Source organism: Musca vetustissima, unplaced genomic scaffold, assembly GCF_032173495.1.
Source record: "Musca vetustissima isolate MV318-11 ecotype Yass unplaced genomic scaffold, APGP_CSIRO_Mvet_v1 utg10516, whole genome shotgun sequence".
NCBI classification, from domain to species: domain Eukaryota; kingdom Metazoa; phylum Arthropoda; class Insecta; order Diptera; family Muscidae; genus Musca; species Musca vetustissima.
Window position 1 is genome coordinate 4,987 of NW_026877124.1, and position 72,089 is coordinate 77,075.

Genomic DNA, 72,089 nt, shown 5'->3' on the forward strand with positions numbered 1-72,089 from the left:
CTTACTAAAATATATATGGGAACTATATCCGATTCGATTTCAACAAAACTTCATACACTTCATTCTAGACGTTGGGCAAATTTTGTTCTAATAGGACAAACATTGGGACTTTGATGCAACATTTACATAAAAGGAAAATAAATGTGGGAACTATATCCGATTTTCACCAACTTTGTTTATAATTTTACAGGGACAGACACATAGGCAGACGGAAGGACATGCATTAATCAACTCAGAAAGTGATTCTATGCATATTCTCAAAAGGAACCATGTGTCTAACTCGTTTTTGTATAGAGATTGTGTTGTGTGAAAGTGCTTCAAATTTTGATATATAGTTCGCGATTTTGCAATTCCTTCGAAAGCTATAAAGCAAGTGAGTGAATTTGACATTCTCGTTCGCATAATGACAGCTTTTTCGTCATACATAAATGCAATTTGTAAAGAAAAAATATACGTTTAGGGTTTCTTTCGAATTGTTTATCGTTCGACTTCTTTTGCCTGTAAAAAGTTTTTATATGAACCAAAACTGATTTTCATTCGCATTGAAAGCGAAAGAAACCTTTCTTTCGAAATACATAAACAGGATGATAATGTTTTTAGAAGATTGATAAAAAACTATAGAATGAACCTTCAGGGTAGATTCGGCATTTTGAAGTCGGCCAGATACAGATACAACTATATTTACTTAATTTTTTTTTTTTTTTGGTTTCCCCCCTTACACACCGATAGTGTGTTTGGCCCTGAGATGTCAACGTCCGCCGTTAGAAAATATAGCTGATATCGAAAATATAAAGTCAATCATCGAGTCACATATTAAAACAAAATAGAACCTTTAGAGTATCTGAATTTCAACCAGACTGATAGCGGTGATAATTACTAATTACTAGTTTTTATATTTAAGTATCAGAGGACAATAATTAGCCCAAAAATGTTTATGTCTGTTGAATAAGAACAGAGATATAGAGCGAGCTCTTAGCTCCTCCCATACATACATAATGGGGTCACCAATTAATATTTCAATGTTGTGCCAAAGGAATAACAAAATTGAGACTCTGAAATTTTCAATCACTGTCAATTCCTTTGAAAAAATTAAAATGACGGACCATTTAGTCTAAATGACATATAAATCAATTTTAATATTCAATTTATAAGAAAATTTTTAAGCTTCTATGGGACGAAGGTAAATATTGTAGCTATATCAAAATCTTATCCGAGTTGAACAAAATTCGTGTGAATTGAACAACTCCGCTTTATGAAAAATACATATGTTGCCTTTTGGCAACATTAGTTGTACGTGGCGCTAATTTTAGAACATTAGCTGATAAATAAGAAAAATATATGGAGTAACATAAAATGGAGGAATAAACTCCAAATTTAAAGTTATTGAAAATAAAATTTAATCTTTTTGAATTTTTACATCAGGGGATAATTCGAGTTTTAAATGTCAATACTAGAAGATCATCATCATGATAACTTCTTCATTTAGAATATGTATTTTCTTTGAAACAATTAAAAAAAAAATGTTTGATGAGGGACCTGAACCAACACTGCTAAATCATATAAGCACTTCCGCAGTCACTTACACGACTTTCGGAGGAAAAATCTAACTTGAAATGTTAAATAAATCAAACACAAATACATTTTTACGAACATGTAATTGTTGAGGTGGCAGCCTCTGGTCGGAGTCCATCTCCGAGTCAATCCGGTACAGAGAACCAGCTGCCGTGGGATTGGGATTGAGAGGAATTTCCGTAAAATCATCGCTACTGCTGCCGCTCGCTTCATACCTGCTGGTCGAATACCCGAAGTAAGACCTAACTTCCCAGCAGAAGCAACGGTATTGGCTAATGAGCGTGATGAGCTCCGTCGTACTACACCTGAAGACCCAAGGGTGCGAGAGCTTACTCTTGAAGTCAACAGATTAGTATGCGAGCACAAAAGGAAAAAGTGGCTAGACCACCTGAAGCAATGCAACATTGCCACCGGAACAAGTAAATTGTGGGCAACGGTCAAGTCACTCTCGAATCCTGGAAGGAAAGAAGACAGGACGGCTGTTACATTTAACGACGTAACTGTAACAGACCCGAAGAGGTGCGCGAGTTATTTTAACCGGCAGTTCATAGAGCACCCCGAGAGTGACAGGGACCGATAGCAAACATCCGAGGAGTAGGGGAAACTGGGGCACATTCGGCAATGACGTTTTCGATATTGTACATCACTAGCAGTAGGTAGGTATCGAGTATCAAAATAACTAACTGCCACAAAGTTTGAAATCTCTAGCTAATAAGCTTATTTAGGTGAACGTGTTTTTGCATTTTAAAGATGTTTTTGTAATATTTCCATTCCAATTCGTAAGTATTTCGTTTATAAAACTTTTCATATTTTAAGGCAGTATTATTAAAAAGTCGTTAATTTCAATGTATACCAAGGTGTATTTATTAAGGTGTATGCATCAGATACAACAACAAATATTTTACAAAAAAAAAAACATTGTTGTAATAGAAATTAAATTGTCATGCTGACAAAAAGTTTTTGACAAAAATAAACAAAAACAATTATTAATTTGTTTTGTCAGGAACTATTCATTGAGGAATACTTAATGAATTTGTGTATTCTTAGGTTATTTGCGGTTTTAGATCAGTGAAAAATAAAATAAATAATAAGACCTGGTCGCGATTAATTTTAAGTTAACATAATCTTCTCGATTTTATGAGTATCTGGGAGTTCTGGACAGATTTTCACACATAACATAAAATATGTGGACCAATCGGTGAACGGGCTTATAACTGAGCCTAGGTTTTCTTTCCGTCCGCCTCTATGAATGTCCGCCTCGAAATGTAATATTCAAAATGTTTTTGACAATTTGATTTACAAACAATAAGGAAAAAAGTTTGAAATCATATGATTGTCACTTACACATTATTAAATACACCTTGATGTATACTCTTATAAAAATAATTAAAAATATACAGCCTGTTTTTCTATTTCGAACGAAAATCAATGCAAGAAAGAAAGTAACTCACTCACTTTCGTTAAAAAAAACGTTCATGTATTTCGAAAGCTATCGTTCGTTTTTCGTTACGTATACCATTCGAAAAACTACTAAATTTAATGTAAAGTTTTACAACAATGTTCAATAAATGAGAGTCAAATGAGAACAAACTACACAAATACAATCACAATTTTTTTTCTGAGTTTTCTGAGTCGATTTATGCATGTCCGTCCGTCCGTATGTAGATGTTAAATTGTAAACAAAGTACAGGTTGCATTTATGATCCGAATGGGATGAAATTTGGCATAGGTCACTTATTTGGCCCAAGGACGAACCCTATTGAAATTGGGAAAAATCGGTTCAGATTTAGATATAGCTCCCATATATATATATATATATATATATATTTAACCGATTTAATGTAAACAGTCCCAATATATCTTTCGATTTGCACGATATTTGGTACAGCCTAATCATTTAGGTCTAGAATGATGTCTGCCAAGTTTCGTGAAAATCGGTCCAGATTTAGATATAGCTCCCATATATAGTTTCGTCCGATTTCATGTAAATGGTGCCCCAAAGTCCCTATATATCATTCGATTTGCACGAAATTTGGCATAACGTACTGAATTGAGCCTAGAATGATGTCGGCCAAGTTTCGAGAAAATCGGTCCAGTTTAGATATAGCTCCCATATATAGTTTCGTCCGATTTCATGTAAATGGTGCCCCAAAGTCCCTATATATCTGTTGATTTGCACGAATTTTGGCTTATCGTACTTAATTGAGCCTAGAGTGATGTCTGCCAAGTTTCGAGAAAATCGGTCCAGATTTCTATATAGCTCGCTCATATATAGCTCACATATTTTAAGTAATTGACGCACCGAGGAACCAATAGGAACAAAACGTTCTGAAATTAGTATAACCTAACCTGTGACAAGTTTGCTTGAAATCGCTTAATATTTGGATGGAGCTTCCATATATTTTTTCGCATCAAACTCCTCATGTTAGTCAGATTCACATCAAATTTTGCACAACGTACAAAATTGAGCATAGAATTACGTAGTTGCGTTTTCTAGAAGTGCATACATAGCCCAACGTATGACCTATTTATATTTGTTTGAAGTCGATTTACATACTTTATGAATATATCTAGGTAGATTCACATTTAGATAAATATCACATATATTATTTCATCCAATTTCATGTTAATAGTCCTGTTTAATATACCCATAGTGGTGAAGGGTATCATATAGTCGGCCCCGTCCGACTTTACTACTTTCCTTACTGGTTTATCTTTATATACAGAGTTACAAGTCTTTTATCTAAAACCATGCATGTCACTCGGGCTGACATGGGGTCAATGTGTGTCATATGTATGGAATGATGTTAAATTATGAATACAAGTGTACAGATTGGAAGCAAACTTGGCACATGTCATCGGATATAGTGCAGGAAAGCGCGCTGTCCAAGATTTCAGCTGAATCGAACAAAGTCTCATGCATAAAATCTTACTAAAATATATATGGGAACTATATCCGATTCGATTTCAACAAAACTTCATACACTTCATTCTAGACGTTGGGCAAATTTTGTTCTAATAGGACAAACATTGGGACTTTGATGCAACATTTACATAAAAGGAAAATAAATGTGGGAACTATATCCGATTTTCACCAACTTTGTTTATAATTTTACAGGGACAGACACATAGGCAGACGGAAGGACATGCATTAATCAACTCAGAAAGTGATTCTATGCATATTCTCAAAAGGAACCATGTGTCTAACTCGTTTTTGTATAGAGATTGTGTTGTGTGAAAGTGCTTCAAATTTTGATATATAGTTCGCGATTTTGCAATTCCTTCGAAAGCTATAAAGCAAGTGAGTGAATTTGACATTCTCGTTCGCATAATGACAGCTTTTTCGTCATACATAAATGCAATTTGTAAAGAAAAAATATACGTTTAGGGTTTCTTTCGAATTGTTTATCGTTCGACTTCTTTTGCCTGTAAAAAGTTTTTATATGAACCAAAACTGATTTTCATTCGCATTGAAAGCGAAAGAAACCTTTCTTTCGAAATACATAAACAGGATGATAATGTTTTTAGAAGATTGATAAAAAACTATAGAATGAACCTTCAGGGTAGATTCGGCATTTTGAAGTCGGCCAGATACAGATACAACTATATTTACTTAATTTTTTTTTTTTTTGGTTTCCCCCCATACACACCGATAGTGTGTTTGGCCCTGAGATGTCAACGTCCGCCGTTAGAAAATATAGCTGATATCGAAAATATAAAGTCAATCATCGAGTCACATATTAAAACAAAATAGAACCTTTAGAGTATCTGAATTTCAACCAGACTGATAGCGGTGATAATTACCATGATTATGACTATGGTGCCGAATGTGCCCCATCTACTACTCCGGGTAGGTGTACATTCGGCGAATTTGACTTTTTTACAAAACTGTAAACATTTTTAACTAATACTAATTTATTTTATGTTTTGGTACTAGTTTTTATATTTAAGTATCAGAGGACAATAATTAGCCCAAAAATGTTTATGTCTGTTGAATAAGAACAGAGATATAGAGCGAGCTCTTAGCTCCCCCCATACATATATAATGGGGTCACCAATTAATATTTCAATGTTGTGCCAAAGGAATAACAAAATTGAGACTCTGAAATTTTCAATCACTGTCAATTCCTTTGAAAAAATTAAAATGACGGACCATTTAGTCTAAATGACATATAAATCAATTTTAATATTCAATTTATAAGAAAAATTTTAAGCTTCTATGGGAGTCTTATCCGAGTTGAACAAAATTCGTGTGAATTGAACAACTCCGCTTTATGAAAAATACATATGTTGCCTTTTGGCAACATTAGTTTTACGTGGCGCTAATTTTAGAACATTAGCTGATAAATAAGAAAAATATATGGAGTAACATAAAATGGAGGAATAAACTCCAAATTTAAAGTTATTGAAAATAAAATTTAATCTTTTTGAATTTTTACATCAGGGGATAATTCGAGTTTTAAATGTCAATACTAGAAGATCATCATCATGATAACTTCTTCATTTAGAATATGTATTTTCTTTGAAACAATAAAAAAAAAAAAAATGTTTGATGAGGGACCTGAACCAACACTGCTAAATCATATAAGCACTTCCGCAGTCACTTACACGACTTTCGGAGGAAAAATCTAACTTGAAATGTTAAATAAATCAAACACAAATACATTTTTACGAACATGTAATTGTTGAGGTGGCAGCCTCTGGTCGGAGTCCACCTCCGAGTCAATCCGGTACAGAGAACCAGCTGCCGTGGGATTGGGATTGAGAGGAATTTCCGTAAAATCATCGCTACTGCTGCCGCTCGCTTCATACCTGCTGGTCGAATACCCGAAGTAAGACCTAACTTCCCAGCAGAAGCAACGGTATTGGCTAATGAGCGTGATGAGCTCCGTCGTACTACACCTGAAGACCCAAGGGTGCGAGAGCTTACTCTTGAAGTCAACAGATTAGTATGCGAGCACAAAAGGAAAAAGTGGCTAGACCACCTGAAGCAATGCAACATTGCCACCGGAACAAGTAAATTGTGGGCAACGGTCAAGTCACTCTCGAATCCTGGAAGGAAAGAAGACAGGACGGCTGTTACATTTAACGACGTAACTGTAACAGACCCGAAGAGGTGCGCGAGTTATTTTAACCGGCAGTTCATAGAGCACCCCGAGAGTGACAGGGACCGATAGCAAACATCCGAGGAGTAGGGGAAACTGGGGCACATTCGGCAATGACGTTTTCGATATTGTACATCACTAGCAGTAGGTAGGTATCGAGTATCAAAATAACTAACTGCCACAAAGTTTGAAATCTCTAGCTAATAAGCTTATTTAGGTGAACGTGTTTTTGCATTTTAAAGATGTTTTTGTAATATTTCCATTCCAATTCGTAAGTATTTCGTTTATAAAACTTTTCATATTTTAAGGCAGTATTATTAAAAAGTCGTTAATTTCAATGTATACCAAGGTGTATTTATTACGGTGTATGCATCAGATACAACAACAAATATTTTACAAAAAAAAAAAACATTGTTGTAATAGAAATTAAATTGTCATGCTGACAAAAAGTTTTTGACAAAAATAAACAAAAACAATTATTAATTTGTTTTGTCAGGAACTATTCATTGAGGAATACTTAATGAATTTGTGTATTCTTAGGTTATTGGCGGTTTTAGATCAGAGAAAAATAAAATAAATAATAAGACCTGGTCGCGATTAATTTTAAGTTAACATAATCTTCTCGATTTTATGAGTATCTGGGAGTTCTGGACAGATTTTCACACATAACATAAAATATGTGGACCAATCGGTGAACGGGCTTATAACTGAGCCTAGGTTTTCTTTCCGTCCGCCTCTATGAATGTCCGCCTCGAAATGTAATATTCAAAATGTTTTTGACAATTTGATTTACAAACAATAAGGAAAAAAGTTTGAAATCATATGATTGTCACTTACACATTATTAAATACACCTTGATGTATACTCTTATAAAAATAATTAAAAATATACAGCCTGTTTTTCTATTTCGAACGAAAATCAATGCAAGAAAGAAAGTAACTCACTCACTTTCGTTAAAAAAAACGTTCATGTATTTCGAAAGCTATCGTTCGTTTTTCGTTACGTATACCATTCGAAAAACTACTAAATTTAATGTAAAGTTTTACAACAATGTTCAATAAATGAGAGTCAAATGAGAACAAACTACACAAATACAATCACAATTTTTTTTCTGAGTTTTCTGAGTCGATTTATGCATGTCCGTCCGTCCGTATGTAGATGTTAAATTGTAAACAAAGTACAGGTCGCATTTATGATCCGAATGGGATGAAATTTGGCATAGGTCACTTATTTGGCCCAAGGACGAACCCTATTGAAATTGGGAAAAATCGGTTCAGATTTAGATATAGCGCCCATATATATATATATTTAACCGATTTAATGTAAACAGTCCCAATATATCTTTCGATTTGCACGATATTTGGTACAGCCTAATCATTTAGGTCTAGAATGATGTCTGCCAAGTTTCGTGAAAATCGGTCCAGATTTAGATATAGCTCCCATATATAGTTTCGTCCGATTTCATGTAAATGGTGCCCCAAAGTCCCTATATATCTGTTGATTTGCACGAAATTTGGCATAACGTACTGAATTGAGCCTAGAATGATGTCGGCCAAGTTTCGAGAAAATCGGTCCAGTTTAGATATAGTTCCCATATATAGTTTCGTCCGATTTATTTATTTATTTATTAAATTCATTCCTTAATACTAAAGCCTCCAAGGCCAATAAATAGTATTAATATAACACATCATTCTAAGTAGAAAACTTATATCTAAATACAAATTACTTAAAAATATATTCAATTATAATTGGCTCCCCAGCCATAACCACTAAAAAAAAATGGCGTAAATGAAAGCCATAATAAGCAACATCCAGCAAATTACAGTCATTAATACGAATAAAATAGGTGTAAATGAAGTATAAATTAAATTGAAAAAATAAAATAGAATATGCAAAGAAATTGTCTGTAAATGAAAGTGTATATAAACAAAAAAACATACAGTTCATAAAAAGCAAACAAGATATCATAAATAGGTTAGAATAGCTGACAGAATATTAAATGCGATTATCAGGACCACGTAAATATTGCAATAGCTTCAAACGAAAAGCATTATTGGATTGAGAAAATATTCTCAGTTCAATGGGCAAATAATTCCACAATCGAGCAACACGTACAACATAGGATTTTTCAAAAGCGGAATTGTATATCCTAGGTATAAATACTTGAGGATTTCTCGTTGAGACGGAGAATCTGAACATGTTTCTTAACAAAACAGGTACACCATTCTTAATTATATTGTAAAAATTACGCAGAACTCTGGCAGAAACAAAACTTTTAAAATTTAACCCCAGAAAATCTACAACATAACCAGATATGTGAACTCGAGATTTAATATTATAAATAAAACGAGCAATAGAATTAACAACTCGTTTTAATCTTAAGAATGTATGATCAGTTGTACCTGAAATAACCTCCAATCCATAAATGATTTGGGGCATCAAGAGGGCATGAGCAACTCGTCTTTTGACCCACGATGGTAGAAACAGATTTGTAGAATATAACCTACGAATAGTGGAAAACACCTTCCTCTGAACAAAGTCAACATGATTCTCAAAATGTAGCTTATCGTCGACTATTAGTCCCAACATTCGGTGACTGCTTACAAAGTTAACTTGGTTGTAACCAAGATAGATGTTAAGGTCCATTTCATGACAACCAAACATTAAAGCTCTTGTTTTTAATGGATTAAAAGTCAAACCGTTTTCTAATGACCATTGTTCAAACCGTGAAAGACAGTGATTAATTTGACATTCAAAAGATGTTGCATTCCTTTCATTATCACAGAAAATTAGAAAAACGTCATCAGCAAATAATAGTGGTGTACAATTGACATCGCCAAAACACTGCGTCAGACTATTAACATACAAAATGAACAGTAAAGGACCCAAAACTGATCCCTGAGCTACGCCACAAGTGAGCAAAATCGTACCAGAGGATTTTCCATTACAAACAACAAATTGGGATCTACCAGATAAATAAGATAAAATTAGTTTACATGCAGTTATTGAAAAATTGAACTCATATATCAGCTTCCTGATTAACGTAGAATGGGAAATCGAATCGAATGCCTTTGTCAAATCCAACGACACCACTACTGTATTTTTGGAAAGATTCATATTTTTCCTTATCATATCAGTCAGGCAAAGTAACAGACTTGTAGTATTATGGTTCTTGCGAAAAGCAAATTGGCCGTTGTAAATGTACCTGTTAACATGCATAAGTATCTGGTCCCTCATAATATGTTCACACACTTTCGACAGCACAGGGAGAATTGATATGGGCCTAAGACTATCAGGACTATCAACAACATTACCCTTCGGGATTGGAACAACACGAGCTATTTTCCACGATTGGGGAAAGGTGGACGACATTAAAATTGAATTTATTAAATCTAACACATAATCTGAAATATATGGGAAAATTAACTTCAAGAAATCAACAGGTATTCCATCCACGCCTATTGATTTAGACTTTATTCTATTTAGAGCTAAAATAACTTCGTCAATATAAACATTACTGAAGGAAAATCCATTTGCTGCATCAGCAAAAGAATTAAAATCGAAATCAACAGATGAATTTCTAGCAGCAAACGAGGAATTCAGTGCATCAACATCAAAATTAGAAATTAAGTCGTCAGTACCCATACATCCAGCACCCCTTAAAAAACGCCACAGAGCAGTTGAACCCATCACATTGAATTTTTTGGAGTAGAATTTTCTGCGTTCACGTCGAATGATGGATTTGGCTTTATTTCGATATTTGCAAAACACTCTCCAATTATCAGTAGTCTTATTGCGCTGGTAAGCTTTGAATGCTAAATCACGAAGTGATTGAGCAAATACAATGTGATTCACATTCATCCAATTTCATGTAAATGGTGCCCCAAAGTCCCTATATATCTGTTGATTTGCACGAATTTTGGCTTATCGTACTTAATTGAGCCTAGAGTGATGTCTGCCAAGTTTCGAGAAAATCGGTCCAGATTTCTATATAGCTCGCTCATATATAGCTCACATATTTAAGTTAATGACGCACCGAGGAACCAATAGGAACAAAACGTTCTGAAATTAGTATAACCTAACCTGTGACAAGTTTGCTTGAAATCGCTTAATATTTGGATGGAGCTTCCATATATTTTTTCGCATCAAACTCCTCATGTTAGTCAGATTCACATCAAATTTTGCACAACGTACAAAATTGAGCATAGAATTACGTAGTTGCGTTTTCTAGAAGTGCATACATAGCCCAACGTATGACCTATTTATATTTGTTTGAAGTCGATTTACATACTTTATGAATATATCTAGGTAGATTCACATTTAGATAAATATCACATATATTATTTCATCCAATTTCATGTTAATAGTCCTGTTTAATATACCTGTTTAATTAAGAATTATTTTCCAATATTTAAAATTATCTTCAAAATTTCCTGCCGTTAGAATTTGCACATCAATAGCAAAAATACAACTTTGTGTTTTCGCACAAAGTGACTGATGTCAAATTCTAACTAGAAAACAAAGAAGAGCGCCACTTTGCAACAACAAGCGATCACTTGTTTTTGGATATTCGTCCACATCACATCTTTTTCTTTGGATTTTCGTCCACCACCGTTCATATTCGTGAACATTATTAAGGTAAAATATTGTTTATCCGAACAATATTTAATAAAGGATTTAATTTATTTATTATTTGAAAAAACTAAAATTCTTTTGTTTTATTTTCTTTTGGTTTCATTTCTTTTTATTGCCTCCGCAAACATTGGTCCATTCGAGCCGAATCGAATTGGTGTCCTCAACAACAACAAAGAAGAAGAAATAATTGACATTTTTTGCATTTGTTTTCAAAGGCGCACTGACTCCGTCAGCATCACATCAACAAGAAAACATCCATCCATCATCAATTACTAATATCTCATAATATTGCTTAAGGTGAGTACCGTCAATATTAGTGAGCATACGCGAGTGTTTTTCTTTGTTTACAAAAAGTTATATTCCATAAATTACAGACGTCCGTCTTACAACACCGTCACGCGTTGTTGTTATTGTTATTCTCTTTAAGAATAACTCCACTGCATATTCTCATTTAACGAGAATACTGCAAAAAATAAAGAAAACAAAAAGTGCAGTGAACCAGTGATAGTTGTGTTGGTTTCATAATTTCGTTTTAAAATAATATTCCCATTGTTGTTAGTGTTTTTATCCAAATTCCAATAGTCAAAATTTAAAAGGAATAGAGAAAAGAAGGAATAAAAACACTAACAAATTTCCTAGTCACCAACTGCTGAGTGGTTGTAACAACAACTATCACTGCTTGGCTGTTTATCGTTGAACGATTATTCACACACACGCTCGCACATTTATATCGTAATTTCGAGGGCCGGTTAGTAAGTCAACATACGAAGGCCGGTGAAAAAGTTTGGTAAATTAACATAAAAAATTTTTATTGAATTTTTTTTCGCGATTTTTGGAAAAAAACTGAAACTTTTCGAAAACTAATTTGTAAGGTCGACCTCCGGTGCACCCTGCATTTAACTAAAAATTCAGTTTTCATATTTTTTTATATTTATTTACCTATTACGATATTAAATTTGAATAACAATTTTTTGTAATTAATATTTTTCTGGTAAATTTTGTTGTTGTTGGACCTTGAAGTGCATTTTACAGTCCATGCACCCTACATTCGGTCAATATTTTTGAATAATTTGAATGTTTTTTTTTAATTTCTTTAAAATATTTTTGGCAATTTATTTCTAAATTGTTGGGTTCCTCCGGAATAAAGTACAAAGTGTATTATTCGATACACTTAATAAAATTTAGTACACAGACAAAAATTTTGTGATTTTTTCATACACTGTGAAAAATACGGTTGATTATTTTTTGCAGATTTTTTGAGTTTTTATTGTATTTTTCGATACAATAAGATAACAATTTGGTATTTTTTATAAGATCTCAACAATATTTCGAATTTTTTGAAAATATTTTCGTATTTTCTCATTGGTTTTATTCTAAACTTTTTGTTTGGAAGTTGAGATTTAGTATTCTAATATAGAATTTCGTGAAGTTTATGACTTTTTTCAAGTTTTATTCAAGTTTCCTCAATTTTTGATATTTTCTATAGTTTGAAGTTGAGAGTTTCATATATAATTTTCCTACAATGTCGCTTACTCCACTAGATTTCTTCATTCGAGCTGCTGATGCTCTAATCAAATTCGACGCTAATCTTACTTCTCTCCGAGATGAAGATTTTGACATTTACGCACTTGAAATTCAGGCTGCTGAAGTTAAAGAAATGTGGTCCAAAACGAAAGAAATGTTTGATAAATGCCTTACTCATTTGCAAACTCGTGACGAGGGTGATGCAGATGACTACACATCAGCAGAAATGAAAAACCAGGCTGTTCTTAGAGCCTATATTCATAGCCTTGCCTTGATTAGAAGAAAGATAGATGAAATACGTCCTCAACCGAAGACATCTACTGTTCCTAATGTGCCAAATATGGCAAGTTCTCCTCGCCAGGGTGTAAATGATATTCTGTCTATTTCTCAAATTTCTTTTCCAGCTGAAGCAGCAGCTGACGTTTCTGGCATCATTAATGAAAATAGTTCGCATTCCATGAATTTACCTCCCTGTGACATCGATGTTTTCAATGGCGATTTTCTTTCGTGGCCAACTTTCCGGGACTTATTTTCCGCCGTATTTATTAATAATAATAGGTTAAGTGACATTGAAAAATTATGTCATTTACTAAAGAAAACAAGTGGTGAAGCTAGAGATATAGTTTCAAAGTTCCCATTGACCCATAAAAGTTTCAATTTAGCATGGAAGGCTCTTAAGGAAACCTATGATAATGTTCGAATACTTGTCAATAACCAATTAAAGTTGTTATTTGATATTCCGGTGATTGATAATGAAACAAGTTCAGGATTGAAAAATATTCAAAGAGCAATAAATGGGTGTATTGCTGCTATGGCGATCTATGAAGTTTCTACGAGCGATTGGGATCCCATACTTGTATTTATTTGTATACAAAGGTTGCCTAAAATTACAGTCACGTTATGGGAACAAACGGTTAAAAATAAGTCGGCATTGTCATCTTGGAAAGATTTAGATTGCTTTCTTTCAGAGAGAATTCAGACACTTACGTGTCTAAAAGATATTCGTGGTATTGACTCCTCTACAAAGGTTGAAAAGAAGGTTCGGTCCCATTTCTCCAAATCGGTCCCTTCCAATCCAGGACGTACTTCTACGGGCAATTTCTGTGTGTTATGTCCTAACGTAATACATCCATTGCGTTTTTGCCCAGATTTTCTAAAATTAGCAGTTGAGGGTCGTTATTCTGTTCTTCGACGATACAATTGTTGCTTGAATTGTTTAGCTGTCGGTCATGAAGTAAGAAATTGTGTAAGCAAGCATAGTTGTGGGAAGTGTAATAAGCGGCATCACACGCTTCTTCATCGTGAAATTTCCAGTCCTTCCAGACCAGTGACTCCGTCACAACCTCTTTCACATTTAGCTTCAGCCCCACATTCATCTCCCACTTCTAGTTCAAATAATCCAACAACTTCACCTGTTTTAACTTCTGGTGCTACCAGTAGGCAGGTATTCCATGTTTCCCAAAATAGGAGTGTCTTATTAGGAACAGCTATCGTTCACATTATACACGATGGTGTCACATATCCTGTTCGTGCCCTTATTGACCCTGCGTCTGAAGCTTCATTCATCACAGAAAAACTACAGCGTCAAATAGGCGTAGCAACTCAGTCCACAATAGCTACGATTTCAGGTGTAAATCAGACTGTTTCCACTACTTCTAGGAAGATGTGTTCTATTACCATTGGTTCCCCAATCGACAAATCGCTGTTATTGCCCTCAACGGCGTTTGTTGTTCCAAGTATTTCAGGAAATTTGCCTTCGTTTTCTGTAACTTCAGAATTTGCTTCTCGGATGCCAAATATTCGTTTGGCAGATACGCAGTTATTCGACTGCAGACCTGTAGATATATTGATAGGTGCAGATCTTTATCCAAAGATAATATTACCAGGCACTCATATCAATATATCAGGTACATTAGTTGCACAGGATACGATTTTCGGGTGGATTATTACAGGCCCAGTTCCTAGTTCTCATGTCAGGGTATATTCTACAACTATTTCTGGCACAGTTTACGAAGCAAGGCACAAATCCACCTCTACATCAAAATATTATCCAAATTATTGGCGACAATTTCAGCGTAAAAAAGCTCCAACTCTTAAGAGACATTTTTAAGTATGACACGATTGTTCTTTCCATTATTTCTGCTTATTTTTCTGAGAGGAAACATTCATAGTTTGTTTTGCTCCACAAATTACCAAATGCTACTGCTTTTCCTTCTTCTCATGTGCCTTATTAACTACAGTTCACATTCGCACAAGGTACAGAATCCAAGTCACTTTAGGTCGGATCTCCAATTCTTGTTTTCCAGAGCCATTAATAAATGAATCTCCTATGCATATTGTTAATCGGTTTAGAAAAATGAAAGCGTCAACTCAACAATTCTACTTTCGTTGGATATGAGTTTGTAAAAGGTTTCTTTCCATATAATCGTTATAAGGAAATTTCCGAGACGCGATATACAGACGGAAGATTTAGTGGTAATTCGTAATAAACAAACTTCCACTTCGTGGAATTTAGGTCGGTACGTTTATCCGAGCGTCGAGACTATGTACATATGGTGTTGTAAGAAGACATGTTATCCTTCCGACCAACGAAACGTTTATTATTATCGCAGCATCTTTTCATCTTTTTCGCAGAATGGAAAACATGAGCAAGATTGCCGCTACCCTTCCTAACAGGGATTTTGACACACAAATGGCTCCGGCTAACATTATTAATAATTATCCAGATTCAAAAAAAATGAGGTCGAATCAATGGAGGCCACTCCTATCCGGGAGATTGCACTAAGTCCTCCAGTAGTTAGTCCAAGTGCCCTTCAGGCAAAATATAGCGAAGTGACTCCTATCCGGGAGACTGCACAACCACTTCGTGCTTATATTGAAAGAAAGGAAGCAACTCCTATCCGGGAGATTGCACAGTCTTCCGAAAACATGTACATATTTCCGTATCCGCGGATTAAAAAAAAGTCGGCTCCGTCGACTATAAAGAAGAACAATAGACGTTGAAATGGGTCATCCTGACCATTTTGGCTTTCCGAGCCATTTTTGTATGAAAAAGTAAAAATGAATTGAAAAATATGCTCATATTGACGGTGCTACCCTTGATCTTATACATGTAACTAGATAATAAGTATTTTAAGTTGTAACATCGCTAGATGTTCCAAGGTGGCGGAGAATGTTTAATTAAGAATTATTTTCCAATATTTAAAATTATCTTCAAAATTTCCTGCCGTTAGAATTTGCACATCAATAGCAAAAATACAACTTTGTGTTTTCGCACAAAGTGACTGATGTCAAATTCTAACTAGAAAACAAAGAAGAGCGCCACTTTGCAACAACAAGCGATCACTTGTTTTTGGATATTCGTCCACATCACATCTTTTTCTTTGGATTTTCGTCCACCACCGTTCATATTCGTGAACATTATTAAGGTAAAATATTGTTTATCCGAACAATATTTAATAAAGGATTTAATTTATTTATTATTTGAAAAAACTAAAATTCTTTTGTTTTATTTTCTTTTGGTTTCATTTCTTTTTATTGCCTCCGCAAACATACCCATAGTGGTGAAGGGTATCATATAGTCGGCCCCGTCCGACTTTACTACTTTCCTTACTGGTTTATCTTTATATACAGAGTTACAAGTCTTTTATCTAAAACCATGCATGTCACTCGGGCTGACATGGAGTCAATGTGTGTCATATGTATGGAATGATGTTAAATTATGAATACAAGTGTACAGATTGGAAGCAAACTTGGCACATGTCATCGGATATACTGCAGGAAAGCGCGCTGTCCAAGATTTCAGCTGAATCGAACAAAGTCTCATGCATAAAATCTTACTAAAATATATATGGGAACTATATTCGATTTCAACAAAACTTCATACACTTCATTCTAGACGTTGGGCAAATTTTGTTCTAATAGGACAAACATTGGGACTTTGATGCAACATTTACATAAAAGGAAAATAAATGTGGGAACTATATCCGATTTTCACCAACTTTGTTTATAATTTTACAGGGACAGACACATAGGCAGACGGAAGGACATGCATTAATCAACTCAGAAAGTGATTCTATGCATATTCTCAAAAGGAACCATGTGTCTAACTCGTTTTTGTATAGAGATTGTGTTGTGTGAAAGTGCTTCAAATTTTGATATATAGTTCGCGATTTTGCAATTCATTCGAAAGCTATAAAGCAAGTGAGTGAATTTGACATTCTCGTTCGCATAATGACAGCTTTTTCGTCATACATAAATGCAATTTGTAAAGAAAAAATATACGTTTAGGGTTTCTTTCGAATTGTTTATCGTTCGACTTCTTTTGCCTGTAAAAAGTTTTTATATGAACCAAAATTGATTTTCATTCGCATTGAAAGCGAAAGAAACCTTTCTTTCGAAATACATAAACAGGATGATAATGTTTTTAGAAGATTGATAAAAAACTATAGAATGAACCTTCAGGGTAGATTCGGCATTTTGAAGTCGGCCAGATACAGATACAACTATATTTACTTAATTTTTTTTTTTTTTTTTTTTGGTTTCCCCCCATACACACCGATAGTGTGTTTGGCCCTGAGATGTCAACGTCCGCCGTTAGAAAATATAGCTGATATCGAAAATATAAAGTCAATCATCGAGTCACATATTAAAACAAAATAGAACCTTTAGAGTATCTGAATTTCAACCAGACTGATAGCGGTGATAATTACTAATTACTAGTTTTTATATTTAAGTATCAGAGGACAATAATTAGCCCAAAAATGTTTATGTCTGTTGAATAAGAACAGAGATATAGAGCGAGCTCTTAGCTCCTCCCATACATACATAATGGGGTCACCAATTAATATTTCAATGTTGTGCCAAAGGAATAACAAAATTGAGACTCTGAAATTTTCAATCACTGTCAATTCCTTTGAAAAAATTAAAATGACGGACCATTTAGTCTAAATGACATATAAATCAATTTTAATATTCAATTTATAAGAAAATTTTTAAGCTTCTATGGGACGAAGGTAAATATTGTAGCTATATCAAAATCTTATCCGAGTTGAACAAAATTCGTGTGAATTGAACAACTCCGCTTTATGAAAAATACATATGTTGCCTTTTGGCAACATTAGTTGTACGTGGCGCTAATTTTAGAACATTAGCTGATAAATAAGAAAAATATATGGAGTAACATAAAATGGAGGAATAAACTCCAAATTTAAAGTTATTGAAAATAAAATTTAATCTTTTTGAATTTTTACATCAGGGGATAATTCGAGTTTTAAATGTCAATACTAGAAGATCATCATCATGATAACTTCTTCATTTAGAATATGTATTTTCTTTGAAACAATTAAAAAAAAAATGTTTGATGAGGGACCTGAACCAACACTGCTAAATCATATAAGCACTTCCGCAGTCACTTACACGACTTTCGGAGGAAAAATCTAACTTGAAATGTTAAATAAATCAAACACAAATACATTTTTACGAACATGTAATTGTTGAGGTGGCAGCCTCTGGTCGGAGTCCATCTCCGAGTCAATCCGGTACAGAGAACCAGCTGCCGTGGGATTGGGATTGAGAGGAATTTCCGTAAAATCATCGCTACTGCTGCCGCTCGCTTCATACCTGCTGGTCGAATACCCGAAGTAAGACCTAACTTCCCAGCAGAAGCAACGGTATTGGCTAATGAGCGTGATGAGCTCCGTCGTACTACACCTGAAGACCCAAGGGTGCGAGAGCTTACTCTTGAAGTCAACAGATTAGTATGCGAGCACAAAAGGAAAAAGTGGCTAGACCACCTGAAGCAATGCAACATTGCCACCGGAACAAGTAAATTGTGGGCAACGGTCAAGTCACTCTCGAATCCTGGAAGGAAAGAAGACAGGACGGCTGTTACATTTAACGACGTAACTGTAACAGACCCGAAGAGGTGCGCGAGTTATTTTAACCGGCAGTTCATAGAGCACCCCGAGAGTGACAGGGACCGATAGCAAACATCCGAGGAGTAGGGGAAACTGGGGCACATTCGGCAATGACGTTTTCGATATTGTACATCACTAGCAGTAGGTAGGTATCGAGTATCAAAATAACTAACTGCCACAAAGTTTGAAATCTCTAGCTAATAAGCTTATTTAGGTGAACGTGTTTTTGCATTTTAAAGATGTTTTTGTAATATTTCCATTCCAATTCGTAAGTATTTCGTTTATAAAACTTTTCATATTTTAAGGCAGTATTATTAAAAAGTCGTTAATTTCAATGTATACCAAGGTGTATTTATTAAGGTGTATGCATCAGATACAACAACAAATATTTTACAAAAAAAAAACATTGTTGTAATAGAAATTAAATTGTCATGCTGACAAAAAGTTTTTGACAAAAATAAACAAAAACAATTATTAATTTGTTTTGTCAGGAACTATTCATTGAGGAATACTTAATGAATTTGTGTATTCTTAGGTTATTTGCGGTTTTAGATCAGTGAAAAATAAAATAAATAATAAGACCTGGTCGCGATTAATTTTAAGTTAACATAATCTTCTCGATTTTATGAGTATCTGGGAGTTCTGGACAGATTTTCACACATAACATAAAATATGTGGACCAATCGGTGAACGGGCTTATAACTGAGCCTAGGTTTTCTTTCCGTCCGCCTCTATGAATGTCCGCCTCGAAATGTAATATTCAAAATGTTTTTGACAATTTGATTTACAAACAATAAGGAAAAAAGTTTGAAATCATATGATTGTCACTTACACATTATTAAATACACCTTGATGTATACTCTTATAAAAATAATTAAAAATATACAGCCTGTTTTTCTATTTCGAACGAAAATCAATGCAAGAAAGAAAGTAACTCACTCACTTTCGTTAAAAAAAACGTTCATGTATTTCGAAAGCTATCGTTCGTTTTTCGTTACGTATACCATTCGAAAAACTACTAAATTTAATGTAAAGTTTTACAACAATGTTCAATAAATGAGAGTCAAATGAGAACAAACTACACAAATACAATCACAATTTTTTTTCTGAGTTTTCTGAGTCGATTTATGCATGTCCGTCCGTCCGTATGTAGATGTTAAATTGTAAACAAAGTACAGGTTGCATTTATGATCCGAATGGGATGAAATTTGGCATAGGTCACTTATTTGGCCCAAGGACGAACCCTATTGAAATTGGGAAAAATCGGTTCAGATTTAGATATAGCTCCCATATATATATATATATTTAACCGATTTAATGTAAACAGTCCCAATATATCTTTCGATTTGCACGATATTTGGTACAGCCTAATCATTTAGGTCTAGAATGATGTCTGCCAAGTTTCGTGAAAATCGGTCCAGATTTAGATATAGCTCCCATATATAGTTTCGTCCGATTTCATGTAAATGGTGCCCCAAAGTCCCTATATATCATTCGATTTGCACGAAATTTGGCATAACGTACTGAATTGAGCCTAGAATGATGTCGGCCAAGTTTCGAGAAAATCGGTCCAGTTTAGATATAGCTCCCATATATAGTTTCGTCCGATTTCATGTAAATGGTGCCCCAAAGTCCCTATATATCTGTTGATTTGCACGAATTTTGGCTTATCGTACTTAATTGAGCCTAGAGTGATGTCTGCCAAGTTTCGAGAAAATCGGTCCAGATTTCTATATAGCTCGCTCATATATAGCTCACATATTTTAAGTAATTGACGCACCGAGGAACCAATAGGAACAAAACGTTCTGAAATTAGTATAACCTAACCTGTGACAAGTTTGCTTGAAATCGCTTAATATTTGGATGGAGCTTCCATATATTTTTTCGCATCAAACTCCTCATGTTAGTCAGATTCACATCAAATTTTGCACAACGTACAAAATTGAGCATAGAATTACGTAGTTGCGTTTTCTAGAAGTGCATACATAGCCCAACGTATGACCTATTTATATTTGTTTGAAGTCGATTTACATACTTTATGAATATATCTAGGTAGATTCACATTTAGATAAATATCACATATATTATTTCATCCAATTTCATGTTAATAGTCCTGTTTAATATACCCATAGTGGTGAAGGGTATCATATAGTCGGCCCCGTCCGACTTTACTACTTTCCTTACTGGTTTATCTTTATATACAGAGTTACAAGTCTTTTATCTAAAACCATGCATGTCACTCGGGCTGACATGGGGTCAATGTGTGTCATATGTATGGAATGATGTTAAATTATGAATACAAGTGTACAGATTGGAAGCAAACTTGGCACATGTCATCGGATATAGTGCAGGAAAGCGCGCTGTCCAAGATTTCAGCTGAATCGAACAAAGTCTCATGCATAAAATCTTACTAAAATATATATGGGAACTATATCCGATTCGATTTCAACAAAACTTCATACACTTCATTCTAGACGTTGGGCAAATTTTGTTCTAATAGGACAAACATTGGGACTTTGATGCAACATTTACATAAAAGGAAAATAAATGTGGGAACTATATCCGATTTTCACCAACTTTGTTTATAATTTTACAGGGACAGACACATAGGCAGACGGAAGGACATGCATTAATCAACTCAGAAAGTGATTCTATGCATATTCTCAAAAGGAACCATGTGTCTAACTCGTTTTTGTATAGAGATTGTGTTGTGTGAAAGTGCTTCAAATTTTGATATATAGTTCGCGATTTTGCAATTCCTTCGAAAGCTATAAAGCAAGTGAGTGAATTTGACATTCTCGTTCGCATAATGACAGCTTTTTCGTCATACATAAATGCAATTTGTAAAGAAAAAATATACGTTTAGGGTTTCTTTCGAATTGTTTATCGTTCGACTTCTTTTGCCTGTAAAAAGTTTTTATATGAACCAAAACTGATTTTCATTCGCATTGAAAGCGAAAGAAACCTTTCTTTCGAAATACATAAACAGGATGATAATGTTTTTAGAAGATTGATAAAAAACTATAGAATGAACCTTCAGGGTAGATTCGGCATTTTGAAGTCGGCCAGATACAGATACAACTATATTTACTTAATTTTTTTTTTTTTTTTTGGTTTCCCCCCATACACACCGATAGTGTGTTTGGCCCTGAGATGTCAACGTCCGCCGTTAGAAAATATAGCTGATATCGAAAATATAAAGTCAATCATCGAGTCACATATTAAAACAAAATAGAACCTTTAGAGTATCTGAATTTCAACCAGACTGATAGCGGTGATAATTACCATGATTATGACTATGGTGCCGAATGTGCCCCATCTACTACTCCGGGTAGGTGTACATTCGGCGAATTTGACTTTTTTACAAAACTGTAAACATTTTTAACTAATACTAATTTATTTTATGTTTTGGTACTAGTTTTTATATTTAAGTATCAGAGGACAATAATTAGCCCAAAAATGTTTATGTCTGTTGAATAAGAACAGAGATATAGAGCGAGCTCTTAGCTCCTCCCATACATACATAATGGGGTCACCAATTAATATTTCAATGTTGTGCCAAAGGAATAACAAAATTGAGACTCTGAAATTTTCAATCACTGTCAATTCCTTTGAAAAAATTAAAATGACGGACCATTTAGTCTAAATGACATATAAATCAATTTTAATATTCAATTTATAAGAAAAATTTTAAGCTTCTATGGGAGTCTTATCCGAGTTGAACAAAATTCGTGTGAATTGAACAACTCCGCTTTATGAAAAATACATATGTTGCCTTTTGGCAACATTAGTTTTACGTGGCGCTAATTTTAGAACATTAGCTGATAAATAAGAAAAATATATGAAGTAACATAAAATGGAGGAATAAACTCCAAATTTAAAGTTATTGAAAATAAAATTTAATCTTTTTGAATTTTTACATCAGGGGATAATTCGAGTTTTAAATGTCAATACTAGAAGATCATCATCATGATAACTTCTTCATTTAGAATATGTATTTTCTTTGAAACAATTAAAAAAAAATGTTTGATGAGGGACCTGAACCAACACTGCTAAATCATATAAGCACTTCCGCAGTCACTTACACGACCTTCGGAGGAAAAATCTAACTTGAAATGTTAAATAAATCAAACACAAATACATTTTTACGAACATGTAATTGTTGAGGTGGCAGCCTCTGGTCGGAGTCCATCTCCGAGTCAATCCGGTACAGAGAGCCAGCTGCCGTGGGATTGGGATTGAGAGGAATTTCCGTAAAATCATCGCTACTGCTGCCGCTCGCTTCATACCTGCTGGTCGAATACCCGAAGTAAGACCTAACTTCCCAGCAGAAGCAACGGTATTGGCTAATGAGCGTGATGAGCTCCGTCGTACTACACCTGAAGACCCAAGGGTGCGAGAGCTTACTCTTGAAGTCAACAGATTAGTATGCGAGCACAAAAGGAAAAAGTGGCTAGACCACCTGAAGCAATGCAACATTGCCACCGGAACAAGTAAATTGTGGGCAACGGTCAAGTCACTCTCGAATCCTGGAAGGAAAGATGACAGGACGGCTGTTACATTTAACGACGTAACTGTAACAGACCCGAAGAGGTGCGCGAGTTATTTTAACCGGCAGTTCATAGAGCACCCCGAGAGTGACAGGGCGAAAAGGAGTGTGCTACGTCGCATAAGGGCACTCCGAGCTGAGGAGGAACCACCACAATTTACGAAGGAGGATGTTGCAGATGACATTAATAACGCTAAGTCATCCAAAGCGTTGGGCCCGGACGGAATTTCCATGGTAATGCTAAAGCAGCTGGATGAACCTGGAGTTGAGTACCTAACATCAGCCCTCAACTTGTCGTCAACCACCCACATAGTTCCTGAAGCCTGGAAAATAGGCAGGGTGGTCCCGCTACTGAAGCCAGGCAAGGATGCCAGCAGGGGTGAATCGTACAGGCCGATTTCACTCCTGTCGCCGGTAGCAAAGACACTTGAGGCGCTACTCCTCCCATCGCTGAGAAGCAGTTTCCCAGATGCCCAATACCAACATGGATTCCGTAAGATGCATAGTACAACAACAGCATTACACGCCATTTCCACACATATTAGCAGAGGACTCAACCAGAACAGGCCGTGCAACCGAACAGTTATGGTGGCACTTGACCTATCGAAGGCCTTCGATACCGTCAACCATGCCAAGCTGTTCGAGGATATAGAGAGGACAAATCTCCGACCGTGTTTGAAACGTTGGATAATCAACTATATATGTGGACGCCAGTCGTATGTGGAATTCAGAAACAGGAAGTCTAAACCCCGTAGAGTGAAACAGGGAGTTCCCCAAGGAGGGGTGATATCTCCGGAACTGTTTAACCTCTACCTTTCTGATATTCCACAACCACCGGAGGGCATAGAGATCGTAATGTATGCGGATGATTGCACGATCATGGCGTCGGGTCCTATTATTGATGATATATGTGAGAGGCTAAACGTCTACATAGCTGATATTGTTAACTACTTCCAACTGAGGAATATGCAAATATCCACCACCAAATCAACAGCCACACTGTTCACCACATGGACGGCTGAAATGAAGCTCCCACTGAACATAATGGTCGATGGAGAATTGATTCCGACCACCAATTACCCCAAGATATTGGGAGTAACGTTCGACAGCCTTTACAAGTCGTCCGCGCATGCCACTGCTTTATGCGATAAGCTGAGAAGTAGGAACAAGGTCCTCAAGTCGCTAGCCGGCAGCACTTGGGGCGCTGACAAAGGAAACTTGTTGACCTCTTATAAAGCAATAGGCCGGTCAGTGGTAAGCTATGCGGCGCCAGTGTGGTTTGCGAATGTCAGTGATACGCAGTGGAAGAATATTCAGACCTGCCAGAACGCTGCCCTGAGAACTGCAACAGGGTGTCTCCTTATGACTCCAGTGGACCATCTTCATGAGGAGACGAAGATCTTACCCGTCCATCGTCACAACTATATGTTGTCGATGCAGTACCTGCTTGGGTGTTATCGTCTGGAACATCCCTGCCATAGCCTTATGGACAGGACTCCCCCAGGCACATCAGGAAAGATCTTCATGATCTAGAGAGAGAGAGAGGTCCAAAGGTACAAGCGTGAACCTCTAGATCAAGAAGCCTATCAAGCAGGGCTGAATGGTATTCACACGGATGCAGTCGCTCTGGCAGTAGAGCAATATCGCATGAATACCATAATTGGAGACCACCCCCTATCCATCGCGGCAGAGGAGAAGCAGCTGCGAGGCAAACACGAGTAGTTTTAGCTCAACTAAGATCGGGATGGTGCAACCGCCTCAATTCATATTGGGCAAGAATTGACGGCTCGATACCTAACACATGCCCGGCATGTGGACTAGGACCACACGACACGTTGCACCTCTTCAATTGCCCAGCTAAGCCTACTCACCTATCTCCGAATTCTCTTTGGACGCAACCCGCTGGAGTTGCAGCATTCCTGAATTTGGAGGTAGAAGATGCAGAACCAGACGATGCATGACAAAACGACATATATTCTGTTGCTACAACAACAACAACATTTTTACGATTCTCCCCTAATACTTTTTTGTACCACTTTAGTACTATCAGTGGTAAAAAATTTTAAAGCCCCCGGTTTTTATCTTTTTAGATAAAAGCCACTAAACAGCGGTCACTCCCGCGACTTCAAATATACATGACTTTTGACATCATTGCTAATAATGGGAAAAGTCTGCGAATTGTGTGGACATTTTGAACTTTAAATATTTATACCCTACACACACACAACTATGTTGTCAGGGTATTATAGCTTTGTGCAGCCCCAAAAGTTTGTAACGCCGCGAAATATTGGTCCTAGACCCACCTTTAAGTATACCGATCGTCATATCTCGACTAGCTGAGTCGATCTAGACATGTGTGTCCGTCTGTCCATTATAATTTGTAAACACGATACAGGCCACAGTTATGGACCAATCTTCACGATATTTTGCATGTAGGATGGGTTTTGGCCAATGAAGACCCCTATTGTTTTTGGGAAAGATCGGTTAATATTTAGGGGATGAAATTGACCAAATACTACATTTTTCTCGGTTTTTCTGGTCGCTCCAGAGGTCGCAGTTATGGTCCGAACATCGTGAAATTTTGCATGGAGAAGGGGATCGGGCCAAAGAATAAGCATGCCTGTTTTGATAAACATCGATCAATATTTAGCGGGTCAAAAGGACCCTGACTTTTGTGTGAAAAATGACAACATTTGTATTCTATCCCATTGATATCCATGAATTAAGAATTAAAGTTAAAGTTTCATACAAATTTGTACTCTTATAGCGAACTATTATTAAAAATTTTTTTTCGGTCCCAATTTTTCCCGAATTATAAACGGATGAGTCTTGACTTTGGCTATGTGAAACTTTTGACAATACTAGGCATATGGATGTTAGTAATTAATGTTATCTGGGATGCGTCATCCGATTTTTTCTGCAAACTGCATATCGAGGTTTTACGTATAAATGGTATCTTTAATTACAGTGAATATATGTTAATAATTTAAATATTTGTGGCCCGATTTTTTCCTTAAACATAGAAAAATATGGATATGAAGGGTCCTCTACAATAAAACAGATGACCTGAAGGATCCTCTACAATAGAGTAGTTGACCCAAAGGGTTCTCTTCATAGAGTAGATGAACTGAAAGATCCTCTACAATAGAGTAGTTGACCTGAAGGGTCCCCTGCAATAGAGTAGATGACTTGAAGAGTCCTCTACAATAATGCTGATGACCTGAAGGGTCCTCTACAAAAGAGTAGATGACCTGAAGGCCCTCTAAAGTACTGTCAATTCTGTAGATTACCCTACCATATCATAGAAGACCCCAATGATCATCTAGATCTTGAAATATATACTCCTTTTAACCTTACCTGCATTATCCACGGATATTTTTTCTGTCCTACCAGATCATCATCAGCGAACATATATTCTCCTGCTCCGCCCGTATTACACAAGAATTTCTTAAATGGATTCATGACCAAAATGGCAAACATAAACATTCGCCAACGATCTTGGGCTGGGGCGGTTGGGATTGGAGTTGCCGGCTGTCAATGATGGAAGATGGTGAGGAGTTGGTCGTGCCAACAGATGCGGGGACGGGTTCCAATACGACTGGAATATAGGATGCCAATATTGCCGTACCATTGTCTGTGGTATACGTCACCGGATTGGTTTGTATAATCACATGAGGTGCTTGCGAATGGGGCTGGGTTTGAATTGTTGTCTGTTGTTGCTGCTGCTGCGACTGCAGTTGTTGCTGTTGATGGTGATGTTGTTGTTAGAGATTGTTTGCGGATTGGGTTGTGGTATACTGAAGAAGATACAAAAACAAAATTAATAATGGAATTTTTTAAATGGAAGCCGATTTGAAGCCCAAAGTCGGAAGAGTCCATCTATATGCTACCCTAGGATATGAACAAAATTTGACATCGCTACATCCTTGCATTCGGGAGATACTGTACATTTTTTTCTGAACAATTAAAGTCCAATATTAAGAAAACCAAATGCAAAATCGACGAAAAAATCATTTTAAATTATTCTATATATTCTTTTTTAAAAGAATCAAAAATAATTCTGATGGCAGAAGTCGTACAATTCGAATACGAAGCGATTTAAATTATTTAGACGTATACACAAATTAGTACTGTACTTAACTTTACCAAAAATTTAATTTTTTAGGGTCGTACCTATCCGCCCTTCGATGGGGTGTCATGCGACCTCGTGCCCATCAGCGTTCTACGTCAGGGTCCCGATTGTATTAGAACGCTGTAGAGCAGCAGCTGCTGAACTGCTACTCACCCCCTTCTCCTCAAATACTGATATGGCGCTCATCCAGGAGCCTTACCTTTATAAAGGTAAGGTGACTGCCTTGGGCGATAAAAAATACACGGTTTTGACCGCCTCCAATGGAGAGAAGGTAAGAACGTGTATTCTTGCCAAAAAAGAGATTAATTTAAAGCTTCTTTCTAATTTCAGCAATGGAGATATGATGACAGTCAGGCTGGTCGAAGCCCCTGATAGTCTCTGCTGTCTATGTCCCCTACGAGGCTTCTGACCCGCCCGGTATGGAAGTGTGCCGCTTAATGGAGGGTGAGAGGTGAAGTCATTGACATAACTCTTACAAATATGGACGACTCTGGGGTTAAGAACTGGGAGGTGTCTGAGAAATGCTCCTTTTCGGATCATATACTGATATCTTTCCAGATTCCTACCTCCAGAGGAAAACAGAAACCTTATAGGAATCCTCGGAAGGAGGAGAAGTTGATAGAAAATACTATAAGCTACCATAACAAAACTGGTATGGGCGATAAACAGTTTTTGAACCTCCTGGTCCAGATGGTATAATACCGGCCATGCTGCAACACGCAGATGAACGAGTATTGGCATCTCTGCAGGACATTTTTAGGGCTTGTCTACTTCTGTCGTATATACCTAGTCCATGGAAAGAGGTAACAGTGACATTCATCCCGAAAGCCGAGTCATACGCTACCAAAAGACTATACACCGATTAGTCTCTCTTCCTTTCTACTCAAGACTTTAGAAAGGTTGCTAGACTCAGAAATTAAGAACACTATTGACCAAAGTAAACTTAGCAACTCCCAGCATGCATACATCAAAGGCAGATCAGTGGCTACAGCCTTACCTGAGGTGGTTGGATGCATCGAGAAGAATATGGAGTCCTCTGGCTACACTTTGGCAGCATTCCTCGACATTGAGGGAGCTTTCAACAATGTGAAGCTGGAAGCCATCCATTCTGCTCTCGTAAGCACAGGTATCCCTTCACTCCTAACGGAATGGATTGATAGAATGTTGGAAAGCAGAATTATCAACTCATCCTTAGGAGAGAGTTCCGTGAGGAAATCTGTCAAAAGAGGCTTCTGGTGATAAATGAGATACTTCTGAATTCAATCATCTTAGGATAAAGGTTGTAGCCTATGCCGCTGATGTAGTCCTGCTGGTTGGGTGTAAGTTTAACTGGGCTAACTGGGCATACGCCACACTAAGTTCACTAGGTAAGAGCTGGGGATTAAGACCCGAGATCATACGCTGGCTGTATGTGACGATTTGGTGGCAGGGGGCCAACAATAAGATGCTGATGACATAATTAAGTTTAGTACAGCGACCGCGTTCAATTCTGATAACCGGAACGTTAAGAAGTATACCACAGGCAGCCTTGAATGCAATCCTGAATCTCCAACCACTGTACATTCTGATTAAATTCCAGGCGACCTGAGTCTCCGGGAAACGGATGCCTGGAAATCGCCGAACTATGGTCTTGCTAGTATCCTAAACATAACGCCAGGTTGTGACCTATTGAGGGGGAATAATCGTATTAGTGACTATGTTCCCTCTCACAGAGACTTTAATGCCATCAAAGTAGAGTTTTCTAGTAGGGAATCCTGGACTAGTGGCTCCATACCTCTGCCAGGTCTGCCATTCTTTACAGACGGGTCAAAATCGCATGATAGTAAAATCATGTATGTCAATAGTCAGGCGACCCTTAAAGCGGTGAAATCGCGAATCATAACAGGTCACTGCAAGATTAGATCTCTCACTTCGAAGTCGGACTCCAGTGGAGAGGATTACTGTCGTCTATGTGAGGATGAAGAAGAACTAGAAACAATTGAACATATCCTCTGTAAATGTCCATCGCTGTTTAGCAGAAGACATAAACAGTTTGGAAGATATGAAATTGATAATCTAGCCTTCTCTAAAATAGACCCAAACCAGATCCTAAGCTTTGTCAAAAATGTGACATGGCTAAAATAACCATTTCTCCGCTCTTCTTCTCTCGCTATCTCTTCTCCTTGCTCTTCCACTCCCTCTTTTCTTCTCTTTGCAGGATAAAAAAAGGGTTATCACCATGGTATAATAATAGAAGGTAACAGCAAGTGTTGTTGTGCAAAAAAACGATACAACAACCACATGGAAATTTGTTGTTGTAAGTTCTACTAGTGTCAACACATTTGACAGAAAAATGTAAACAAACAAACAAATTATCATCAAATTATTTTTATTTTGAAAATGAAATATTTTCGAATCCTCAAAATAAAAATTGAAAAACATGAATGAAAATCTATCAAATTTATATTTCTATCACTTCCAAATCTTTCCTATAATTGAGCCATTGCCATATATATATGTAACACATAAGAAAATGCTGGGAATAGCGAGTTATTCCTTGAAGAAAGATTTGCTTCCTCAAACTTTCCCAGCAGGCAGATTGAGTAAATTGAATACGGAGCACATTTAATAAAGAACAATTTCAAATTGTATGCGTTCCCAATTTTCCTGTTGGGTAATTTTTAAAAACATAATTTGTCAAATTCATATTGACACTAGTATTACGTTGGAATCAAATCAGCTGGGATTTGCTGTTACCTTTTATAATTGTACCATGGGTTATCACTATAGACATTAGTCCCGAGTTGACGGTTGTTACTAACAACCGTACATCCCTAACCCAACCTAATTTATTGCGCTCCGTACAAAAATACTCACCTTCTCATCTTTAGGGGGTTTGTTATACGTCCGTATTACCCAAATACGAAAGGACCTTTTATTGCATCTGTTAAGACCTTTTTATTTGCATCTGTACCAATTGAAAACGACGAAAATGGATAAAATCATAGAAAAATGCTTACTTTTATAGAATTGGGAACATGATATGTCAATATGGTTAACAAGGCGAATAATAATTAATTCGCCGTGACATATAACATTTGAAGCGAATTATTCCAACCAATCACAAAGCATTTTTGAAGTATTAAAATTGTTTACCTTTTTTACATTGTGCAATTTTGTTTAATTATGAATTAAAATCATAATTAAGGATACAAAAACGACTGAAATACTATACTATTTTGACCATTCTCGGGGTCAAAATTTTTGTTGATATAATTCGAATCTACACTGATTAAAGAATGTCTCTACAAAATTTCAAGTGAAAATCTCAAGAACTCTTGAAGATATAGCCGATTTATTGTGTCAGCATCAAGTGACGGCTGAAGGGCTTCTCAAACTTTAAACGCGTTTTTCTCTAAACATTTTTTTGCGAATGGCGGGCACGATAACTAAAAAACTAATAATCCAAATGGTTCCAAATTTTGCAACGTTTCTCTGGGAGTGTATAGCTCTCGTATGAACTAGGATAAAGCCAATCGGTGAAGATCTTCCTTGTTTTTTAACTTGGTTTTTGGTAAAAAATTGGCGATTTTCCAAAAATATTTTTTCAAAGGTCCACCAATTTGTTAATTTTAGAGCGAAGTCAATAATCCTAGTTCATACGAGAGCCAGACATGTACTCTTTCTAACACCGTTGGAATTTTCGGTTTCCGATGTTCCAGTGAAGAGTTATCATGCCCGCCATCAAAAATAAGGACTTTTCTTTAATTACAAAAAACAACAACAACAAAATTTTTTTTGTAAATTATTTTTCTTCCTTTTTAAATCTTCAAATATATATGTGCAAAGTTACAAACCTTAACAAGCATTGGTATTGATTTACCAGCCCATTGAAAATCTTGAAAAATTAAAATCGAGAATGGGTGGGGTCCCCTTAAAGATACTTGACGAGAAATATATTTGGCGAATCCAAGAGGTTGATCAATACTAAACATGCTTTCGAGCGTTCTTATAACCTCTAAGAACTAACTTTTGTGAGAAATATCAAATAATAGCTATATAAATAATACAAATGACGAATGTCTAAATAATTTCAGATTCTTTTACACTTCGCTATAAAATTGAGGTCTTGAGGTACACAAAGGCACAGACCTCATGAATTATTTCAGTCGGAACCTTAAATTTCTCCACACACTACCACTAGAATGAAATAACTGTTGACCAATACATTTTAGAAAAGCTCACGTATTCTCATTTAACTGCTCTTAATTTCATTGCAGTTGTGTTACCTATATTCAGGTAACACTCTAACAACAATCTCACTTTTGTATCGTAAATTACTTTGTTCTGTGTGGACCCAAGATTTTGTAGAGGCCGACTAGTTTCGTCGGTCTGTCCATTATAATATGTGGTCAAGGTACATGCCGCTGTTATGAATCAATCGTCATTTTTTTGTATGTTGGTTTGGTTCTGAGCAAAGAAACGCCTATAGTTTTGTTCATAATATGTTAATATTTGGGGATGAAATGGACCAAAAATTGTATTTTCTTTTCCTAGTGGAAAGAGTGACCCAAACTTTACAAAATATTACGTTTGGAATGATCTAGCGTTGTTAGAAGCTCAAATATGAGGCAATTGTAGCGGCATTTTAAACAGGATCGGGATCCATTAGTCCAGTACCATGTGGTCGAATCATGCGGTCGAATCGTCACTGATTTTTAACTATTACATACCATTTATTTCAACATTCTTTAACGTATTATGTTTCTCTTTGAAATTGAAATTTTGCTTATTTACAGTGAGTGTAAAAAGTATTTTGCCTCAATAAAAATTTGAAAAAATTGCATATATACGTCTGAAGCCAGCAAACTAAAGATGTAAAATGACTTATGTATGATGGAGTACATTTGTGGACATATTTAGATCGTATTTCTGCAAGAATCACAGCGAAAGACCTATTGGTCTCGAAGATATCGGCCGAAATATATAATAATCCAAAAATGTTTATCACAAAAAAGTATTTTGCTTTTTATTATTATTTTAGAAAAAATTGTTACATTGGACACGTTTGGTCTTTTTATACCCTTCACCACACTGTGGTACAGGGTATTATGTCTTTGTGCATATGTTTGTAACAGGCAAAAGGAAACGAGATAGACACATGGTTCCTTTTGAGAATATGCATAGAATCACTTTCTAAGTCGATTTATGCATGTCCGTCCGTCCGTCCGTCTGTCCGTCTGTCTGTCTGTCTGTCCATGTTAAATTGTAAACAAAGTACAGGTCGCATTTATGATCCGAATTGAATGAAATTTGGTATAGGTCACTTATTCGGCCCAAGGACGAACCCTATTGAAATTGGGAAAAATCGGTTCAGATTTAGATATAGCTCCCATATATATATTTAACCGATTTAATGTAAACGGCCCCTATATATCTTTCGATTTGCACGAAATTTGGTACAGCTTAATCATTTAGGTCTAGAATGATGTCTGCCAAGTTTCGTGAAAATCGGTCCAGATTTAGATATAGCTCCCATATATAGTTTCGTCCGATTTCATGTATATGGTGCCCCAAAGTTCCTATATATCTTTTGATTTGCACGAAATTTGGTATAACGTACTGAATTAAGCCTAGAGTGATGTCTGCCAAGTTTGGAGAAAATCGGTCCAGATTTAGATATAGCTCCCATATATAGTTTCGTCCGATTTCATGTAAAAGGTGCCCCAAAGTCCCTATATACCTTTCGATTTGCGCGAAATTTGGCATAACGTACTGAATTGAGCTTAGAATGATGTCTAACAAGTTTGGAGAAAATCGGTCCAGATTTAGATTTAGCTCCCATATATAGTTTCTACGATTTCATGTAAATGGTGCCCCAAAGTCCGTATATATCTTTTGATTTGCACGAAATTTGGCATAACGTACTGAATCAAGCCTAGAGTGATGTCTGCCAAGTTTGGAGAAAATCGGTCCAGATTTAGATATAGCTCCCATATATAGTTTCATCCGATTTCATGTAAATGGTGCCTCAAAGTCCCTATATAACTTTCGATTTGCACGAAATTTGGCATAACGTACTGAATTAAGCCTAGAGTGATGTCTGCCAAGTTTGGAGAAAATCGGTCCAAATTTAGATATAGCTCCCATATATAGTTTCGTCCGATTTCATGTAAATGGTGCCTCAAAGTCCCTATATAACTTTCGATTTGCACGAAATTTGGCATAACGTACTGAATTGAGCCTGGAATGATGTCTACCAAGTTTCGAGAAAATCGGTCCAGATTTAGATATAGCTCCCATATATAGTTTCGTACGATTTCATGTAAATGGTGCCCCAAAGTCCCTATATATATTTTGATTTGCACGAAATTTGGCATAACGTACTGAATTAAGCCTAGAGTGATGTCTGCCAAGTTTGGAGAAAATCGGTCCAGATTTAGATATAGCTCCCATATATAGTTTCGTCCGATTTCATGTAAATGGTGCCTCAAAGTCCCTATATAACTTTCGATTTGCACGAAATTTGGCATAACGCACTGAATTGAGCCTAGAATGATGTCTACCAAGTTTCGAGAAAATCGGCCCAGATTTAGATATAGCTCCCACATATAGTTTCGTACGATTTCATGTAAATGGTGCCCCAAAGTCCCTATATAACTTTCGATTTGCACGAAATTTGTCATAACGTACTGAATTGAGCCTAAAATGATGCTAAGTTTCGTGAAAATCGGTCCAGATTTAGATATAGCTCCCTTTTATTATAGATTGATTTTAAGTAATTGACGTACTAAGGAACCAATAGAAACAAAACGTTCTGAAATTAGTATAACCTAACCTGTGACAAGTTTGTTTGAAATCGCTTAATATTTGGATAGAGCTTCCATATATATTTTCGACCGATTTCAAGTAAATTGGGCATCAGACTCCTCATGTTAGTCAGATTGACATCAAATTGTGCACAACGCACAAAATTGAGCATACAATTACGTAGTTGCGTTTTCTAGAAGTACAGACATAGCCCAACGGACTTATTTATATTTGTTTGAAGTCGATTAACATACTTTATGGATAGATCTAGGTAGATTCACATTTAGATAAATATTACTTTTTTTCATCCAATTACATGTTAATAGTCCTGTTTAATATACCCATAGTGGTGAAGGGTATCATATAGTCGGCCCCGTCCGACTTTACTACTTTCCTTACTGGTTATAGTTACAATTGCGGTTAACCACATACTAAAAGCGATTTGACCACGATTTCATTACATCACGGCATTTTTTCGTGTAAGCGCTCACATTTACATTCAATACATTCTCCATCAGTATTTCATTTAATATTTGGTATTTTTTGTCCTAATCTTAAGATGAGAGTATTAAACATAGTCATTGGGGTTTCAAAACATCCCAAATATGTTTAGAATAATAAAGAAGAGGTTTTGCAAAATATAACGCGAGGACAGAACCTTAAAAACTATAAAAACCAAAATCCGACAAACAAATTATTTAAAAAAAATTCGCGAAACTCAAATTTTTTGACTTCGAAATTTGTATGGTCCAGTAATATTGATCTAGGAACCAATATATGCAATGTAAATACCAATAAGTGGGTCAGATTCAAAGATATGAACAGTTCTAAAGCAATAGTAATAAAAACCAATACATGATGTTGGGATAAAACATCATTATTCGTCAAATCCTATTTTCTTTTGAAAAACTCTGGTTGCTGGTGGCGAATACGCATTCTATATTTTGTCTCCGATTAACACCATTAGTTGCGAATAAAATGCAGTAGGGAATAAACGGGTCGATGTATTTTTTTTTTCGAAATAAGATGTATTTCTATTGCCATCGTCCATATATTTGAATCTGACCTCCTTATCGCTATTTTCATCGTATATTTTGGTTCCTAGATCAATAAAAATGAACCATAAAGTTTTCGAAGTTAGAAAAATGGGGTTTCGCGATATTTTTTTAAATAATTTGTTTGTCGGATTTTGGTTTTAATAGTTTTTAAGGTCCTGTCCTCGCGATATATTTTGTAAAACCTCCTTTTTATTATTCTTAACATATTTGGGGTGTTTTGAAGCCCCGACGACTATAATTAATGCTCTGATTTTGAGATTAGGACGAGAAATTACCAAATATTGAATGAAATGTTGCTGCAGAATGTATTGAACGTAAATGTGAGAAAATACTGTGAAAATGCCGTCGTTTATTGGAATCGTTGCCAAATCGCTTATAGTATGTCGTTACCCGCAATGGTAACCACAAAAAGACCAAACGTGTTCTATGTAACAATTTTTTCTAAAATAATAATAAAAAGCAAAATACTTTTTTGTGATAAACATTTTTGGATTGTTATATATTTCGGCCGATATCTTCGAGACCAATAGGTCTTTCGCAGTGATTCTTGCAGAAATACGATCTATATATGTCCACAAACATACTCCATTATACATAATTCATTTTACATCTTTAGTTTGCTGGCTTTAGGCGTATATATTGGATTTTTTTCAAATTTTTATTGAGGCAAAATACTTATTACACTCACTGTATCTACATACGACGAATTCAAAATACAAAATTGTATTTGGCATATAATGTTAACATCAGCTGCGTCGATACTGTTACCTTATTAATATATATTGACTGAAATTATATTTTCAAAAAACAATATTTCCAAAATACGCATTGTCAATGTTGAAAATTTTAAATTTTTTATTTTGATACCCAATGCCTATTTGGGTAACATTCATTGAAGTCAGTGTTCGCAAAAAACGGTACGCTATCGTAGTGTACTGTACCAGGAACACAAACACTAAAAAATGTTTAGCGTTAGTGTTCCGGTACACAAACATTAAAAAATATTTTAGTGTTACTGTTCCGGATCACAACGAAATTCGTAGTGTACCGCTGTCGGAGCATTAAAAATCGTAGTGTACCGCGGTCGGAGCACTAAAAATCGTAGTGTACCGCGTTCGGAACACTAAAAAATCATAGCGTATCGCAGCCGGAACACTTGCCGGAAATCCATAAGAAATCCAAAGAATATATGTCTACTAGCAGCATATTAAAACATTTTGTATCCTGTGAACACGAAAGAAACCACGCCTATGGGTGGATCTTAGAAATAGTATTGAAAAAAAAACACACGTACTGGTGGAGTTTAAAAATTTTTGCCATGAACTTCGAGTACAGACGATGTTTATAGAAGACAAATCACGCCGTTGGGACGGAACTTAATAATTTATTCATGTATTCGGGAGGACCACACTGACTAGAAATTCATTTTAGGCCATAATTAGAGCGGTTGGGTTATGAAATTTAATATCAGATATAAAGGTTTGGAAGAGGCTGTTTACGATTCTGCGAGAAAAAAGTAAAAATTTTATTGAAATGTTAAGACCTATTTTTCGAAAATATCATTAAAATGTCTTTTTAATTTGCACATTATGAAAACATACAAAAAATTTTAACACAATACTGAATACCTAATAAAAAATTTATTTTTCACAACAAATTGAAAATAATTGAAAATGATTACTGCCAGATTGTCGAAAATATAGGAGGTGAGGGGGCCACCAATGAACTCTTTTTGCTTTGAAGCTTCAAAAAATTATTAATTTTATAACTATTGGCCTTCTATATATTTTAATAGACCTTTAATTTGGCATTTTATATATTTCGCATTATATATATTTTATATATTTGCTCATTATGAGCAAATGTAAATCTAGGGGCAGCTGTAAACAGTGCTGGTTGGGATTGCTAGCTACGGATTCGCAAAAGCTGGACATTGGGTTTAAAACAGCTGGACAAAAATACTAAATTAGTGAGGGGAGCAATATAAAAAATGTTTAGCGTTAGTGTTCCGGTACACAAACATTAAAAAATATTTTAGTGTTACTGTTCCGGATCACAACGAAATTCGTAGTGTACCGCTGTCGGAGCATTAAAAATCGTAGTGTACCGCGGTCGGAGCACTAAAAATCGTAGTGTACCGCGTTCGGAACACTAAAAAATCATAGCGTATCGCAGCCGGAACACTTGCCGGAAATCCATAAGAAATCCAAAGAATATATGTCTACTAGCAGCATATTAAAACATTTTGTATCCTGTGAACACGAAAGAAACCACGCCTATGGGTGGATCTTAGAAATAGTATTGAAAAAAAAACACACGTACTGGTGGAGTTTAAAAATACTTTTGCCATGAACTTCGAGTACAGACGATGTTTATAGAAGACAAATCACGCCAAATCACAACAACAACAAAATTTTTTTTGTAAATTATTTTTCTTCCTTTTTAAATCTTCAAATATATATGTGCAAAGTTACAAACCTTAACAAGCATTGGTATTGATTTACCAGCCCATTGAAAATCTTGAAAAATTAAAATCGAGAATGGGTGGGGTCCCCTTAAAGATACTTGACGAGAAATATATTTGGCGAATCCAAGAGGTTGATCAATACTAAACATGCTTTCGAGCGTTCTTATAACCTCTAAGAACTAACTTTTGTGAGAAATATCAAATAATAGCTATATAAATAATACAAATGACGAATGTCTAAATAATTTCAGATTCTTTTACACTTCGCTATAAAATTGAGGTCTTGAGGTACACAAAGGCACAGACCTCATGAATTATTTCAGTCGGAACCTTAAATTTCTCCACACACTACCACTAGAATGAAATAACTGTTGACCAATACATTTTAGAAAAGCTCACGTATTCTCATTTAACTGCTCTTAATTTCATTGCAGTTGTGTTACCTATATTCAGGTAACACTCTAACAACAATCTCACTTTTGTATCGTAAATTACTTTGTTCTGTGTGGACCCAAGATTTTGTAGAGGCCGACTAGTTTCGTCGGTCTGTCCATTATAATATGTGGTCAAGGTACATGCCGCTGTTATGAATCAATCGTCATTTTTTTGTATGTTGGTTTGGTTCTGAGCAAAGAAACGCCTATAGTTTTGTTCATAATATGTTAATATTTGGGGATGAAATGGACCAAAAATTGTATTTTCTTTTCCTAGTGGAAAGAGTGACCCAAACTTTACAAAATATTACGTTTGGAATGATCTAGCGTTGTTAGAAGCTCAAATATGAGGCAATTGTAGCGGCATTTTAAACAGGATCGGGATCCATTAGTCCAGTACCATGTGGTCGAATCATGCGGTCGAATCGTCACTGATTTTTAACTATTACATACCATTTATTTCAACATTCTTTAACGTATTATGTTTCTCTTTGAAATTGAAATTTTGCTTATTTACAGTGAGTGTAAAAAGTATTTTGCCTCAATAAAAATTTGAAAAAATTGCATATATACGTCTGAAGCCAGCAAACTAAAGATGTAAAATGACTTATGTATGATGGAGTACATTTGTGGACATATTTAGATCGTATTTCTGCAAGAATCACAGCGAAAGACCTATTGGTCTCGAAGATATCGGCCGAAATATATAATAATCCAAAAATGTTTATCACAAAAAAGTATTTTGCTTTTTATTATTATTTTAGAAAAAATTGTTACATTGGACACGTTTGGTCTTTTTATACCCTTCACCACACTGTGGTACAGGGTATTATGTCTTTGTGCATATGTTTGTAACAGGCAAAAGGAAACGAGATAGACACATGGTTCCTTTTGAGAATATGCATAGAATCACTTTCTAAGTCGATTTATGCATGTCCGTCCGTCCGTCCGTCTGTCCGTCTGTCTGTCTGTCTGTCCATGTTAAATTGTAAACAAAGTACAGGTCGCATTTATGATCCGAATTGAATGAAATTTGGTATAGGTCACTTATTCGGCCCAAGGACGAACCCTATTGAAATTGGGAAAAATCGGTTCAGATTTAGATATAGCTCCCATATATATATTTAACCGATTTAATGTAAACGGCCCCTATATATCTTTCGATTTGCACGAAATTTGGTACAGCTTAATCATTTAGGTCTAGAATGATGTCTGCCAAGTTTCGTGAAAATCGGTCCAGATTTAGATATAGCTCCCATATATAGTTTCGTCCGATTTCATGTATATGGTGCCCCAAAGTTCCTATATATCTTTTGATTTGCACGAAATTTGGTATAACGTACTGAATTAAGCCTAGAGTGATGTCTGCCAAGTTTGGAGAAAATCGGTCCAGATTTAGATATAGCTCCCATATATAGTTTCGTCCGATTTCATGTAAAAGGTGCCCCAAAGTCCCTATATACCTTTCGATTTGCGCGAAATTTGGCATAACGTACTGAATTGAGCTTAGAATGATGTCTAACAAGTTTGGAGAAAATCGGTCCAGATTTAGATTTAGCTCCCATATATAGTTTCTACGATTTCATGTAAATGGTGCCCCAAAGTCCGTATATATCTTTTGATTTGCACGAAATTTGGCATAACGTACTGAATCAAGCCTAGAGTGATGTCTGCCAAGTTTGGAGAAAATCGGTCCAGATTTAGATATAGCTCCCATATATAGTTTCATCCGATTTCATGTAAATGGTGCCTCAAAGTCCCTATATAACTTTCGATTTGCACGAAATTTGGCATAACGTACTGAATTAAGCCTAGAGTGATGTCTGCCAAGTTTGGAGAAAATCGGTCCAAATTTAGATATAGCTCCCATATATAGTTTCGTCCGATTTCATGTAAATGGTGCCTCAAAGTCCCTATATAACTTTCGATTTGCACGAAATTTGGCATAACGTACTGAATTGAGCCTGGAATGATGTCTACCAAGTTTCGAGAAAATCGGTCCAGATTTAGATATAGCTCCCATATATAGTTTCGTACGATTTCATGTAAATGGTGCCCCAAAGTCCCTATATATATTTTGATTTGCACGAAATTTGGCATAACGTACTGAATTAAGCCTAGAGTGATGTCTGCCAAGTTTGGAGAAAATCGGTCCAGATTTAGATATAGCTCCCATATATAGTTTCGTCCGATTTCATGTAAATGGTGCCTCAAAGTCCCTATATAACTTTCGATTTGCACGAAATTTGGCATAACGCACTGAATTGAGCCTAGAATGATGTCTACCAAGTTTCGAGAAAATCGGCCCAGATTTAGATATAGCTCCCACATATAGTTTCGTACGATTTCATGTAAATGGTGCCCCAAAGTCCCTATATAACTTTCGATTTGCACGAAATTTGTCATAACGTACTGAATTGAGCCTAAAATGATGCTAAGTTTCGTGAAAATCGGTCCAGATTTAGATATAGCTCCCTTTTATTATAGATTGATTTTAAGTAATTGACGTACTAAGGAACCAATAGAAACAAAACGTTCTGAAATTAGTATAACCTAACCTGTGACAAGTTTGTTTGAAATCGCTTAATATTTGGATAGAGCTTCCATATATATTTTCGACCGATTTCAAGTAAATTGGGCATCAGACTCCTCATGTTAGTCAGATTGACATCAAATTGTGCACAACGCACAAAATTGAGCATACAATTACGTAGTTGCGTTTTCTAGAAGTACAGACATAGCCCAACGGACTTATTTATATTTGTTTGAAGTCGATTAACATACTTTATGGATAGATCTAGGTAGATTCACATTTAGATAAATATTACTTTTTTTCATCCAATTACATGTTAATAGTCCTGTTTAATATACCCATAGTGGTGAAGGGTATCATATAGTCGGCCCCGTCCGACTTTACTACTTTCCTTACTGGTTATAGTTACAATTGCGGTTAACCACATACTATAAGCGATTTGACCACGATTTCATTACATCACGGCATTTTTTCGTGGGTATTTTCTCACATTTACATTCAATACATTCTCCATCAGTATTTCATTTAATATTTGGTATTTTCTCGTCCTAATCTTAAGATGAGAGTATTAAACATAGTCATTGGGGTTTCAAAACATCCCAAATATGTTTAGAATAATAAAGAAGAGGTTTTGCAAAATATAACGCGAGGACAGAACCTTAAAAACTATAAAAACCAAAATCCGACAAACAAATTATTTAAAAAAAATTCGCGAAACTCAAATTTTTTGACTTCGAAATTTGTATGGTCCAGTAATATTGATCTAGGAACCAATATATGCAATGTAAATACCAATAAGTGGGTCAGATTCAAAGATATGAACAGTTCTAAAGCAATAGTAATAAAAACCAATACATGATGTTGGGATAAAACATCATTATTCGTCAAATCCTATTTTCTTTTGAAAAACTCTGGTTGCTGGTGGCGAATACGCATTCTATATTTTGTCTCCGATTAACACCATTAGTTGCGAATAAAATGCAGTAGGGAATAAACGGGTCGATGTATTTTTTTTTTCGAAATAAGATGTATTTCTATTGCCATCGTCCATATATTTGAATCTGACCTCCTTATCGCTATTTTCATCGTATATTTTGGTTCCTAGATCAATAAAAATGAACCATAAAGTTTTCGAAGTTAGAAAAATGGGGTTTCGCGATATTTTTTTAAATAATTTGTTTGTCGGATTTTGGTTTTAATAGTTTTTAAGGTCCTGTCCTCGCGATATATTTTGTAAAACCTCCTTTTTATTATTCTTAACATATTTGGGGTGTTTTGAAGCCCCGACGACTATAATTAATGCTCTGATTTTGAGATTAGGACGAGAAATTACCAAATATTGAATGAAATGTTGCTGCAGAATGTATTGAACGTAAATGTGAGAAAATACTCGCGAAAATGCCGTCGTTTATTGGAATCGTTGCCAAATCGCTTATAGTATGTCGTTACCCGCAATGGTAACCACAAAAAGACCAAACGTGTTCTATGTAACAATTTTTTCTAAAATAATAATAAAAAGCAAAATACTTTTTTGTGATAAACATTTTTGGATTGTTATATATTTCGGCCGATATCTTCGAGACCAATAGGTCTTTCGCAGTGATTCTTGCAGAAATACGATCTATATATGTCCACAAACATACTCCATTATACATAATTCATTTTACATCTTTAGTTTGCTGGCTTTAGGCGTATATATTGGATTTTTTTCAAATTTTTATTGAGGCAAAATACTTATTACACTCACTGTATCTACATACGACGAATTCAAAATACAAAATTGTATTTGGCATATAATGTTAACATCAGCTGCGTCGATACTGTTACCTTATTAATATATATTGACTGAAATTATATTTTCAAAAAACAATATTTCCAAAATACGCATTGTCAATGTTGAAAATTTTAAATTTTTTATTTTGATACCCAATGCCTATTTGGGTAACATTCATTGAAGTCAGTGTTCGCAAAAAACGGTACGCTATCGTAGTGTACTGTACCAGGAACACAAACACTAAAAAATGTTTAGCGTTAGTGTTCCGGTACACAAACATTAAAAAATATTTTAGTGTTACTGTTCCGGATCACAACGAAATTCGTAGTGTACCGCTGTCGGAGCATTAAAAATCGTAGTGTACCGCGGTCGGAGCACTAAAAATCGTAGTGTACCGCGTTCGGAACACTAAAAAATCATAGCGTATCGCAGCCGGAACACTTGCCGGAAATCCATAAGAAATCCAAAGAATATATGTCTACTAGCAGCATATTAAAACATTTTGTATCCTGTGAACACGAAAGAAACCACGCCTATGGGTGGATCTTAGAAATAGTATTGAAAAAAAAACACACGTACTGGTGGAGTTTAAAAATTTTTGCCATGAACTTCGAGTACAGACGATGTTTATAGAAGACAAATCACGCCGTTGGGACGGAACTTAATAATTTATTCATGTATTCGGGAGGACCACACTGACTAGAAATTCATTTTAGGCCATAATTAGAGCGGTTGGGTTATGAAATTTAATATCAGATATAAAGGTTTGGAAGAGGCTGTTTACGATTCTGCGAGAAAAAAGTAAAAATTTTATTGAAATGTTAAGACCTATTTTTCGAAAATATCATTAAAATGTCTTTTTAATTTGCACATTATGAAAACATACAAAAAATTTTAACACAATACTGAATACCTAATAAAAAATTTATTTTTCACAACAAATTGAAAATAATTGAAAATGATTACTGCCAGATTGTCGAAAATATAGGAGGTGAGGGGGCCACCAATGAACTCTTTTTGCTTTGAAGCTTCAAAAAATTATTAATTTTATAACTATTGGCCTTCTATATATTTTAATAGACCTTTAATTTGGCATTTTATATATTTCGCATTATATATATTTTATATATTTGCTCATTATGAGCAAATGTAAATCTAGGGGCAGCTGTAAACAGTGCTGGTTGGGATTGCTAGCTACGGATTCGCAAAAGCTGGACATTGGGTTTAAAACAGCTGGACAAAAATACTAAATTAGTGAGGGGAGCAATATAAAAAATGTTTAGCGTTAGTGTTCCGGTACACAAACATTAAAAAATATTTTAGTGTTACTGTTCCGGATCACAACGAAATTCGTAGTGTACCGCTGTCGGAGCATTAAAAATCGTAGTGTACCGCGGTCGGAGCACTAAAAATCGTAGTGTACCGCGTTCGGAACACTAAAAAATCATAGCGTATCGCAGCCGGAACACTTGCCGGAAATCCATAAGAAATCCAAAGAATATATGTCTACTAGCAGCATATTAAAACATTTTGTATCCTGTGAACACGAAAGAAACCACGCCTATGGGTGGATCTTAGAAATAGTATTGAAAAAAAAACACACGTACTGGTGGAGTTTAAAAATACTTTTGCCATGAACTTCGAGTACAGACGATGTTTATAGAAGACAAATCACGCCGTTGGGACGGAACTTAATAATTTATTCATGTATTCGGGAGGACCACACTGACTAGAAATTCATTTTAGGCCATAATTAGAGCGGTTGGGTTATGAAATTTAATATCAGATATAAAGGTTTGGAAGAGGCTGTTTACGATTCTGCGAGAAAAAAGTAAAAATTTTATTGAAATGTTAAGACCTATTTTTCGAAAATATCATTAAAATGTCTTTTTAATTTGCACATTATGAAAACATACAAAAAAATTTTAACACAATACTGAATACCTAATAAAAAATTTATTTTTCACAACAAATTGAAAATAATTGAAAATGATTACTGCCAGATTGTCGAAAATATAGGAGGTGAGGGGGCCACCAATGAACTCTTTTTGCTTTGAAGCTTCAAAAAATTATTAATTTTATAACTATTGGCCTTCTATATATTTTAATAGACCTTTAATTTGGCATTTTATATATTTCGCATTATATATATTTTATATATTTGCTCATTATGAGCAAATGTAAATCTAGGGGCAGCTGTAAACAGTGCTGGTTGGGATTGCTAGCTACGGATTCGCAAAAGCTGGACATTGGGTTTAAAACAGCTGGACAAAAATACTAAATTAGTGAGGGGAGCAATATAGTATATATTCCATAGCGATTGGCGCTAGTGCGCTCTATTTATCACACCTTTCAAATGTACATACTTTAGTATAACTTCGAAACTATAAATGTACATATTTTAGTATAACTTCCTAGGGGAGTTGCCAATCTCCTACTAGGCGCGTCTTTCCGGTATCATAACGGCGATGCTTCAATTTGCCTCGCCAAGTATATATCTGGATCATCATTTCTCCTCGAGACTCTCGAAAGACTAATCGACGTGGAGATCAGGAAACGTGTAGACACTACCTCTTAGCAATTCGCAGCACTGAAGTTATATTGAGAGGAATATGGAAAACTCGAACTTTACGTTGGCCGCCTTCTTAGATACAGAAGAAGCCTTCAACAACGTTAACATTAGTCCGTAAACCACTCAATTAAACAAGTTAGCACTCCTGAAACACTTACTTGTTGGATAGGGGATACAAAAATCAGGAAAACAACTGGAAAACAAACTGGACGGGAAAGGTGGACGACGGACGACGTGATGATTTCCGGAAAATTTCAGTCAACAATCTCGGGGCTTATACAAAGACAGAACTGGTTATGTTCACTAGGAAACGTAAGCTCGGTGTCTTTGCTCCACCAACACTGGGTGGAGTGGAGCTTCATCTGTCGCCCGAAGCAAAATGTCTTGGTTGCACTCTATGCATGCAAGAACACTATTGGGAAAAATTGGGGCATAAACCATCGTCTATACACTGGTTGTATAACACAGTGGTAAGACCCATCCTTTCCTATGGTTATCTTGTTTGATGGCACTGCTTGCGCCTCAAGTCGACATCCAGCAAACTAGACAAGTTTAAAGAACCGCCTCGATTCTTATAACTGGAGCCGCGAGGACCAACCCACAAGCAGCTCTGAGCGCAATGCTAAACTTAAGGCATCTGGGTCTCAGCATTTCGGTATTTGGAAGGCAGCGGAACTGATAAAAAGTCTGGATGCAGAGATCGTTGAACCGGTAACTATGTTTGTGGACAGTCAGGCGGCTCTTAAATCCATCAAATCTGAGGTCGTCCTCGAGTGTAGAGCAGTTTTGGAAACACTTACAGCTATCGGTTGTGTTGGGCACCAGGACACCGTGACATGGGTAATAAAAAGGCAGACGAATTGGCTAGACGAAGAGCTCAATCTACAGATCTAGCAATCGATAACTCAATCAAACCCCCATCTGTCATCGTTTATGGAACTTTGACGCGTTCTTCAACGAACGATCCAATGAACTCTTGCACAACGAACCTAGATGCAAAGAGAACAAACTCACTGTTGAAACTGAGCAAATCTGAAATTACAGTTATGGCAGGAGTGATTTCTGGTCATTGCAATACCAGGGCCTTTGCCAGTAAATGGGACTATGATGTTACTGATTACTGCAGACTCTGTGTCGACGAGGAGGAGACGGAGACAATTGAGCATCTCCTGTGTCTATGTCCAGTCCTGGCCCACGGACGGCGCATACTAGTGGGTGCTCACTTTCTACCGTGTCTAAGCTTCAGTTCAACAACAACAAACATACTGGAGTTTACTGAAAGAATTTTATGCAGTAATATTTTGCAAACTCAGCCATTTTTGGATCAGCTGTTTTATGACCAAACACAAAAATTATTCAAAACATTTTTTAATTGGCAAAGTTCAATTTGAAATTACTTTATATAAAAATTACAGAAAATGGAAGAAAAGTCGTAAGTAATGCACTCCCATAGGGAGTATTAAGCGAAGTGATGGAACGTGGACAAACTCTGGTAGTGAGACTCTTCATCTTCTATCGTCAACCCACTTTCCTGGTTGTAAGGACTATAGGGAGGATGTGCAGTGTGTGCATCAGCCTACAGTTCGGACGAGGGAGGAGGAGAAGTTGATAGAAGATACTATAAGGCACCCACAACTGATATGGGCGATAAACAGTTTCCAACCCTATAAATCTCCTGGCCCAGATGGTATAATACCGGCCATGCTGCAACACGCAGATGAAATTCAATCATCTCTGGATAAATTTTTAGAGCTTGCTGATAATGTAGTACATACCTGGTTAGAGGTAACAGTGACCTTCATCCCGAAAGCCGGGAAGCCGAGTCATACGTTACCAATAGAAAGGTTACTAGACTCAGAAATTAGAAATACCATAAACAGAGGCACAACACAGGTCTTGGTGTAAACCCCACTAAAACCCAACAGGTGTTCTTCACTAGGAGACGCAAGATTCCTAGTTTCCGTCTGCCAGCACTTGGAGGAGTGAATTTAACCCTTTCTGAAGAAGCTAAATATTTTGGCACCATCCTAGACCGCAAACTATTGTGGAATAGGAATGTTGAGGAACGCTCTAAGAAGGGATTGCTGGCACTCTATTCATGCAAGAATTCCATAGGTAAGAGCTGGGAACTGAGACCCGAAATTATACACTGGCTGTATACGACATACCTTTGGTTGTCTTGTTTGGTGGCAGGGGGCTAAAAAAATGATGCTGCTGACAAAATTGAGCTTAGTACAGCCATCGGCTTCAATCCTGATCACCGGAGCATTAAGAAGTAAACCACAGGCAGCCTAGAACGCAATTTTGAATCTCCAGGTGTGCCCTGAGACTCCGGGAAACGGATGCCTTGAAATCGCTGAACTATGGTCATGCCAGCATCCTAAACATAACGCCAGGTTATGACCGCCAGGAATAGTCATATCAGTGACTATATTCCCCCTCACAGGCACTTTAATGACATCAAAGTTGAATTTCCTAGTGGGGAATCCTCGACTAGTGGCACCTTACCTCTGCCAGGTCTGTCAATGTTTACAGACGGGTATAAGATGGAGGAAGGCACTGGCGCAGGCGTTTACTGTAGGGAATTAGGAATATACAACTCATGTAAACTTAACAGTAGCGTTTTTCAAGCAGAGATTCTTGCAATCACGAATGCGGCCGAGATAGTAAAATCACTTAATGCCGACATCACGGGACTGGCGACTATATATGTCGATAGTCAGGCGGCCTTGAAAGCGGTGAAGTCGCATACTATAAACACGAAAGCAATTCATGATTGTAAGTCCGCTTTGAATGATATACGACAGATTGTTGGTTTATGTTGGGTTCCAGGACATAGTGACATTGAAAGGAATGAGATAGCCGACGAGCTTGCTCGAGGGGGCTCACAGTCGTCCAATCTTCTGATTGAGAGATCTGTGAAACCTCCCATCAGCTATTTCATTGGCAGAATCCGTGCGTTCCATTGCGAGGTAGTTGGTAACAGAAGGCTAAGGGAACCTGCTTGCAAAATCTCAAAATCCATCTGCCTTGAATTCTGTCGTAAAAGAACGTCTTCGCTGTTGAAACACAATAAGATGGAAATCAAAATCGTTGTGGGGATTATAACAGTCACTGCAAAATTAGATCTCTCACTTCTAAGTGGAACTCCAGTGGAGAGGATTACTGTCGTCTATGTGAGGACGAAGAAGAACTGGATACAATTGAACACATCCTCTGTAAATGTCCATCGCTGATTAGCAGAAGACATAAACAGTTTGGAAGATATGAAATTGATATATATATATATATATATATATATAAAGGATGATCACAACGGACATAGTCTCCGAGTGGACGGTTGTTACAACAAGCGTACATTCCTAACCTTGCCTATACCTTCATTAGTCTATGGTAGGGGAGAGGGTCACCTTTGAACAGCGCTCATAAAATCTTGGTTTAATTTTTTTCAGGAATAGTCATATCAGTGACTATATTCCCCCTCACAGGCACTTTAACACTAGAAAGGCTGGAATTTTGTATATACCTATATTGCCTAAAATCGGTCAAAATGACCTCATTCTGAAAGATTTTTATTATGTAAAGAAATTTGTTTAAACCTTTTTTTATTTATTTACAATCATACAAAACATTGTTATTATTAATTTTCGGTGGGAGGGCACTCGGGTTTCCCTTTTTGAAAAATAAGAGCGCGGACAAAATGTTCTCAAAAGAGTAAGTGTTTATTCTATGAGTGAAATCGACTGGAAATATAAAATTTATTTTTCCCGTTTTGTGGGTTCGTTTGTGTTTCTAGAGTAGCAAACGTCTTTCGACGTTGTTGCACAGATCTTGGAATATAAGAAATTTACTTTATACAATAATAAAAGTAGTTTGATTATTTAATATTTTACAAGAAGTCAAAATGACCGATTTTATGCGATATAGGTATAGCACATGTGAATACGGGGAATGAAAGAGGGGGAAAGCAGCTACTATGATTAATAAACGTAGTTCTATGTGGTACAAAAAGTCACCAAATTTTAAAGAGCTGTGTCATAATATACACAATTGTTTTTGTACTTGTACTAAATTGAAAAACAGTCAAAATGACCGCCTTCGGCAATCTAGTGTTAATGACATCAAAGTTAAAATTTCCTAGTAGGGAATCCTCGACTAGTGGCTCCTTACCTCTGCCAGGTCTGTCAATCTTTACAGACGGGTCTAAGATGGAGGAAGGCACAGGCGCAGGCGTTTACTGTAGGGAATTAGGAATATACAACTCATGTAAACTCAACAGTAGCGTTTTTCAAGCAGAGATTCTTGCAATCACGAATGCGGCCGAGATAGTAAAAGCACTTAATGCCGACATCACGGGTTTGGCGACTATATATGTCGATAGTCAGGCGGCCTTGAAAGCGGTGAAGTCGCATACTATAAACTCGAAAGCAATTCATGATTGTAAGTCCGCTTTGAATGATATACGACAGATTGTTGGTTTATGTTGGGTTCCAGGACATAGTGACATTGAAAGGAATGAGATAGCCGAAGAGCTTGCTCGAGGGGGCTCACAGTCGTCCAATCTTCTGATTGAGAAATCTGTGAAACCTCCCATCAGCTATTTCATTGGCAGAATCCGTGCGTTCCATTGCGAGGTAGTTGGTAACAGATGGCTAAGGGAACCTGCTTGCAAAATCTCAAAATCCATCTGCCTTGAATTCTGTCGTAAAAGAACGTCTTCGCTGTTGAAACACAATAAGATGGAAATCAAAATCGTTGTGGGGATTATAACAGTCACTGCAAAATTAGATCTCTCACTTCTAAGTGGAACTCCAGTGGAGAGGATTACTGTCGTCTATGTGAGGACGAAGAAGAACTGGATACAATTGAACACATCCTCTGTAAATGTCCATCGCTGATTAGCAGAAGACATAAACAGTTTGGAAGATATGAAATTGATATATATATATATATATTAACCTTGCCTATACCTTCATTAGTCTATGGTAGGGGAGAGGGTCACCTTTGAACAGCGCTCATAAAATCTTGGTTTAATTTTTTTCAGGAATAGTCATATCAGTGACTATATTCCCCCTCACAGGCACTTTAACACTAGAAAGGCTGGAATTTTGTATATACCTATATTGCCTAAAATCGGTCAAAATGACCTCATTCTGAAAGATTTTTATTATGTAAAGAAATTTGTTTAAACCTTTTTTTATTTATTTACAATCATACAAAACATTGTTATTATTAATTTTCGGTGGGAGGGCACTCGGGTTTCCCTTTTTGAAAAATAAGAGCGCGGACAAAATGTTCTCAAAAGAGTAAGTGTTTACTCTATGAGTGATATCGACTGGAAATATAAAATTTATTTTTCCCGTTTTGTGTGTTCGTTTGTGTTTCTAGAGTAGCAAACGTCTTTCGACGTTGTTGCACAGATCTTGGAATATAAGAAATTTACTTTATACAATAATAAAAGTAGTTTGATTATTTAATATTTTACAAGAAGTCAAAATGACCGATTTTATGCGATATAGGTATAGCACATGTGAATACGGGGAATGAAAGAGGGGGAAAGCAGCTACTATGATTAATAAACGTAGTTCTATGTGGTACAAAAAGTCACCAAATTTTAAAGAGCTGTGTCATAATATACACAATTGTTTTTGTACTTGTACTAAATTGAAAAACAGTCAAAATGACCGCCTTCGGCAATCTAGTGTTAATGACATCAAAGTTAAAATTTCCTAGTAGGGAATCCTCGACTAGTGGCTCCTTACCTCTGCCAGGTCTGTCAATCTTTACAGACGGGTCTAAGATGGAGGAAGGCACAGGCGCAGGCGTTTACTGTAGGGAATTAGGAATATACAACTCATGTAAACTCAACAGTAGCGTTTTTCAAGCAGAGATTCTTGCAATCACGAATGCGGCCGAGATAGTAAAAGCACTTAATGCCGACATCACGGGTTTGGCGACTATATATGTCGATAGTCAGGCGGCCTTGAAAGCGGTGAAGTCGCATACTATAAACTCGAAAGCAATTCATGATTGTAAGTCCGCTTTGAATGATATACGACAGATTGTTGGTTTATGTTGGGTTCCAGGACATAGTGACATTGAAAGGAATGAGATAGCCGAAGAGCTTGCTCGAGGGGGCTCACAGTCGTCCAATCTTCTGATTGAGAAATCTGTGAAACCTCCCATCAGCTATTTCATTGGCAGAATCCGTGCGTTCCATTGCGAGGTAGTTGGTAACAGATGGCTAAGGGAACCTGCTTGCAAAATCTCAAAATCCATCTGCCTTGAATTCTGTCGTAAAAGAACGTCTTCGCTGTTGAAACACAATAAGATGGAAATCAAAATCGTTGTGGGGATTATAACAGTCACTGCAAAATTAGATCTCTCACTTCTAAGTGGAACTCCAGTGGAGAGGATTACTGTCGTCTATGTGAGGACGAAGAAGAACTGGATACAATTGAACACATCCTCTGTAAATGTCCATCGCTGATTAGCAGAAGACATAAACAGTTTGGAAGATATGAAATTGATATATATATATATATATATATATATATAAAGGATGATCACAACGGACATAGTCTCCGAGTGGACGGTTGTTACAACAAGCGTACATTCCTAACCTTGCCTATACCTTCATTAGTCTATGGTAGGGGAGAGGGTCACCTTTGAACAGCGCTCATAAAATCTTGGTTTAATTTTTTTCAGGAATAGTCATATCAGTGACTATATTCCCCCTCACAGGCACTTTAACACTAGAAAGGCTGGAATTTTGTATATACCTATATTGCCTAAAATCGGTCAAAATGACCTCATTCTGAAAGATTTTTATTATGTAAAGAAATTTGTTTAAACCTTTTTTTATTTATTTACAATCATACAAAACATTGTTATTATTAATTTTCGGTGGGAGGGCACTCGGGTTTCCCTTTTTGAAAAATAAGAGCGCGGACAAAATGTTCTCAAAAGAGTAAGTGTTTACTCTATGAGTGATATCGACTGGAAATATAAAATTTATTTTTCCCGTTTTGTGTGTTCGTTTGTGTTTCTAGAGTAGCAAACGTCTTTCGACGTTGTTGCACAGATCTTGGAATATAAGAAATTTACTTTATACAATAATAAAAGTAGTTTGATTATTTAATATTTTACAAGAAGTCAAAATGACCGATTTTATGCGATATAGGTATAGCACATGTGAATACGGGGAATGAAAGAGGGGGAAAGCAGCTACTATGATTAATAAACGTAGTTCTATGTGGTACAAAAAGTCACCAAATTTTAAAGAGCTGTGTCATAATATACACAATTGTTTTTGTACTTGTACTAAATTGAAAAACAGTCAAAATGACCGCCTTCGGCAATCTAGTGTTAATGACATCAAAGTTAAAATTTCCTAGTAGGGAATCCTCGACTAGTGGCTCCTTACCTCTGCCAGGTCTGTCAATCTTTACAGACGGGTCTAAGATGGAGGAAGGCACAGGCGCAGGCGTTTACTGTAGGGAATTAGGAATATACAACTCATGTAAACTCAACAGTAGCGTTTTTCAAGCAGAGATTCTTGCAATCACGAATGCGGCCGAGATAGTAAAAGCACTTAATGCCGACATCACGGGTTTGGCGACTATATATGTCGATAGTCAGGCGGCCTTGAAAGCGGTGAAGTCGCATACTATAAACTCGAAAGCAATTCATGATTGTAAGTCCGCTTTGAATGATATACGACAGATTGTTGGTTTATGTTGGGTTCCAGGACATAGTGACATTGAAAGGAATGAGATAGCCGAAGAGCTTGCTCGAGGGGGCTCACAGTCGTCCAATCTTCTGATTGAGAAATCTGTGAAACCTCCCATCAGCTATTTCATTGGCAGAATCCGTGCGTTCCATTGCGAGGTAGTTGGTAACAGATGGCTAAGGGAACCTGCTTGCAAAATCTCAAAATCCATCTGCCTTGAATTCTGTCGTAAAAGAACGTCTTCGCTGTTGAAACACAATAAGATGGAAATCAAAATCGTTGTGGGGATTATAACAGTCACTGCAAAATTAGATCTCTCACTTCTAAGTGGAACTCCAGTGGAGAGGATTACTGTCGTCTATGTGAGGACGAAGAAGAACTGGATACAATTGAACACATCCTCTGTAAATGTCCATCGCTGATTAGCAGAAGACATAAACAGTTTGGAAGATATGAAATTGATATATATATATATATATATATATAAAGGATGATCACAACGGACATAGTCTCCGAGTGGACGGTTGTTACAACAAGCGTACATTCCTAACCTTGCCTATACCTTCATTAGTCTATGGTAGGGGAGAGGGTCACCTTTGAACAGCGCTCATAAAATCTTGGTTTAATTTTTTTCAGGAATAGTCATATCAGTGACTATATTCCCCCTCACAGGCACTTTAACACTAGAAAGGCTGGAATTTTGTATATACCTATATTGCCTAAAATCGGTCAAAATGACCTCATTCTGAAAGATTTTTATTATGTAAAGAAATTTGTTTAAACCTTTTTTTATTTATTTACAATCATACAAAACATTGTTATTACTAATTTTCGGTGGGAGGGCACTCGGGTTTCCCTTTTTGAAAAATAAGAGCGCGGACAAAATGTTCTCAAAAGAGTAAGTGTTTACTCTATGAGTGATATCGACTGGAAATATAAAATTTATTTTTCCCGTTTTGTGTGTTCGTTTGTGTTTCTAGAGTAGCAAACGTGTTTCGACGTTGTTGCACAGATGTTGGAATATAAGAAATTTACTTTATACAATAATAAAAGTAGTTTGATTATTTAATATTTTACAAGAAGTCAAAATGACCGATTTTATGCGATATAGGTATAGCACATGTGAATACGGGGAATGAAAGAGGGGGAAAGCAGCTACTATGATTAATAAACGTAGTTCTATGTGGTACAAAAAGTCACCAAATTTTAAAGAGCTGTGTCATAATATACACAATTGTTTTTGTACTTGTACTAAATTGAAAAACAGTCAAAATGACCGCCTTCGGCAATCTAGTGTTAATGACATCAAAGTTAAAATTTCCTAGTAGGGAATCCTCGACTAGTGGCTCCTTACCTCTGCCAGGTCTGTCAATCTTTACAGACGGGTCTAAGATGGAGGAAGGCACAGGCGCAGGCGTTTACTGTAGGGAATTAGGAATATACAACTCATGTAAACTCAACAGTAGCGTTTTTCAAGCAGAGATTCTTGCAATCACGAATGCGGCCGAGATAGTAAAAGCACTTAATGCCGACATCACGGGTTTGGCGACTATATATGTCGATAGTCAGGCGGCCTTGAAAGCGGTGAAGTCGCATACTATAAACTCGAAAGCAATTCATGATTGTAAGTCCGCTTTGAATGATATACGACAGATTGTTGGTTTATGTTGGGTTCCAGGACATAGTGACATTGAAAGGAATGAGATAGCCGACGAGCTTGCTCGAGGGGGCTCACAGTCGTCCAATCTTCTGATTGAGAAATCTGTGAAACCTCCCATCAGCTATTTCATTGGCAGAATCCGTGCGTTCCATTGCGAGGTAGTTGGTAACAGATGGCTAAGGGAACCTGCTTGCAAAATCTCAAAATCCATCTGCCTTGAATTCTGTCGTAAAAGAACGTCTTCGCTGTTGAAACACAATAAGATGGAAATCAAAATCGTTGTGGGGATTATAACAGTCACTGCAAAATTAGATCTCTCACTTCTAAGTGGAACTCCAGTGGAGAGGATTACTGTCGTCTATGTGAGGACGAAGAAGAACTGGATACAATTGAACACATCCTCTGTAAATGTCCATCGCTGATTAGCAGAAGACATAAACAGTTTGGAAGATATGAAATTGATATATATATATATATATAAAGGATGATCACAACGGACATAGTCTCCGAGTGGACGGTTGTTACAACAAGCGTACATTCCTAACCTAACCTATACCTTCATTAGTCTATGGTAGGGGTGAGGGGGCACCTTTGAATAGCGCTCATAAAATCTTGCATTAAATTTTTTCCGACCCACTACCACATTTTTGTATATGGCAATCTTATTTATCTGCGTAACCACTTTGGCTAGCTTTTTCAGTTGTCGACAAGTTGTACATGTGTGACCATGTTTTCGCAGTGTAAATGTAAACTTTTATTCTTTTGGTTGTAAGGGCACAGGAAGAATTCTGTGAAAGTTTTCTTTCGTTAATCAAATTTTTTGCATTCCAATAATCATTCCAAACATAACTAATGTATTTTTTTCATATATATTTATTACAAAAAAAGTTATTATACATTTCCGTAAAATGCCACGGGTGGGCACCTTTCAACATGCCTCTTAAATTCGAGTAAAAAGCGGTGTTTTTAACTTTTGGCTTCGATTTCTCAAAATTTCAAATGGGATAATTAGACTACGAAATAAACTGTATTTTTCACCATATCAATTTTTGTTTTTATGTCATTCTATGTTTTAATAAATTTGGGTGCAGTTTTGAAAACTTTGACTTCCTCCCTTAAAACAGCAATAAAATATTTATATCAAGCTTAAAGTATGTCATATGTATATTCATTGTAAAGGTTGCATATGTACCTATTAGTTAAAATTATAAAATAAAACATTTTATGAGGCTTGCAAACAAGTGTTCAAAGTTGCCCCCCTCTCCCCTATATCACTGCACTAATTTTGTGTTTACTGTTTTTCACAATATTTGATATAATTTGTATTCGTAGAAAAAATAGAAAAATTATTTCACATATTTTCGACAACCTACTATGACAGCTAATGGGAATTATGTTGGGCACTACAGGATTAGTGTTAACTGAATTGTACCTTCTCTACCTCATGGTAGAGGAGATACTGGCCTTACTGGTATTAATTATATATATCGACTGACGAACTAATTATTCTTAAAAATATCCACTTTTTCGTTTAGTGTTCGAAAACAATGAATTTCAAGTACAAAATTACTAAATTAAAATCAATTCACAGTTTGACTAAAAATAGGTGCATATGTTCCTATTCATAAAAATAATACTTTTTCAAATACAATTAAAAAGTATTTTATTTTATTTTTTTTAAACATATAAATAAAATATAAAAAGTACATTCTGGTTGATTCGGCATTTTCAAGTGGGGCTCATTCGACCATATACAGATAGTGCAATATTATTTCCTTAAAATGTTTTTGTGTTTGTCTTTAAAAATAATCCTTTAATATTATTCGAAATTACATATCGTTAGCTAAAATGCAAAAAGGTGTAACTAACAAAAGCATAATTGTGTAGGAGGAGAAAAAACAGTTTTGAATGAAAACTATAAACATGTCATGTGAAATGAAAAAGTATGCCCGGCAGGGTGATATTGCATATGACGAATAATAGACTATAATTTTTTTTTAACAAATTTAGTTATTTAGTTTAATGGCAGTCATAATAATTAAGTAAAAACGTGATTTTTTTGTTAGTTACGCCTTTTTGCATTTATCAAATAAACCCACTTGTAGTTACGTCTTTTTGTTGTTTGTTAATATATGCTCCTTTTTTGACCGCAGACGTGTAAAACTTTGTCAACACATGTAGTTCATTGAGTTCATTTTTGTTAGTTACGCCTTTTTGCATTTTAGCTAACGATATATAAGACCAAACCTCCTTGCATTGTCGAAAATGCGATAGAAAAAAGCTATTTCAACCACAATGATAGCGATGATAATTACCAGGCTATGACTATGGTGCCGAATTTGCCCATCAAATGCCGAAGCTACCACGGGTAGGGGCACATTCGGCGCATTTGACTTTTTTTACAAAACTGTAAAAATGTTTAACTAATACTAATTTTTGTTACTAATGTTTATAATTAAGTGTCAGAGGACAATAACAAGCCATACAGTTGTTATATCTGTTGAATAAATACTGAGATATAGAGCTCTAAACTAAAAGTGCCGAAGGTACCCCAGTCTCCCCTACATACTATATTTTCTTATTTTCTACAATTGTTCCTAATTTTTAATACAGTTTAAAACTATAGTTTGACGGGACCGATCATATACACCGAACATTAATTTTTTCCGGTCATGTTTTTCATTAGTAATATCTCGTCTTATTTTAGCCGCTAAATATTGACCGATCTCTTCTAATTTGTTGGCCAGATCACCTTCACCGCCTTAACAAAGTTCTTAGCGAACATCTTCCAGCAATCAGTGACTCCGAAAAGCGCCTCCCCCAGATCCAATAGAACACAAAATCTTAAATAACACTGTGCGACAAATTTCAATTATTATAAAGATTTTATTTATTTTAAAAACATAGAGTAACTTCGGGTAATGTGGACTATGCGTCTAATGTGAACAACCCCCATATTTAAGAAAATGCTTGAAATATGTCAATGCTGCCTTGATAAATGTTTTCCTAATTTGGGAAAGTAAACATCAAAGTTGGTTTTGAATAAATAATTGCAATGTTGAAAATGTAAAAGTGTGATTTAAAATTTTTTAGCACAATAGTCGAACGTTTTTTCAAAATAGTCGAACACTTTGTTTTTCTCGAATATAAAAAAGTTATGTGGTTTGTGTTAAAGCGTTTAAAACGTTTAATATAGTTTGATCTGTTGTTATGATATCGTAACAACAGAGGAAAAGCCTTCTGTTGGAAATTGTTGACGTATCAATTGTCTTATCTTTATACTTTTATGTCTTTGATCTTGTTTTCTTTAACAAAAATATACGTTTTGCTGTAATTTCAATTGTTGATTTTTAATTTTTTATTTATTTTTCAAGCCGATACGTATTTCTAAATAAAAATATTCAATGTCGGGTAATGTGGACCACTATAAAAAAGTGGGACTTCTTCATAAGGACGATTTAGAAACATGCGCGCATTTAATATGCGAGGAGGCATTCTATCCTCTGAAAACTCGATATGCGAAATTACAGCTGCTTCGGTTGGATAATGAAGCAAGGACCTTCAATTCATTGGTACCCAATAGTGCATTAAATTGAAATTTATCACAACCAATCCACAACTTACCTTTAACTTACTGATCGACATTACCCACACATACTGGTCCACATTACCTGCCAAGTTATTTTTATTCGTAGTTTTGAGTTTTTTGAAATATAATGCAATAACATTTTTATAGACAAATATATATATATAATGTTTGACCTGATATATATCAGTCAACAAATCTATTATGTTGTGAAAACAATTTGTTTTTATTTTTTACCGTTGTTACGCCCACAATATCAAAAAAAGAAAATGGTGGTTCACATTACCCGAAGTTAGTCTAATATTTTGGAACCCTCAAAATATAATTTAAAAAAATGAATGAAAATTTATAAAATTTACATTTCTATTGCCCCATATTCATTCCCATTCCCAGCAGCCAGATTGAGTAAATTGAATACGAGAGGACATTTAATAAAAAAAAGAATTTCGAAATGTATGTGTAGTCTGGGTTTATACATGCAACTTTTGTAAGCAACTCTGCTAAGATCTCTGAGAAATATAAAAAGTGACAAGGGGAAAGAAATTAAAAAGAGAATCGAAAGAGCAGGAGCAGAGTTGCTTAAAAAAGTTGCATGTATAAACCCAGACTTACAAAATATTCCTACTCGGTTATTTAAAAAATAATAATTTGTCATATTCATATTAATGTTGGAATCTAATCAGCTCATGATTTTATCTCTTAAAGCTCTAATAAATAAAAACACTATTTTGTATGTATACTTCCACATACACCTCCATTTTCTATACCCTCTTCAATAAGGAGTTTATATTAAATTTGTCATTCAGTGTGCAAAGCCTCAAAATCGAAGATCACATAAAGTGTATATCGTCACCATAAATGCAAACGGGTGTAACTACAATTTTATTTATTTTACAGGAGAGGCAATAACAGTAGTAGTATTGGCGGGTTATTTGGAATATAATTTGTATTTTGTTTTTGCAATTTAGTCAGGCTGAATCCCAGTTTTTTATGTCTATAAAATATCTTTATAGGGAGAATATCCAAACAAAAACTAAGGGAACTGATGACGATCAGTGGCGAGATCCGAAAATAATCTTCCCTGCCTTACACCTTGGCGGACAATGCCATACTACCCACTAATAAATAGCTGTTTTTTATAAAAACAATAAACTAAAATTCAGCCTAACTAATTTGCAAAAACAACATGTGACAAAAAAAAGTTATAAAACCTATAAAAATTAAGTATGCCTGCCAATTTTTTAAAGATTAATTGCAGTATAGGGCCGAACTAATTTTTTGAAGCAGTTTAAATGTTTCACTATCCCGAGTGCATTTTTCCACTATATAGTATTTAGTTTCATCTCTTTCGAAACTTTGTTTACTCCCCGATGCTATACAAATTTGTTGAATTAATTTGTATTAAAGTTGAGTATATTGACAATTAGGTAAAATAGTTCAATTCTCGGCAAGGCAAAATTGCCCATTTCAGAGGTTAAAGGAATTTAAGATTTAAACCAGTCTTCTATTATGGAAAATCACTTAAAACTGATTTTTTTAGAATTTATTCGGTATTTAGAGCACTTATTTACCATTATTCACTAATATGCCGACTATAGGAAAACCTTAACAATTATTGTTACTAAGGACGTCATCAATAAAAATATCATAATTACAAATAATGTTTTTGATAACTTTAAATTCTAAAGTGTTCATTACAATTACGAAAAGGATCCGTAAACATATATAATTTAAATATTGTTGCAAATATTTGTGGTTTGTGATGTGTAGATCCTCTCGGAAACCTCAGTTGTTGTATCCGAGGTTTTCGTCTGCAATTTGTGAAAGATCATTTGTATTTAGAGTCGTAAGATCGTGGAATCAGCTCCCTTTGAGCCTTCGTAAGTTTACCTCTTCCACTTTTGCGTATAGGAGGGAATTATTTGGGCATTTGTCTCGTATTTGATGAAGTTGGCTTTGAAGTAATCGCTGATTACAGGTTGCATAATGTTACGTTGTTTTTTTTTAATTTTTGGCTGGGGAGCCATTTTTATTTAAGTTCGTTAGCATTTATGTTATAGATTTATACATATGGAATTTAATGTCTGTGGTTCTGATATTGCTCTTTCGAGAGGAATATATAGTATATTTATATGTATGATTCCTTAAGCTTCTTTTCCCCTCCACTTTTCTTAGCAACAGTTAAGTAGAGTGCAGTGGACTGGGGTTCTTGTTTGGAATCTGTTATGTTAGGGGTTTGCATTAAATTTCATTATGTAGAATTTTTTTTTACTGTTATGTATTTTTAATTTATTTAGTTTATTCTTTGTTTGGATTTTTATTATATATATATATATATATAAGTTATTGGCTATGCTGGCTTTTTTATATTACATTGTATGAAATAAATGAAATGAAACCGAAATACCCACTAAATTTTTCTTAAGAAACATCGCTGAATAAATGTAAATAGCTCAATGAAATTTTACACAGAGATAGGTTGCAATATTATTCAAGGTATTTTTCATGTTTGGTTATAGGATTTTTTAGTTTGAAGTTATATTGGTACATGCCGACATTAGGAGCATTTACACTTAATGTTACTTCCAACATGTTTGTACGGACGTAACTACACTTTTACTAATTTTAAAGGAGAAGCAAAAAACGTTATAAAATCTATAAAAATGGAGTATGGCTGGAATTTTTTTTTTAAGTTTAACTGCGATCTGTATTTATTTTTTGAATAAAATAAAATAATAATAATAATTTTGATGCGATTTTAAAGGTTTTATGTCAGTTACGTCCTTTTGACATGATATTTTCTGATTCAAAAGGACGAAACTACAACACAATTATAGTACAACAAAGTGACTAATAATTATCCGCAAACTGAGTCTAAAGTGACGTGTGCTAAGTTTCGTGAAAATCGGTTCAGATTTAGATATAGCTCCCATACACATTTTCCACTGATTTTATGTAAATGCTGCACTAAAGACATAAAATATTTCTCCGATAGCGATAGAACTTTGCACAGCGCACTCTATGGAGTCTAGAGAAAATGAAGAAAAACCTTAAATTACCGCTATTTAAGGGCTACCGTAAAAAATTGGACGATATATCTCATTTTCAATACCAAACACCCCAGAAGTAGCACTAGCATAAGTTCAGAATTTCTATCTTCGATATTGCGAGCTTTAGTTTTTTAAAGGAGTGTAGTTGCGTCTTATTGTATTAATAAAAACATACTATTATAGTTACGTCCGTTTGAATTTCTTTAATTTAATAATTGAATTTCTTTAATTATTAATTAAAAATAAAATTAATTAATAAGTGTTGCAATTACCATTACTTACAATAGTAGCATTTTCAAACTTTTGTAATGGCATTCGGTGCTATGTGTTTGTGCGTCTAAATGCACTTGTCAATGTTTTTTTTTATAGTTTTTGACAAGGTGTATTTAAGAATTTATTAATTAAATACACCTTGGTTTTTGATATATATTACAGTGAGTGTAATGATATAAATATACAGTGTGTGTAGTAAGTATTTTGCTTCAATACAAATTTGACAAAATTCCAATGTATACGCCTAAAGCCAACCTATTAAAGATGTAAAATAAATTATGTATGATGGGATATGTTTGTTGACATATTTAGATCATACTTCTGCAAGAATCACTGCGAGAGACCTATTGGTTTCGAAGATATCGGCCAAAATCTATACCAAGCCAAATATGATTATCAAAAATCATATATTATTATTTTAGAAAAAATCATTATATAGCACAAGCTTTGTCTTTTTGTAATTACCATTACGGGTAACCACATACTATAAGTGATTTGGCTACGTTTCCAATAAACCACTGCATTTTTTCGCGAATATTTTCTCACATTTACGTTCAATACATTCTCCAGCAATATTTCATTTAATATTTGGTAATTTCTCGCCCTAATCTCAAAATGCAAGTATTAAATATAGTCTTCGCGTCTTCAAAACATCCCAAATATATTTAGAATAAGAAAATGGAGGTTTGGCAAAATATATCGCGAGAACAGGACCTTAAAACTATTAAAACCAAAATCCAACAAACAAATTAAAAAAAAATATCGCGAAACCCTTTATTTTTCTGACTTCGAAATCTTTATTGTCCATTAATATTGATCTAGGAACCAATATATGCGATGAAAATAGCAAAACCATAAGTGGTTTCATATATTTTGCCTGTTCCAGGCGTCGCTCATAGTAGGCAACATATTCCTTTAATTTTCTAATGCGTTCACGTTCTTTCTCTATGGTTTGTATCCGTTTTCGTTTCAGTTCATTAAATCCCTGTAGTTCGGCGTTGATTTTTCCAATAACCGCCTCATTTGACCTGTACAAATGGATACCAATACTGCATTCTTGGTCGAAATGGAATTTTACAAGCTTCTGATATCGGTGATAAGCCTTGATTGGATCATCGAAATATTCACTCATTGACTGTGGCATTTGCTTTTGAATCGGTATAGCATTGTAAGGTCTCGTACAAACACTACACGCTGGTTGCAGACACTGCTGACAAATAATAGCTCTGTCTGTTTACTCGATATTTGGTAACAATTGTTACCAAATGTTACTAAATGTTGTCTGTTTACCCAAAAATCCAGTAAAAGAGAGTCAAGTGAGTTTCAGAAAATACTATAACATCATAATTAAAACGAAGGCTATCAGAGAATAATCGATTTAATTTTGTGTTTAACCCTCTTACATTCTGATAGCAAACATTGAGAAACATATTTAGTTTTTTGGCAATATTTCAGCCCTCTGAGGCAAATGAGCTAAATTTTCAGATCTTTCCAGAAATTCCTTTACAAATGCATTAGCTGGCCGAAATTAGTCGATGAAACATACTTTCTTGTTCTACGATTTTAAAAGATGATCTACTTGATGATTCCCGATTTCCGTGAGTAGGTTTTGAAGTCTTTCCCAGACTAGCACTACTTATACTCACAGATTTTGAAGTAATCACTTCATTTACATCCTTAACGATTACCGAGGCCGAATGTGACGCAACACTAGCATATGTCTGGACACAATCAGTTTCCGTTGTATCTGTGATATTGACGGAAGGTGATTGTGGCACTGTATTCCCACCCAACAGAAACTGTGGGTTTGCGACATGCACGACTTTATTGGGAGCCTTTTTCGCAGACCTTTTACGTTTCTGCTCAGACACAGACGGCGATGATACAAATTCATCCAGCTCTTGGTACTTTTCGAACAAATTGGAAAAATTCTCAAAACGTTTTGATAACTATGTAAATTCCTTTTTCATCGAACCAAGCTCCGACTGCAAGTCTTTTACAAAGTTATAAAAGTCGGCTGAGATTTTTCGACAATGAACACAGCACCAACGGACACCAACTTTATCCCTAATTGTGTCCACTACTTTTGCATTAATTCGAGCACATTTAACGTGCCATTGATTAAGGCAAAACCAGTAAATGTGGACCTACATACCTAAATTTTTGCATGGACATTTGGTACCCAAAGAGAACACTCTGTGCCAAATTACAGCCATTTTGGCCTTAAAATGTGCCTAATATGCAAAAAAATACCTTTAATCGGGAGATACGGTTATATGGGGGCTATATCAAAACTTGGACCCAGGGACCCCATTTTGGATTTCTATATTTGTTTTGACATTATAAACATGTATGCAAATTTTGGCCGACTATGTCAAGTGGTTCCGCAGTTAATGAGTTTATACCCAATTTTTGGGTAAAATCGCGGGTATTTACCCAAGTATTTACCCACGTCTTTAAAGTATCGTAAATCGATTTGATAGCAAAAACCCGGAAATAGGGTGTAATATGTTATATTACCTATTCAATATAGTAAATACCCAAATAAATACCCACAAATGGGTATTTACCCAATTTACCGGGTATTTACCCTTTGGATATTTACCCACCGCCCATCTCTATTCATGTTGCTTAAGGAAAAAATTAGTGGGAATGTCGATTTTAAAAGATTTTTTATAGTCGGCATATAGGTGAGTAATAAGGAACTTTTCATTTCGTTTTGGCTTAAAATTGGAAAAAACTGTTAAATGTGTGCACTAATAAATACCGATTAACTTAAAAAACAAGTAAAAGAGTGTCAGTCGGTGTTGCCGACAGATATATACCCTCACCCTATGGATTTATAAGTATTGAAAATGTTGACAATTTGAGTGCGAAGTACCAGAAGGTGTTTTCCAATGGGTCCCATCTTCAAACTCAATCTAGGCATGGTAAAGAAAATAGGTTGTGCAAATTTGGGTTCAAATCTGACATTCCATTCACCTTATATTTGATTTAGAAATATTTAAAATTTTGACCCTTTGTGGGGGAGGTACCAGAAGGAGTGGGCCGACCAATGGGTCCCATCTTCAAACTCAATCTAGGCTTGGTAAAGATAATAGGTTGTACTAAGTTTCGTTAAAATCATATAGTCCGTTTGCATGTTCTTATAAAATTAATTTTTAGCACAATTTTGAACATTTTGGGGGGGGGGGGGAGGTACCAGAAGGAGTGGACCGATAATCCCCGTCTTCGAACTTAAACTAATTTTGGAAGACATATTAAGATGTGCAAAATTTGGATGAAATCGGTTATTCCCTTCGAGTGTTATCGTGTGCACCAGCCAGACAGACCGACGGACGCACATGTGTAAAACGACTCCAAATTTTCTGAAACGGGTTTTGTCCAAAGAAACATGGGGTCTAAAAGCATTGCTTCGATGAGGCACATTTTCATCGTATCAAAGTGTATATACCCTCATTAGCCATAAGGCTGAGGGTATAAAAATCGGTTTAGAGTGGTTTAATAGAATACATGATTTTAATCTTAAATTCTTTTATCATCTGAAATGCGTATTTTAGCCATGCAGAGAATTGGATAACCAGGTTCCCAAAGTCGGCACCATGTTTTACAATTGTAGTATTTTCATTTCATTTCGTTTATTTCACATGTAATTCAAGGCTATCAAGCCCATTAACCATTTCAGTGTCAAAGAAAATTTTTGTCGGAATAAAAATCTAAAACTTTGTACTTAAAATCATATGAAGGCCCAGAGTTTAGAAAAAAATCAATTCTTATTTTAACCCTCGGACAGTTTTGTCTATCTTTCAGCAAAAAGAAAGACATCAATTGTAACGGTACATAGGATAACCGAAAAATTGCAAAGGAAGAGAGTAATTTTAAATGTCGAATATATTCGACAAAAACACTGAAAGGGTTAATAAACAGAATTACAATATACATCGTTCAAATTAAAAGATAAAACTGATCCACGTAGCATAAATAATACTAAAACTAATTGTAAATATAAGTTAACAAAAAAATAAATTAAAACTTCGAGATTTACTTTAAATAAAATAAAAAACAATCTCATAAGTACTGTTTTTTCTCAATTGCAAATAATAAGTCTGTTCCAGAACTTGCAACAATGTACAATATTTTAAAACGACAAAAAGTTTCTTTATAATATCAAAAGATGATTGCTGCACGGGAACAGACCAAAATATTAGGAAAAATTCGTAAAAAATACTATTTGATATGCTGAAGATACAACCGAGCTACTGTAACAAGGAATGAATAATCCATTAAATAAGCGATTCACGGTATTAGCAACTGACTGTTTCTAGTAGAGTGCGAAAACGTAAAGGTTCCTGTTAGGAAAATCAATTTAACAATAATTGAAACGAATAGCCCAGAAAGTCGTGCACATTGGGCGAAATATGAGTAGATCTCAAAACAATATCTCATAGCAATATATAATCAAAGGTAGGACAAGAGCCTTTACAAAAAGTGTTCAGTTCCATAAAACCCAATTAACTCTTGACACTACCCGGTTAATATGTTGCCTAAACGAAAGTTTGTTATCTAAAAAAATGCTCCCCAACATACTCAATAATAGCATCAACATACTTAACATGAACAGTAACATCATTGAACTTAGAAAATAATAGAGCTTTGCTTTTTAATGGATTATCCCGAAGGCTATTACTATGCATATATGGGAGCTATATCTAAATCTGATCCGATTTTTCAATAGGTTTCGTCCTTGGGGCAAATAGATGAGTTGTGCCAAATTTCATCCAATTTGGATCATAAATGCAACCTTTACTTTGTTTACAATTTAACATAGACAGACATACGGACGGACTGGCATGCACAAATCGACATAAAAAGTGATTCCATGCTTATTCTCAAAAGGAACCATGTATCTATCTAGTTTCCTTTTGCCTGTTACAAACTTATGCACAAAGACATAATACCCTGTACTAAAGTGTGGTGATAAAAATTGTACATACGCTGCAACTTGTTTAACGTACTCTGCCAAAAGCCTTTTCCAAATAATAATAAATAAATTATATTTATTGGAACAAGTATGTCTCGTCTTCCTGATCTCGAAAATATATGACTTTTATGGGGAAGTCCATACTTCCCGAGATACGGAACTCTGAAGTTCCGAAATTCCTATGCTCATAACTTCGTTATTTATGGATCGATGAAGGTAATATTGGTATGATTGTAAAGCGTACACATAATATTTTCACTTAAATTCGTCTTAATTAAAAAATTTCAAAAATAGGTGGCCTTCGGCCGGGGATTTAACACTTTCACCTATGGACAAGCGGAAAATATGGCTACGCGATTACAATTTCCTTTATATCAAAAAGTTTCTTATATAGACGTCCTTCGGCCGGGGATTTAAGACTTTCTCCTATGGACAAATGGCAAATTCGACTACGCGATCGAAATTTTGTTTTAAATAAACATGTTTCTATAAATATCGGTTAATATTACCATAATCAATTCGTAAATGCATAAACGCATCAAAAATTTTTTTTTAACTAATTTTTTTTAAATAGCCGGTCTTCGATTAAAATTTCCTTTATATCAAAAAGTTTCTGGTATAGCCGACCTTTGGCCGAGGATTTACGCGAGCAGAATAGTATTTTAATATGGACAGTATAATCTGAGCTTAACTCAACGTAAGCCATGCAAAAACACTTTTTGTCAAACCTTTAGAACACCATAGCTCCGGAAGTATCAGTTTCTGACTAGTAGTCTTTCAATATTTTCTGAGTTTCGCCCGAAGATTAAATTTGAGCGGGGATCTCTTGTATGGTATTCTGATGAGCCCATATATATTTCCATTTGGAATCCATCTGGAATATTCAATCCTGTTCCAATAAGACATTTAAGGATATCAATCGATAAAATGCATACTTAGGAATATGTATCAGTACCGTTACATGGCGTAATACCAAAACACCTTCAAATATTTGGCATGTGACCTATATAATGATAAAATTTTACATTTCTAATCTTACCTTGCAAATTAAAACGTAATCACTGCATCAAGAATTATATGTTATTGTTGCGGATGCCTCCTTTAGTTGAATATCAGCTCGTACAAATGACAAACGTATTAAATATTTAGATAGCATTATTTCACCAATGTAATCAATTATTTATAACACTAAAAAGTTTAAATTTATTTTCTTATTGCAAAGTACTTTTAAATTGAAAGAATATCTTGGTAATGGCGTCTTTTTTTTGACATTTGCTAAGATAATGTTTGACATTTGTATAGATAACTGGATTTATGGTTGGCAATGCCATGTTATCAGTTCCCATTGAATTTATAAAATAATTCAATTTGAAATATGTTGGCAACATACGTTATTGTATTGAAGATTATTTTTTTACCCCTCCATCATAAGGTGGATTTTGTAATTCTATGACGATTTATGCATGTCCTTCTGTTGAAATCACTATAGGGCTACTATATGGTGACTTGTCCTATCCCAGTAGTTCGAGTAACTGGTTATGAACTAGTTATTTTACTAATTACCTGTAACTACCACTACTTACCACATCATGCCCTAGACTGGTGAATTTAACATGGGTATGTCATTGGGGAAGTCAATTGTCCCCTGCCTGCGTTACCAGTATACAATCATTTCGGTAGTACAAAATTGCAATATATTTACCTAGTTACGTATATATATCAAAGTAGATTGTATAACAGTTTGGACATTTTCAAATATTTTATAAAATTAATTATGTATGCATATCTTTATTTATTGATATTTATTATAATAGAGTATTGTATACAATTATACTGTTTGATCCATCTGTGAATCCCCAATTCGCGTCTCTTTTGTCGCCCTAGTGCTTTTCAAATCTGTCTCCAGGGTGATATAGGAGTCTCTGAAGAGAAGATTGAGATTTAAAATTAACAAAAGTTAGAAAATTAATGTGATCATCGAAAACTCACCTACAGAGAATCGGTAGAATATCTCTTGAGCATTTATTGATGTGTTTCGGACATCTGTCTGTGTTGTGTTACAAAATCAAAATGTACCTCAGATTTATATGTATTTCGTTCGAATATAAAAATTCAGGTTTCACATCTCATGGTATGGTACATTCCACATAGTATATAACGAATATATTTTTGCGAAAAACAAACTTCTATTAGAATTTTTCTTTTCAAAATCCGAAAATTACTAAAAAGTCTTAAGAAAATGACAAAACAATCGTTCTGTTTTGCCTATGACTTTTATATATATATATATATATATATAAGTCGGTTCATTACCCTTTGCATTAACAGTAACTACTGAATTGGAATGATATAACCATGGTAAAATAATACAAGGTAAGGCAGCTTGAGGTGAATAACAAAAAAGCAACTATGCACGTATGGCTTCTTCTGCCAAAAATAAAAAAATAAACGCAACAAGTGTTTGTGTTTATTTGACATTTTTTTCAACACAAAACTAAAAAACGCGAAAAATGAATGAAAGGTTATGATAATTTAATTTTCATAACCTTTAATGGTAATTTAAACCTATAACCTTTTAATGATAACTTTCATTTCAATTAAATTTGAATATATTTCAAATTTATATTGAATTTATTTGACATAGTATGCAAAACAATACACACACATACACAAAATATGTATTTTGATTTGATGGAACAAGCCACCTTGGGAAACAATTGAAATCAGTTGGTAGCTGTGACCTACCTTGTAATAATTATACCATGGATATAACTAGACAAACTTTTCAATCGACAAATAAATCCAACAGTCTATTTTATGTTTCATTTTTGGATATGAAGTAACTAGATCACTAAGTAACTATAACTATGTAATATATGTAATAGAAGATATATAACTATGTAATGGAAGATAATTGATATTTTTTGAACAACTGGGATTAAATCAAAATACAAATGTTGTGTATGCGTGTGCATTTTTATAAATTTTATTAGCAATGCTAATAAATGAACATTATTTTTACCGCGTTCGTGCGAAAGTAATTACTTTGTTATTGATGAATCAAATACTTCATCCCTACTGGATTTTGTGAAAAAATCATAACCTTCCATTCATTTTCGAGTTTTTAGTTATGTGTTAAAAAATGCCAAACAAGCACAACCACTTGTTGCGTATGTTTTTTATTTATTTGACTGAAATGGGTATCTTTTTAAACGTTAGATACATAAAGTGGTCACCTCACTTTAAGTATCTAACCTTAAACTTCTTTATTAACTGGATGTCATCTATAAAGTGCATGTCTTCTATATGTCATATATTTCTGTATGTTATTTTTAGCAATCTATATTTTTTAAACTTTGGTATAAATTTTTTGATTTTTTGTTGAGGATAATACTATTGTCAATTCCATTTACACCAGATATGACTTGTCGATAAAATACAAATAAATTGATATAAAGCATAATTTTCTGAATGCAATCAATTATTTGTTTTCAATATTTTGGTGTTGAATCCAAAATTTGTAAGAACAGTGAATGAAGTTCAAGTTCTCTGAATTGATGTTTCGTGTATTACTTTCTACAAATAAATTTCTATATGGTTGTTGTTTCCGACTGTTGCAATACACTTTTTTACTGTACTTTTTATTTAAATATGGGTCATCCCCTTTCTGTAAAATATGTAATATATTGTCAAATAAACTATTATAAATTTGACATTTTCATTACTATTTTTGGAAGGAAATAGACGCCTTCCTCGTACCTCATATACGTTTGATTAAAAAATATATTACAATTTGCTAAGTATAGATTAAACTGGGTGACATTTTGGATTAAATTGGATATTCCCTTCGTTCTTTTTGGAGAAGGTAGCAAACAGAAGGGGGAAAGATGGAAAAAATGAAGTATAAAATTATGATAAAATCCTTGCATTACACAGGGGAGAGGGGGCACCTTCCAACACTTTTTGTTCTCAAACCTCATAATTTTATTATTCTACAATTTTTGGTTTTTTTCTAAATTCTATGTAATAGGTGCAAATGTACACTGTCATACTTTAAGTTCGATTTAAATATTTCATTACTGTTACTTTTACTGGACCAAGTCATTAAGTCCCAGGGGGTAGCTTTGAACAAGGCTTGGTATTTTTGAACGATTATGTTCAAATATGTATATATTTTATTCATACATATGAGTAATGCATTTATTTATTAAAAACATTAACATAAATTACAAAATTTAAATCAAAACTTTTTAAAGCATAAAAACAAAAATTAATATAGTGAATATTACAGTTAGTTTCGTAGTCTTATTAACCCATTTGAAATTTTATTGCTGGGCAGGTTCAAAGGTGCTCCACCTGTGGCATTTCACGGAAATTTATAATAATTTTTTGTGGGTAAAAGTCGTACCTAATTTATTGCGCTCCGTACAAAAATACTCACTTTCTCACCTTTATAGGGTTCGTTAGACGTCCGTATTACCCAAATACGTAAGGACTTTATTTGCATCTGTGCCAATTGAAAACGGTGAAAATGGATGAAAACATGTTCTTAATTAACCGAAAAATGTTTACATGTATAGAAAAATAAAATTCAAGAAACAATGCGTATTTGGGTAACATTCATTGAAATACATGTATTTAACATGAATAAATTCGTACGTATACGCATGAATTTAGGTACGACCCTAATATATATGAAAGAAAATACATTAGACATGTTTTAAATGATTGTTGGAATGCAAAAAAAAAAACAAATGTTTAACGAGAGAGAAAGATCACTTAATTTTTCTTGCACCCTTACAACAACAAAACTACTAATTTACAATGGCACTGCGAATATATTTTCACTCATCTACATTTTGTCGACAACTGATAGATAATAAGATTGACATATAAAATCAGTAAGGAAAGTAGTAAAGTCGGACGGACCGACTATATGATATCCTTCACAACTTTTGGTATATTCAACAGATGCATCCTTATATTGGACCCCAATTAACATTAAGTCGGTCGAAAATATATATTGGCTATATCTGCATTTCTACAAAACGCAATTACGTCATTCTATGCTGTTTTGTACGTAGAGCGAAATTCCGTGTCAATTTGAAAAAATTATAGATTAAAATCGACGAAAATATATATATGGATATATATCCAAATCTGAACCGATTTCAACGAAACTTGCCACAGTTTAGGTTATACTAGCTTCAGTAAGTTTAGAGCATAACGGCGCTAGTTCCCGAATATATTTTTGGAACTATATCCAAATCCGAACTGATTTCAATGAAACATGTCACACGTTAGACTAACTTCATTACGTCGTGCAAAATTTTTTGCCAATCGCTCTAACTATGGGTCTTTGGTGCACCATATACTTAAAATCGAACGAAACTATATATGGGAGCTATATTAAAATCTGAACCGATTTCAACGAAACTTTTCACACGTTAGATTACACAAACTTCAGTACGTTGTGAAAAATTGTGGGGTCAATCTGCCTAATTTGAGTCTCTCCCCTAATTAATAATGTCTGGAAATGTAAACTTTCCAAGCTAAAATTATATATACAGTCGAAATCGTTTATAACAAAATTTTATATTACGACATATCTACGATAACGACTGTATACAAAAGTCACGTGAAGTCCTGTCCTTTATTTCATATAGTTAATAACGATATAAATATTTCTTATAGCGATTTCCGCCTACCTGCCGTAAAATGTGCAGATCTGTATCTATCTGGATT